Source organism: Brassica napus, chromosome C5 (assembly GCF_020379485.1).
Source record: "Brassica napus cultivar Da-Ae chromosome C5, Da-Ae, whole genome shotgun sequence".
Classification (NCBI taxonomy): Eukaryota; Viridiplantae; Streptophyta; class Magnoliopsida; order Brassicales; family Brassicaceae; genus Brassica; species Brassica napus.
This window is the reverse complement of record NC_063448.1, coordinates 49,183,912-49,256,000: the sequence shown is the minus strand read 5'-3', so window position 1 is coordinate 49,256,000 and position 72,089 is coordinate 49,183,912. Positions and strand designations below refer to the sequence as shown.

Genomic DNA, 72,089 nt, shown 5'->3' with positions numbered 1-72,089 from the left:
GTACGTTATTTCTTCTTGTAAGTATTGAATATAATTTTGTTTATCTTTGATTAAATTGATCGTTTTTTCTATTGTATTTTGTTGTAGGTTTAATATTTCTTTTGTTTTCATAGGTGATAAAATTCGAACGTTAATTTCGCTCCCATTATTTTTGTTGTTACTCCTATTTCATTTACTTTAAATGGATATATTTGCGTAAAAAATGGAGTTCTCAAAATTAATTCTTGTGATAAATTTTTAACCATTATGAATTGATTTTTTAAACAATAGCCTTGATTACATATTTTAGCGCTTGGTAATTTATATTGAACCTTTAATTTGGTGCCGTTGGCTCCAATTAAACGTTCAGTTGTTTTTTCATAATATTTAGTTGGTATAATTCCCTCTCGGATGCAGTTATAGTCTGCTCATGTGTCCATTAAAGCTATTACATTTATTTTGAAATTGTTACCGATATGTAAAGTTATTTTTGCCATTTTTGGTAATTTATTTTGTTGATCATTTGTATATATTCTGTGTCATCTTCGTTTGGTTCACTAATTACTATTCCCTTTAGTTTGTCTAAATACGTATTTTGATTACTTGTGGATGGTTCAGTATTATTAGTGCCGTTTGGTTTATTGTAGTTATTTTCTATTATTGCCAGTCTTGCATCCATATGGAATTGACTTAATTCTTGTCTGTTGACTATTATTTGTAATTCCTTTATTTGACTTTTTATTTGTTTAACCTCGGTTTGTAATTCTCCTGTTGTTACTTGTCTAAACAAACTTTGGGTTGGATATTTTTTGAATATCTTATTTAAACTAAAAGTGTCTGGGGTTAGTAATTCGCTTTCTCTACTAATTATTTCTTTTAATTTTATTAAATAATCTCTTTTGATATCAGGGTTGTCAATTTTATCGATTATTTCCAATAAGAATTGTTTATCGTTGTCCTTTGTAATGACATTAATTAATTTGCAGTTGCATAGGTTGTCAGATAACTCTTGTGCTTCTTCTGAAGAATTGCTTATATTGTCTATCTCATTTTCTGAGGTTTCGTTACTTGATTCGTTGGATGATTCCGATTCTGATATTAATAATTTCATTACTTTTTCTTGAATATCAGGTTGGTCCTGAAATATTTCGTTGATTTTTGTTTTCATTTTGCATTCCGAGGACTTATGTCCTGGTCTTTTACAATTCCAGCATACAATTTTTTGTTTATTGTTTGGTTTATAGGATTTTTTTTGTTTTTTGAATAATATTGATCATTAGATTTTTTATTGAATTTTTTATTTTGATTATTATATTTTTGATAATGTCTTCTAAATTTTCCTTGATTATTTTTATATTTAATTCTTTTAATTCTTGATGGGGGATTGAGTTGATTATATCCATATTGTTCACAAAATGATCTCATATTTGTTTTAAATTGGAATTTTTCATTTCTCTTTTTATCTTTGTGGTCTTGGCATATCGCTAATCCTTCTTTTTTGATAAATGCGAATAATTGACCATAGGTTATTGAATTCCAGGGGATTGGTTGTCCTCCTGAGTATTCTTTTAATTTGTTTGTTACTCTTTCTGCGAAATACGTTGGTAATCCTGCTATAAATCTTTCTTTCCAAAAGGCTTGAGTACAGTCATTTCTTTGAAATATGTTTGTTACAAATACATCTTTATACCATTTGAAGTCTCCTAATGTCGGACACCTTAAATTGGTTAAGATTATTTTCTTACTTTCTAACTCTTCTTTTGGATTCCCTATAAAGTGCATAGTTATTGTATGAATTAATACTTCTACTGCGTTTTGTGTTTCCACTTGTTCTAATTCTCCTTCAGCATTTTCCATTGTTCTTGTTTCAGTATGGTTAATAATTGATTCTCGGGTAACATTGTCTAGTGAGTTATCCCACCAGTATTTCAATGCTCCATTGAATCCTACTATTAATAGGACACATGATTGCTTATCATCGTTTCCCTTTGCTTTATAGGCCATAGCGTCCATTCCCATTTCTTGTAATAAATTCATTATTTCGTATTTTGATCTTCCATCAATGTTCCATTCATATATTCCGTCTCCGGAATACATATTTGCGGAATATTTATGGTGTTCTTCAAATAATAAATCCGGTGGAGTATGTCTCTTGTAATATGGTTTTGTTGATTTATTATTTTTTATTCGGTTGATTATGGTTCGTCTTCGGATATTATGGCTGAAGTTGACTCGCTGTCATCCTCATCTATAATGTTTATATTTTTGCCTCTGTCTAATTTGTCTAGTCTGGATGCGATTGATGTTAAAATAGGGTTATCTGGTAATTTTACTTGCATGTGCATTGGTTTAAATATTGGTGGAGTTATTGATGAAAAGGGATGTTGTTCTTGTTTATTAATCTCGTTATTATTGATTTTTATATCTATTTCGTTTATTTGTCTAGATATTGTGTGTAATATCTGGCTTTGATAATTATTTTGTTGATATATGGACTTTATATCTTGCATATGGATTGGGTCTTTATCATCTTTATTAACTCCGGTTTTGAATGGGGTTGCAATAACTTGTCTATTTGCAGTATTTATTTTTATATCTTTCAGAGTTGGATGGATTGATCTTATTTTATTTCCATCCGTTTGTTCCCAAACTTGGCTTAATGTCGAATTTACATTAATCGATTTGAATGGGTAATTTATATTGTTGTCGTTTGCATAACTTTCAAACCATTTGAAAAATGGAATGTCTGTTTCTTTGGATATCATAAAATTATACCAATTTTCTCGGTATAATATGGTTTCTTCTTTAGGAAAGGTATTAAAATACCATTTCCTTTTTTCTTCATTTTGTTTTGAATAAAAGTCTTCCTTTATATATTGTTTATTTATTTCATATGCTTTGGTTATAACATTTATTGATTTAAAGTCCGATAAAGTTGGTGAAGTTGGATACATATCTTGATAAGGCTCGGCTATTGGAGCTTTAAATTTAATTGGTTCTTCTTGTCTAACATTTTGATTTACGCTTTCTGTTTCTGAGTTCGTACTGGATTGACCAGTGCGATATTCAGAAAAGGAAGCCCTCGAGTGATATGGGCTTATTCTAGGTGGTAACGGATCTCTATAAGATCCGAATTGTAATAATATTTTTCCGTCTCTTTGTTCAATTATTTTTGATATATTTTCCTGTTCAATGTTTCTGGGAGGTTGCGTAATTTCAATTTTCCATTGATCTGGTATAGTTATTTCATCCCAGTTCAGTTGTTTAGGTGTGTATGTAGCCGTTGGAGTGTCTTTGCTATGAACGGCCAAAATTGTTGTTTCACCTTTATTGTCTTGTAGTAAACATCTTGGGTTGAATTCTGAAATTGATTGTTTAAAATATACTCTATAGAGTAATAAGTATCCATGTCTTTCGTTTTGAAATTTAATTTCAGGTAAATGAACATTTAAGGTCAGAGTGTTGAGTATAGTTGGGTCGTGTAGACTAACTTAAAAATTAGGGAACGCAATTAAAATATACAGCTCCATTGCATAGATTTGATTGGACTGCTCCAAGGAGTGAATCTTCGAATTTTAATAAAGTCTTGTCTCTTAATAACATAAGGATAGGTGAATCAATTCCTTTTCTTGATAATGGTTTTATAGCTACATGGATTAATCCGAAATGAATGTAATTGAATCCTTTTTGTTTATATTTTTCTAAAGCTAGTGAGGATAATAATTTGATTTCTTCAAACTCGTTTTGTAAAGACAGAGTTTGTTCATGTTCTTTTATTGAATAACCCGTTTTGAAATCAAACGTTCCTATTTGATATATATTCTCAGGGTTAATATGCGGTAATTGATTCTTTGATATTTCTTGATTAAAGGTCGTTATCTTAGTCATTATTTCTCTAGAATTAATAGTTGAATAAGACGCCGAGGTCGACGCGGTTCTTGGTTTAAAGAAATTTCTAATCGAAGATGCCATGATTTTAATCCGGTTTTAAACTTATAAAATTTACTAACCGTTTAATTCGACTCAACTGCTGGCTTGCCAACGGTCTTACTGCCTTCTTTGGACTTGCTGCCTGGAACACCTACAGTGACAGAGTTTTACTTAGACGGTGAGGTCGTTTTAACGAGTTTAAAATGGATTAAAGTCAGATATCTTGATGGTCAAATTCTTTAGACCAGTTTGCATCGTTTTAGCATCTGATACCAGTTTTACTTTAATTTCTTTGTATTAATTTGTTTACAAAGTTCTTAATTTATTTTGATTTTATTTATTTGCTGGATTAAAAACAAACTTATGATGACAAGATTATGATTAATACTTACTTTTATTGATCTTGGTGTTACAAACTTTGATTACAGAGTTGTTTGTAGAATGTAAAATTTTACAGAATTTCTAGAGAGAAGGGAGAGCGTTTTAGAGTGAGAAAGAGCTTGGCGAAAATTGCCCGTGCTTCGTTCTTCATTATGGGTTCCTTTTATAGACGAAGCTTGCGTACTGATTGATTGCCACGTGGCGTCTTCTGATTGTGCCGACACTCTGCTTGTTACGTGTCGTCTTCTGATTGTGCCGACACTTTGTTGGTACGTGTCAAGTCTTGGTTGGCTGATGGAGATCTTTGTCGTGTTGCTTCAAAGTCTCCAGGTGGATCTCATGCTTGTCTCATGTGGATCCCTTGATGATGATGTCTTGGATGTTTATACAGATATACTCTGTATAATTATTTGGTCTATATTAAACATATAATAAATAAAATAATATATATATATATATTTAATGTTCATTCCGCGCAATGCATGGTTCTTAACCTAGTATACTAATAAAAATTGAAAAAACGTACACAACCCAAAAACATACAATATATTGGTATATGAGTATATGAAAATACTTAATTATTCACCACTTGTCCAAGTAATAAGAGCACCCCTATTAGGGGATTATTGTTCAAGTTCACACAATTCTCAAAAAAAAAATTATTATAATAATCCTTTTTTTGTGAATCAAGGTCGCGTGAGGTCTTTGCAGTGATACGGGTTCATCACTATTTCGCGGATTCCACGACACGTGGCGGTCTATGATTGATTCGACTATTATTATTTTTAAATCAGAAAAAAAAAATCAAAATAATGAAATAGGGAATCGCGCCCCTCTCCCTCCCCCTAAGTTCGCGATGGAGATGCCCTAAAAAGTTATTTGCAGTGATGATGTCGGTGAAACAATATGCTACTTGGATTTTTTCATATTAAAAAAAAAAAAAAATTCGTCAGTAACATGGGCTTACATTGGTTACATATAAAAATTAACAACCATATAGAAACTTTTAATGTAAGTCTCTGCTTACATACGGATCAAACAAACATGCATGATACTGTTCAACTTTTGCCAAGAAAAAAATAAGAACATTAAGGCATCATAAGAGATTGAAAGATAGCACACATATGGTGTATGGATGTGTTACGTAGTGATATCCCGTATATATTATTTGAGAAGCATTACAATATTTTTTTATAGCCACGTGTCATTACTACAATGATTTTTAGAATCCTTAGAGAAATTGATTGGTCCATCTAAATATATAATAAATTTTTATTAAAGTAACCATAAATACATTATTAATGTGATTCATTATTTCATTAAATAAAATTACGGAATTGTCTAATGTGGCTAAAGTATATATGACAATTAATGATTTTGAATAATAAAGATTTGATAAAAATAAGTGTATCTTATATTATATTTGTTTAATTTTAAACTATTAAAATAAATTAAACAACCATATTAACCATATAATAAAAATTAAAAAATTTATTTATATGTTATATTTTGAATTTTTAAAAACGAGTATAAAATAATAAAACTGTTAAAAATCTCACATTCAAATTTTGTGATCCATGGTTTAAACTTATTGTTATGACATGATACAAATGATTAAAAACTCATGTAAGTCGAAAGTTTCATTTAATAAGTATTAAAAATAAAAAAAAAATATATATATATACATATATATCATTTTAAATTAAATTATATGCCATATAAAAAATACATAAATATCTTAATTTTGAAATTTACTTTGAACAATTTTCTTTTGATAAAAAATTTGAAAAAATATTGACAACTTACTTTTTAAAAATATTATAAATTACTTAAACTATTAATCCTACATTGAAAATTTTGTTATCAGAAATTTAATTGTTTTGCAATAACAGATACAAATGATAAAAAACATATGAGTATAAAACATCATTTAATAAATATTAATATTAAAATATACTATATATATGTTACTATCATTTAAATTTAGTTATATACCATATCAAATAGAAAAAATATTTTTTGGATTAGTAAAATTTACTTATATGTTCGCACCGATTTAATTATATAAGTAATAGTTACTGAATTTTTAATTAATCAATATATATTTATGATTTCATATGATGTTAGAAACATATAATATATAAAATAATATATATATATATATATATATATTTAATGTTTATTCCGCGCAAAACATGGGTCTTAACCTAGTATACTAATAAAATTTGAAAAAACGAACACAATCCAAAAGCATACAATATATTGGTATATGAGTATATGGAAATACTTAATTATTCACCACTTGTCCAAGTAATAAGAGCACCCCCATTAGGAGATTATTGCTCAAGTTCACACAATTCCCAAAAAAAAAATTATTATAATAATCCACTTTTTGTGAATCCAGGTCGCGTGAGGTCTCTGCAGTGATACGGGTTCATCACTGTTTTGCGGGCTCCACAACACGTGGCGGTCTACGATTGGTTCGACTATTATTATTTTTAAATCAAACAAAAAAAAAAAATCAAAATAATGAAATAGGGAATCGCGCCCCTTTTTCAAATAGAAAAATAACATATACTATATATATGTTACTATCATTTAAATTTTGTTATATACCATATCAAATAGAAAAAATATTTTTTGGATTAGTAAAATTTATTTATATGTTCGCACCGATTTAATTATATAAGTAATAGTTACTGACTTTTTAATTAATTAATATATATTTATTATTTCATAATATGTTAGAAACATATAATAAAAAAAATAATATATATATATATATATATATATATATTTAATGTTCATTCCGCGCAAAGCATGGGTCTTAACTTAGTATACTAATAAAATTTGAAAAACGTACACAACCCAAAAACAAACAATATATTAGTATATGAGTATATGGAAATACTTAATTATTCACCATTTGTCCAAGTAATAAGAACACGCCCCTTTAGGGGATTATTGCTCAAGTTCACACAATTCTCAAAAAAAAAATTATTATAATAATTCATTTTTTGTGAATCAAGGTCGCGTGAGGTCTCTGCAGTGATACGGATTCATCACTGTTTTGCGGACTGCACGACACGTGGTAGTTTACGATTGGTTCGACTATTATTATTTTTAAATCAAAAAAAAATAAATAATGAAATAGGGAATCACGCCCCTCTCCCTCCCCCTAAGTTCGCGATGGAGATGCCCTAAAATATTTGCAGTGATGATGTCGGTGAAACAATATACTACTTGGATTTTTTCATATTAAAAAAAAAAAAAAATTCGTCAGTAACATGGGCTTACATTGGTTACATATAAAAATTAACAACCATATAGAAACTTTTAATGTAAGTCTCTGCTTACATACGGATCAAACAAACATGCATGATACTGTTCAACTTTTGCCAGGAAAAAAATAAGAACATTTAGGCATCATAAGAGATTGAAAGATAGCACACATATGGTGTATTGATGTGTTACGTAGTGATATAGAACAATTAAACAGTCCTTTGCAATTAGATGATGATGAACATGTTATGTTTGCATGACTGAAGATTATATTTGGATCTTTAATGACACTCTCAAGATACGTCACTTCGAAAATCGGGTAAGTTATCAAGAAAGGTAAAGAACATTAACGATGGAATTGAATCTCCTATCATATTTAATATTCACATTGAAGATGAAATATAACGTAACTAAAAGACGTCTAGTGTTGGTTCTACCGAGAAAATGATTTATTCCCCTATGAACTAGTTGTTCCCGGGTTTTTCACACATGAACTTTTAAACCATACCAAAAATCAAATGAACAGTGGAAAAATAATTTATTCCCCTATGAACTAGTTGTTTCCGGCTATTTCACACACAAACTTTTAAGTCATGCCAAAAACCACATGAACAATTCTATTTTTTGAATTACATACACAAACTATCGATTTTAAACTAGTTCCCCTAAAACCGTAAATAGTGTTGTTTAAACGTTAACTTGGTTTATGACAGGTAGATAGTCGGTTTCATTTAGGTTAATAAAAATAGAATACTATGTCATTTTATTCTTCTTCTTTTTGTCAACTGCTCTTCTTCTTCAAAAATCGTTTTACTCTTCATCATCAATTGAGGATCAAAAAAATTTATCCTGCATTTTCGAGTTATATGACATAGTAACTGGTTTGGTAGATATTTTTGAGTTATATGACATAAAGCATATAAAGAGATCATATGACATTAATTTCTGGATTGAGGAGAATACATAAATCCCTGCAGGACCGGAACCTGAGAGTAACATCCGCTTACAGAACCAATCAAGCGTCTTAGACTACGCCAATTTTATAGTTTCTTGTGACAATACATGGAGATTGGTAAGTTAGTATTTGCTGCTCTTCTTTCTTTATGCATCATGTAAAATGTTTTATTCTTCTGCATGATAATAAATTTTATCCCCAATTGATAATGAAGAGTAAAACGATTTCTGAAGAAGAAGAGAAGTTGACAAAAAGAAGAAGAAAAAGAAAAAAAACGACGTAGTATTCTGTTTTTATCAACCCAAATTAAACCGTCTCTCCACCTATCATAAACCAAGTTAACGTATAAATAACACCGTTGCGGTTTTACGGAAATTAGTTTAAAATCGATAGTTTGTGCATGTAATTAAAAAAATAGAGTTGTTCATGTGGTTTTTGGCATGGCTTAAAAGTTTGTGTGTAAAATAGCCGGGAACAACTAGTTCATAGGGGAATAAGTCATTTTTTCATTGTTCATGTGGTTTTTGGCATGATTTAAAAGTTCATGTGTGAAAAAGCCGGGACCAACTAGTTCATAGGAGAATAAGCCATTTTCCATGGTTCTACCTGTAAAAAGTTAGCTTCTTTAGCTATCTTATGTATTGGCTGCTCTTGGTAAGAATTGGATTCTAGATCCACTGTGATGCTAATGTCGATGATGGTATACCACATGCTAGTTTTCCCAAATCCTAGAACAGATAACATGGATGAAAGGCCTCAAAGGTTAAAAAAGCAATTTAATGCTCTTGACGTTTGAAACGGTCATATTTGACGATGAACTTTCACCAGGGTAACGTTTCTGTCTAATTTTAATTCTTACTGGAAACATGTGCTCTTGAACTAACACCACCATGCGTCTTGCTTTAATCTTTCTTTAGTTATATGTATATTTACTGCAATGCACTATGTTTCTTAAAAGATTGCTTGTTGTTATCCTCGAAACTCAGATGGAAACTTCAAAACCATCCACTGTTTCTATTTGATGTAAAGGCTCAGATGGACTCTCACACTCGACCCAAATCCCGCCATGGCTTGTCGTTCTTCTCTTCTTCTATCTTTATTGTTTACAACCACGTGTATTGTTTTTCAATTATCAACTCACTTTTTGACAATAGACAAAAAACGTATGTTGATCGTTATGAACTAAATGATAAAACAATCATGTTTTTAGAACTACCATGTGGGCGAATATAGTGTGAACACCAAAATCTTTGCCAACACAGAGAAACAGGTTCACTTTTACAAATATTTTGGTTTTGTAAAAGTGCACATGCAACGATCTCTGTGTTTCTCTGTGTTGGCAATGATTTTGGTTTCACAAAGAGAAGCACAGGCATGAATTTTGCTTAATCATGTTTTTCTTTTAATATATAAAGGATTGTCGTGCACATAAAACGATTCACAAGCACTACACTAAATCACTTACTAATTTTGCCATAATTTTTCACCACAAAGTGCACATGCAACGATCACGTTTAAGACGTCTTTAACAAGTCCATATATAGTAGTTAATCCACTACGTGCACATGCAATGAAAGCTGTTTGTAAACTGATAGGTCAAATTTTGATAAAAAATAGTCGTCTGATCGGAATAGAATGGAAGAACAAAGTGGTTACTGTTATAAATCAATTAGTGGATGTCCATAACCGGTCCGGTCCATAACCGGTCCATACAACTAGAAAGAGAGTTGGCCACGACTTGGAGAGAGATACAGTCGGCCATGACATGGAGAGAGAGAGAGGCAGCTTGGAGAAAAGGAAACCATCTTTCCTTTTCCTTGCAATTGTTATCTTTCCATTATTATATATTAGTAGTTTTTCTAATCCTAGTGGGTTTAGGTTTTGGATACTTTCTTTTTTACTTATCTTGTAATCCCCTATATAAGGGAACACTTATTCATTAATGAAACATAGAAATATTCAGACCTAAAACCTTCGTTTTACAATACGTTATCAACACGATTGTTCTCTGCAATCTAAGCTAAAATCGTCAACCCCTTAAACCTTAACCTGGCCGGCGACTTTAACCTAATCCCGACGAACCCTAATTCGTCTCAGCTCGCGTTACAACTCGTCAGCATCCTATCAGCTCCAACCCTAAGGTGTTCCTGATCCTAGATGACCTCAGCTTCACGTTCGCATCACAGCCAGCTCGCGTTCCCGATTAACCAGCTCGTAATCCTGACCAGCCGCTTGCAAACCCGATAGGAAGCAGCTCGCGAACCCGATAGGAAGCAGACGCGTCCCGTCCCGTTCAGCTCGCATCCGACGACAGCCAGCTCGCGTCCGTCCGTGTGCAGCTCGAGGTTCATCCATTCTCTTTGGTGGTTCGGTTTCAACCCTACAAACAAAGGTATACCGTTTAATCTGAGAACATAATGATCAAACCCTAAAACCCTAATCCATTATTATGGAAATCCTATGTTCTTGATAAAACCCTAAAAATTGGTATAACCTAAAACTGATCATCTCATAATCACTAGATTGAAATCGATTCCCTAGAACATGATTGATTGTTTTATTGATTGTTATGATCTGAATTAAGAAACCCTCAATCTGGAATCGAAACCCTAGAAACCCTAAAGCATAAATCGGTTTTGTTTGATGTCCTTATCTGATCTATTGATCATTGAGGTTTCTAGATTGTTCTTGTTTTGATTGAATGATTGATGATCTGAGGTTGTAGGATTGATAGATTGATTGTATAATCTGAATCTCGAAATTAAATCCTAAAGGCCTTGAAACCTTGATCACATATTGCTAAAATCAAATTCTAGTATTGTTTAAATCAAAACCCTAGATTTCATAATTGAAACCAATTGATTAAGGTTGTTTGCATAACATATAAAACTGAATATGAATTGCATTCGTCTTGTTTTAATTATCAACCAGCATGACATATAGATCGTATAAACTTGAATAGTTTGCATAATAAAATTGTATGGCCGTGTGGCCTGATCTATTTGTTACATATATAATCTAATGATTGATCGCACCATGGTCGATTAGATTGTTTGAAACATGATTGTATAAGACTTGATTGTGGCCGAAAATTATTGATTGCCTTGCGGCCACATGATCACATTGTGAAACCCTAAATTATGAATGATAATGTGATTCAGATGTCGAAAATCTCAAACCTAGACTATGCTGCCCTTAATCTCTCCGGAGACAACTATTTGCAATGGGCACTTGACACAAAGATTAACTTGAGGTCAAAGGAACTCGGTGATGCTATCATCGAGGGCAACAATGAGACTGATAAGAATCGGTACAGGGCTACGCCACCATCTCATTGAGGGTCTAAAAGATCAGTACCTCACCATGGAGAATCCACTACACCTTTGGACCGCTTTACAGCGACGATATGATCACCAGAAAACGGTGCTATTACCAAAGGCTAAACTTGAGTGGAAGAATCTCAGATTCATGGACTATAAGTCTGTGGATGAATACAATTCAGTATTGTTTAAGATAGTCTCAATGATGAGACTTTGTGGTGAGGAAGTAACCGAGAAAGAGTTGCTTGATAAAACATTCTCCACGTTCTATTCGACGAACGTGTTGCTACAACAGCAGTATAGAGAGAGAGGCTTCGCCTCATACACTGATCTGATCTCGTGCCTACTCGTGGCCGAGGCTAATAATGAACTCCTGATGAAAAACAGTGAGATGAGACCCATCGGAACAACAGCATTACCAGAAGCCAATGAGGCTGAAAAGAAAGATCTCAAAGAGTGCAACCACGTCCATGATGATAAGAGATCACACGACAAAGGCCGTAGTAGAAACAAAGGACGTGGCCGTGACAACTACTCATATGGCCGGCTAGGAAACCACAATAACCGTGGTCGTGGTTCCAGCTATGGCTGTGGCCGAGGCAGTTATGGCCGTGGTCGAGGCGGCATATCCAAACCGTCTAACTTGACCAAATCAGCTTGTCATAGATGCGGGATGAGTAACCATTGGGCCAAGAATTGTAGAACCCCTAAACATCTATGTGAGCTCTATCAAGAGAGCCTTAAGAACAAGAACCCGGAAGCCCATATGGTTCATGATATCGGGTATGATGCTGATGATGATTCCGACCTTGAAAAGGACGACCTCTTGGATTTTGAGACTTCTGATTGTCTCAAAGACTTAAATCGACATCTTGTCTTATTGTGTTATGAAATTCTTTGAGTTCATTGCTATTATATCTTGCCTGATTTTGCTTAATAATGTGAATGATTTTATTGATAAAGAAATTGCCTAAAGGGCATTATAGTACGGGTATAGTAGCCTAGTAAGAAATCTATGGCCAAGGCATTGCCTAAAGGACATTATATACACCCAAGAATGTATGACCCATTGAGTTATAATAAAATGGTTTCCAAATAGAAACAATGGGCAAAAGGAAACAAGTTCCTTCAGATTTAAAGAAAGAAAACGCCTAAGACCTTATAAGAAAGTGGTCAAGACTATACCTACGTACTCTACTAATCAAAACTATGCTACAGATCAGTATGATAAGAGGCAAGAGCCGTGGTGACCATACTGATATATCCCACGAAATTATATACTTTTATGGCACGACTGGATTAGCCATCCTAGTCTAAAACTTGATGCAAAGATTGTTATTGAAAGGCACACAGAGTTATCCCATAAAGATCTCACGTTGTGTAACATGTACACAAGGGAAACTCATTAGGCTTGATTGTCCTAAGCATCACGAAATTATAGTATGTTCATGAGGGGGAGAGAGAAGATAAAATCCTAAATCCATCACCACACTACAAATTCGTGTACCATGCATGGTCTATGACTATGCTATAAACGGCTTGGCCGTGCAGGCCATTACCTATAAGGTTCGGACATCCATCCTAAATCTTAGGGACATCATGAATTTACATGTATATAAAGTTAAGATGCATCAGGCCATATAAGTGAGCATAGATATTCTCATCTCAGATTGAATACGGGTCATAAACCAGACATACACCATCTTAAGAGACTTTGAATAAACCACCACATACATATGTGCCGTCTAAGATGGAACCTCAGAAGAGGATTGGGAATATATGTTGGATAAAAGAATGACTTCTCCCACGAGTCTTAAAGAGACCTTGAGCCAAATATGGGTGATCAGATTGTGGCCAGGTACACGGATTGTATGACCAATGAATCCGACTATCCAACATTAGAAGGAGAAAGTTATAAGCTGGTACAAAGAAAAGAATGATAAAGAGAAATAGTATGGTATCAACCATCATTGTCTTGGCAAAGATCCTCGGACTAGAGAATATGATTATAAACGTCCAAACAAAGAAAGTAAAAGTTATACAAAGCTAGCTAATCGAGATGCCAGACACTGACCCGAAAAGAAAAGAAAAGAATGACTAAGTCATAACCAGCTTAGCACCAAACGATTTTGATGTCGTAGAAAGAAACACAGTCAAGTTGCTACAGAGTCTATACAAGATAGACCAATGTGTTCCATAAGATAAAGGAACCTCAGAAAGAAAAGAGAAAGGTGCATAAAATGACAAATCCGAGGTCATAAGAGAAACCATACCAGACATTGAGAAAAGGCTGTGCAGCTACACATCTAAGGTACCAAACTATGTAGCTTGGGATGCCAAGCTGCTAGGTGACAAAGGTCCTAGATAATGAAATCTCAAATCGATTAGATCATGTATGGAACACAATGGAACCATATACATAAGTGTCAACACATAAGATATATATTTGTATAAAAATACATAAGAGAGTAGCACTTGAGTTTAAAGATATTAACGAGGATCATGAACCCACGAAAGAGTACTCATAAAGATTAAAGATTAGATTGAAAAGATAAACGTGGGGTTTAAAGTATCTAAAGAAAAGATAGGCGTATTGGTCATACACATATACAAAAACGCCATCTGATAAACCAGTGAAATAGATGGGTCTTATGAGGAATAAGAAACCGTGAGAGATGGTACATGATCACAAGGTGTAAAGGTGTTCATGTTTTCCTACTAACAACATTAGATCATAGCTTGTTACACAAGGATACACACATAGACCATGGAACATATTATAAAGAGATAAACTCCTATGTGGTGGATGCTGCTACACAAATTTGAAATTGATAAAGGTCTGGTCATAAGAAAGAAATTAGATACTGATGTAGTAAGCAACATATGAATCACTAGATAAAGAACATCATTGTTCCTAAGTTGTTCATGGATAAAGAACATCATTGTTCCTAAGCTGTACATGGATAAAGAACAGTATTGTTCCTAAGCTGTTCATGGATTGAAATAAAGCAGCTGCATATAGCATGTAATACTAGTAAAGGAATTGTATAAGGACAATCCAAATTCAGTCCATACATATACTTATAAAAGAGATTTGAATTCCTTGTGTTTACTTTATACTAAACCAGCCTAAAGAGAGGTTAATTGGTTGATACAAATTATTTATTAAATCTGTGTGGGTGTCTGGCTAAAGGTGTCCGGCCCTTCTTCTTTGATCATGGCTAGTGGAAAAGAAAGATCAGCCATCATGATTGCCGTCCATAAGCTCGTGTAGTCGAGGTCCATAGCCTAATAGATCTTCCGGTGCGTGGTATGGTCCACGGCAACAAAGGTCATGGTACACCATCAAGGTATGGATAAAAGACTGCAATAGCATTACCGAATGCAAGAGAGATTACTGATCGAGATCCATGAGTGTGTTCGGCCGAAGAGCCATAGCTTGATGAGATTATAAAACTCATTACATCAATGATCATTGATCACATCTTGATAGAACACTCATGAGACAAGTTATAAACATGTATAGAAGAAATCTATGACTCAATATGGATCGATCAGATTAGTGCATAGTCGATGATAATAAAGAAAGATCTATGGACAGAGACATTGGTACACATCCGTGTAGTAGATACACCGGAACATAGGTTTACGACGTGAGACTATAAGTTCATAACTACCATACTCAGTATATATATTGTCCACAGTGTGTTTAGTCTGTCCGACCTAATTAAGAGTAGTCGACAGCCAAAGGTCCACTTCTTGACCACACACACACGATGTCATAAGACATGAGAAGAGACCGGAAAGGTCAAAGTAATCCAATTGCGGTTCAGTAATGAACTTGGCCAATTTGTTTACTCCCTACCTGCACGTTCAGGAAAGATCACGCATCAGATGCGTAGACTGAAGAAACCTCCACTGAGGTCCACATCAGGGGGAGTAGTACGTGTTGTACTCTTTTTCCTTCATCATGGTTTTGTCCCACTGGGTTTTCCTGATAAAGTTTTAATGAGGCAACATGAAGCGTACTACGATCCTGAATGGTTATGGCATCCAAGGGGGAGTGTTATAAATCAATTAGTGGATGTCCGTAACCGGTCCGGTCCATAACCGGCCCATACAACTAGAGAGAGAGTTGGCCACGACTTGGAGAGAGAGAGAGAGAGAGAGTCGGCTATGACATGGAGAGAGAGAGAGGCGGCTTGGAAAAAAAGAAACCATCTTTTCTTTTCCTTGTAATTGTTTTCTTTCCATTATTATATATTAGTAGTTTTCCTAATCCTAGTAGCTTTAGGTTTTGGATACTTATCTTGTAATCCCCTATATAAGGGAACACTTATTCATTAATGAAACATAGAAATATTCAGACCTAAAACCTTCGTTTTACAACAGTTACGACATTAGTCTTTTTATATTATTAGTATTAATATGTTTTATCAATCAAGGGTACTTTTTTTTCTTTTTTTCTTTTTTGTTAAGTATGTGAATTTTCATTAGAATCTAATGACACAGGGGATACAAAAGTTTGGAAAGATCAAATCCTAGCATCTAAAACGCTTATCAAAGCAAGCTGCCTAAAAGAGCCACAAAAAAAGGTAAAAAAAGACTCTTCTATGACAATGAAAGGTTTGATAACAGTGAAAGAACGTGACCAAAACTTGGCGATTGAAGGTCAAGGGTACTTTTGAACCTTACTTTAGGAAACTAAAACGTTGATCTTGCGAATCCTTACTAATAAAAGGGACCTTTTGAAGCTCCATAGAGCGTCTACACCAGCGAAAAAAAATTCTCCGAAAGATGACACGTGGCATTATTATTTCAAAAATAGAAAATAAATAATAACTAAATTTGCAATATAAGGAAAAATAAATAATAAGTAAATAAACAATAGAAACATTGCATTAAACAATAATAAGTAAATATACAATATAAGGAAAATAAATAATAAGTAAATATATAATTAAGAAATAAAAAAAACTAAATTAAACATATATCTGAAAAATGTATCGTATAATAAATAATAACTAAATACACAATATAAGAAATAGAAATATTAAATTAAATATTTATCGTAATATTAGAATAAATAAATATAAAATAAAATAAAAAATAATAAGCAAATATAGTATATAAGAAATAAAAATATTACATTAGATATATATCGTAATATTATCATTGATATAAAAGCAAGAAATTTAAGATAAATAAATATATAAAATAAGAAAAGATAAACAATAAGTAAATATACAATATAAAAATGGAAAAACCTAAATTAAACATATATCTGGAAAATGTATAGTTAAATAAATAATAAGTAAATATACAATATAAAAATATTACATTAAACATTAATTATAACATTACAATAAGTAAATATAAAAATACGAAAAATAAAGAATAAGTAAATATACAATATAAGAAATACAAGAAAATATATTAAACATCTATCTGAAAAGTATATAATAAAATAAATAATAAGTAAATGTATAATATAAGTAATTGAAATATTATATTAAACATCTATCGTAATATTACAATTTGATATAAAAGCAAAACAGTTAGATAAGTAAATATATAATAAAACAGTGAATATACAATATAAGAAATGGAAAAACAACATTAAACTTCTATCTAAAAAATGTATAGTTTTACATTTTTATTATTTCCAGATATTTTATAACAATATAAGTCAAACAAGCATATAATATAAGAAATATAAATATTAATTCAAACCTCTATCATAATATTATCATTTGATATAAAAGCAAAAAAAATTTAAATAAGTAAATATATGATATAACAAAAAATAAACAATAGGTAAAATACAATTAAGAAATTAAAAACTAAATAAAACATCTCTTTGAAAAACATGTTTAGAAAAATAAATAATAAGTCCATATACAATTTAAAAAAAATTAAAAATATTATATTAAACATCTATCATAATATTAGAATAAGTAAATATACAATATAATGAAAAATACACAATAAGTAAATATACAATAGTACAAATAGATACTAATAAAAGAGACATTTTGAGGTTCCATAGAGGGTTCACATCAGCGGAAAAACTTCTCCCATGAGACGTGACATTATTATTTAAAAAATATAAAATAAATAATAAGTAAATAAACAATATAAGAAATAAAAACATTACATTAAACAATAATAATTAAATATACAATATAAGGAAAAATAAATAATAAGTAAATATACAATATAATAAATAGAAATATTACATTAAACATCTACCATAATATTATCATTTGATATAAAAACAAGAAAATTAGAATGAGTAAATATACAATATATAAAATAGAAAAAGTAAATTAAACATATATCTGAAAATGTATAGTTTAATCAATAATAAGTGAATATAAAATATAAAAATATTACACTAAACATTTATTATAATATTACAATAAGTAAATATAAAACATCAAAAATAAAAGTAAATATACAATATAAAAAATACAAAAAAGTACATTAAACATCTATCTGAAAAATATATTATAAAATAAATAATAAGTAAATATATAATATAAGAAATAGAAATATTACATTAAACATATATCATAATATTACAATTTGATATAAAAAAAACAATTAGATAAGTAAATATACCATATAAGAAATAAAAACACTACATTAAACATCTATCCGAAAAATGTATAGTCTTACATTTTTATTATTTCCAAATATTTTATAAATAAATATACAATATAAGTAAAACAAGCATACAATATATGTAAAAGAAACATACAATATAAGAAATATAAATATCACATTAAACCTCTATCATAATACTATTATTTGGTATAAAAGGAAGAAAATTAAAATAAATAAATATACTATATAAGAAAAAATAAAAAATAGGTAAAATACAATTAAGAAATTAAAAAATTAAATTAAACATCTCTTTGAAAAAATGTTTAGTAAAATGAATAATAAGTAAATATACAATTTAACAAATAGATATATTATATTAAACATCTATCGTAATATTAGAATTAATAAATATACAATATAAGAAAAAATACACAATAAGTAAATATACAATATTATAACTGAAAAAACTAAATTAAACATCAATCTGAAAAATGTATAGTAAAATAAATAATAATTAAGTATATTTTTTTTTTACAACAATAGTTAAGTATAAGAAATAAAAATATTACATTAAGCATCTATCATAATATTAGAATAAAAAAGTAAATATACAATATAAAAAAATAAATAATAAGTAAATACACAATATAAGAAATAAAAACTAATATCAAACATCTATCTGAAAAATGTATTTTTTTACATTTTTATTATTTACAAATACTTTTATAAGTAAATATATATACAATATAGGAAGAAATAAATAGTAAGTAAATATACAATATAAGAGATAGAAATGTTACATATTATAATAAGTAAAAATATAAGAAAAAATTAAATAATTAGTAAATATTGTATATAAAAAATAAAAATATTACATTAAATATATATCATAATATTATCATTGATATAAAATCAAGAAATTTAGAAAAAAGTAAATATACAAAATAATAAAAGATAAATAGTTAGTAAATATACAATATAAAAAAATATATACATCTATCTCAAAAATGTATAGTTAAATGGAAAATGTATAGTTAAATAAATAATAAGCAAATATACAATATAAGATATAGAAATATTACATTAAATATCTATTGTAATTTTACCATTTGATATAAAAGTAAAAAAATTAAAATAAATATATATACAATATAGAGAAATTCCTTAAGATGGTCAGTTTAACATTTTGTCACAATATAGCCTTAATGAAAAAAATGACCAACAAAAGTTTTATTAAAGAGTAATAATACATTTATGCCGTAGGGTTAACTAATCTAGATTTATAGTTTAGAGTTAAGGGTGGGGTTTTGAGGATAGGATTTCAAATTAAAAAAAAAATTAAAATTAAAATTTTCAAAATAAAAAGTGGCTATTTTGGTCATTTTACTTATTCAATGTTATTTTTGTGACAAAAACTTAAAAAAAATATTTGAGAGAGTTGCCCTACAATATAAAAAAAACTAAATAATAAGTAAATATATAATATAAGAAATGAAAAACTATATTAAACATTTATCTGAAAAAAATATAGTTTTCCGTTTTTTCCAAAGAAATATATACACACAAAATATAATTCAGAATTTTGTCGGAAAATCGCCACAAATACCACATTCATGGTACCACTTTTCATGTTTACACTAATTACTTTTACCCTCATTTTTAATGAAGGGTAAAAGACACTTATACCCTAGGGTTAACTAATCTAGACTTAGGGTTTAGAGTTGAGGGGTGGAGTAAAGTTTTTGGAATGTGAAATTCAAGATTCTAATAAATATATAAATAAATACTTAAAAATATTAAAAATAGTTTCATAATTTTTGATTTTCAAAAAAATATTTTGAAAAAAATAAAAAAAAATCCAAAAAGAAAATTAAAAAACAATTTATAAAAAAGTTCGAATTTGAAAAAGTATAATCCGAAACATAAAAAAAGTTAATTTTTTATTATTTTATTATTATTATTTTTTTATTTATTTAAATAATGATTTATTATATATAGATAACAATGGCATAAGAGTATTTTGTCACTTAATGAACAAGGCATTTTTGAAAATGTCTCTTAAGTGGTGGTAAAGATGAAAAGTGGTACCTTGAAAGTGGTAAACATAAAATTTTCCCAATTTTGTTGTTGTTCAGAATACAATGTAAAAAAAACTATATAGTTAACATTTGAAAATCAAAATAGCTCCGTGCGTAGCGCTGATTAACTCCTAGTACATACAAATAAAAGTAGGGAACGGATGATGGAAGACAATGGTCAAACAGTCCGATGTGATTCAAACCATAATAGGATAGATGAACGAATAGATGATGAGATCTTTGAGCTTTCCATGCGGATTGGTGAATTCATCAGTACCCTCCTTGCAAAACACATATAACATGCGTGCAATGTTGAGTCATCGCACCAGAACCGGACGTGGCACAGAGACTATCGTCAAGACCTCCTTCATGACTATCTTATAGTTATATTCAGCCATCTTACTCAGTACTTCAACCGCTTCACGGCTTCTTTAGTAACACAGTGTTGCTTCATGTAGTTCTCTGACTCTCTCTGTTACCTCATCTATCGGGTGTCGCACACTAGTGGATCTTACTCGTGGCTTCATTTCTCTTTCAATCCCTTCCAAAGTTTCCAATAAATTTCGGACGACTATTCACAAATAACTTGGTAGTTCGTCAATGGCACCAAAATCCCACCTACCATTCTTCTTATTAAATTGATTCTCATTCCAGAGGAGGTGGATTGGATGCAAACTGTCACATGCTTTTTTGGAAGACCGTAGAGGCTCGGATATGCCACTTGCATACCAAGCCAGCCTCCTTTCCTGGAAAACCCCCGTGACAAAATGCTGATATTTGCGAAGAATCAATAAGACTTTTAACTTCCGGAAAACATCCGTATATGGATCAAACGTGTAATCTGTAACAATCACGATCATAATTATTTAGCCATTACAACTCTCCCAAGTGAATATCTTGGCTCCAAGTACATTGCCAACACAGAGAAACAGGTCTCTATGATGTGTTGCGTTTTTTTAGTGTCTTTTGAGTCTTTTAGGTTGAAACCTGTTTTAGATAGAGTCAGTAAACGACCTAAAAGTTCGAATCTGAAGATTAGACAAGCTCTCTCGTCTAAAAATATAGGAAGTAAATACTTAGAGAGACTTTAACAATTCTTGCAAATACAAATACTGTGAACTTTTTTAATCACACACAGAGATACAACCCAACGATTCATGTACTTAAACATAAATTATATTGGGAAATATGGGATCTTATTATGTTTGGATTTCAATAGCCTGGGGAGGCTCTTAAACCCTTTCTTATGTTTAAATCGTGGCTATTATTTCTGTTTTAAGTTTTTGAACTTAACCTCGTTTCATTTAATCATAGTGATTGCGAATCTCAGATGAGTTGTGTGCTGTCATCGTTGAGTCGGATTAGGACCTTTAGTCTTAATTTATGATAAGCATTTAGCTTAATGGATATTCGGTCGTGATAACCTTAAAGAGAAGTTCTTGATTTTAGCTCGGGGACCTGAGTCCGATTCGAAAGGTTCTGGGACCTGGTTGTTCAGGTTCGTAGGAACCTGGATTTAGATTCATATGGACCTGAGTTAATTCGAAGGACTTCGAGGCCTTTGAAGTTTAACGGATGGAATTGAGGAATTTCGGGATTTTCCTGATTCTTTAGGATTTTAAGACCTTTCGATTTTGATAAGGGTTTCAAGACCTTTTGGTTTTGATTAGGATTTTAGGACCTGGTTGATTGTTAAGGATTTTAGGACCTTGCTGATTGTTAAGGATTGTAAGACCTTAGTTTATGTTAAGGATTTTAAGACCTTTGGGTGTATTAAGGATTTTAAGACCTTAGGTTCAGGTTTTCAGGGACCTGAATGTATTCGAGATTGTTGAGCTTAGGTCCCGATTTAGGGGGACCTAAATTTTCTTGGAGGGTTTTAAGACCTTTGATGTTTATAAAACTGAATCAATCGTTTTATTAATATCAGATATCAGAGAATACATGATTCAGATTATTTACACAGTAACTATTTTTAGGCTAAGTGTTCTTGGTAACACCTGCCCCTTTGGCTTAGGTGAGGAGGTTGGTGAGAAGAGGTTGGGGCTGCACTCATGACGGAGTTGCCTACGTACCCAGTCAAGGGATCAAGCCAAACGTAGTTCAGGGGTTTTAGGTACCTAATGATAGTATCTTTTGAGGTTCGTGGCATTCCACGATCGGATTTCAGGTACCCCGGTTCGTACCTTCTGGAGTTTGTAAACTCTGGGTCGTACTATGTGGATAATTCGGTAGGGTCCTTCCCAGTTGGTTCCTAACTTTCCAGCTCCCGGTTCCTTTGTTCCTTCGAACACTTTCCTAAGCACTAGGTCCCCTACGGCGAACTGTCGGGGCCTTACTTTGGAATTGTAGTGTCGTGCCATTGCTTGCTGATAATTTTGAATGCGAAGCAAGGCTTGGTCTCGTCTTTCCTCGATCAAGTCGAGGCTATCCATCAGGAGCTGGTTATTAGCTGCGGGATTTGAGGTGCAGAGCTCCCGTCTGAGGCTACCTGCGGTGGGTTCTGCTGGGACGACAGCTTCCATCCCATAAGCTAAGGAGAAGAGAGTTTCCTCTGTAGCTTTTCGTGGGGTGGTTCGGCAGGCCCATAGTACTTCGGGTAGTTTTTCCGACCAAAGCTCCTTTTGGGCTCCTAGGCGTTTCTTGAGGTTTGCTAAAACTGATTTGTTGGCAGCCTCCGCCTGTCCGTTCCCTTGAGGTCGCCGAGGTGATGAGAAGGTGAGGCGGATGTTCCATTTATCGCAGAAACTTTTGAAGTCGTGGGATATGAACTGTCCTCCATTGTCGGTTACGATTTCGTATGGGACGCCATGCCTGCATACGATGTTTTTCCAAACAAATCCTTCGACCTCGAATCTGTTTATTTGTTGGAAAGCTTCAGCTTCAATCCATTTTGTGAAGTAGTCGGTTAGGACCAGGAGGTTTAGTAACTTCTTTCCTTTCCCTGAAGGTACTAATGACCTATAATGTCCATAGACCACCTCATGAATGGGTAGGGAGCTGATATGTTAGACAGCTTTTCCGCTGGTTGGTGTATGATCGGTGCATGCCTTTGGCATTTGTCGCACGATGAGGAGTAGACCTCACAATCTGCGATAATGGTAGGCCAGAAGTAGCCTTGTCTTTTTATTCGGATGGCTAAGGCTCTGCCTCCGGAATGGTTTCCACAGGAACCGTCGTGCATTTCCTTCATGAGTTTCATAGCTACTAGGCCGTGAACGCATTTTAGGTAAGGTCCGGAGACACTTCGTTTGTGGAGGGCTGACTCGATTATACAGTATCTTGCTGCTAAAGCTTTGAGTTTTCGAGCCTCCCACTTGTTGGGTGGAATTTTTCCCTCTAGGATGTAATCCATGATCGGTATTCTCCAGTCTTCTCTCCCTACAACTTTGTTGTGAAGAGAGGAGGGAGATTCCTGTTCGGGACCTGGTGCCGTGGTGCCCCCGGAGATATTCGTTGGAGTAGGTTCTGGGTTCTGAGGAATATCTCCAATTTCCTCGTTATCCCCTGTGGTTTGTGTAGCGTTCCTAGATGCGTTTTTAAGAGCGGTGCGGCTTCTTGTTTGGACTTTATAGACAAGTGGCTCCGAGGTCTGGATGGTGCCCCCGGAGGTACTCGTAGAGTTAGGCTCTAGGGAGTCTGAACTTCGGTGAGTACCTTCACTTTTGTCATTGTTTTCCGGGTTCTGGGTTGCTTTCCTGGAGGTGTGCTTTCTAAAGCTGCGTGTTCTAGTTTTCGGGAACCAGAATGTCGTGAAAACTTGGGTAGCTACCGTCGGGAGGCTGTTATCCTCTATTTTTTCCTTTGGTTTGCTATCCATCTCAGCCTTGGTAGCTATGTCGATACTTGGCTTCTCGATTCCTTCCACGGGTATGTGGAAGCCAATGCGGCGAGCGCGTCTGCTGAGGAGTTCTCCCCTCGTGGGATCCTCGTTAGCTCGAACTTGTCAAACTGCTTTGTGAGGTTTAGGACGACCTCGAGGTATGCCCCCATTCTTTCGTCCCTTGTTTCGTATTCCCCGTGAAACTGGCTAGCTACCAGCTGCGAGTCGCTGTAGGCGTTTAGCTCCCGAATTCCGAGGCTCAGGGCGAGCTTTAATCCAGCGATTAGTGCTTCGTACTCGGCCTCGTTGTTGGAAGCGTTAAATCCAAGTCTATAGGATTGTTCGATGGTTTCTCCGGCTGAGGAGGTTAGTCTTAAACCGACACCGGAGCCTTGCCTTGACGAGGCTCCGTCCACGTATAGGCTCCATTTCGGAACCTCTGTTTCCTGGTCTAGATGTTCGGATGCTAGCTCAATAACGAAATCGGCGAGGACCTGAGCTTTTGCTGCTGCTCGGGGTCTGTACTCGATGTCGTACTCGCTGAGCTCTATAGCCCATTTTGCTAATCGTCCGGATTGGCTAGGGCTATGCAGAATCGTCCGTAATGGTTGTGAGGTCATTACGATGATCGAGTGCGATTGGAAATAAGGTCGCAGCTTCCTGGCAGCTGTCACGACTGCTAGGGCTAGTTTTTCCATGGTGGGATATCTCGTCTCGGCGTCTATTAAGCTTTTGCTAGTATAATAGACAGGTCTCTGTTCGTTTTGTTCCTCTCGTACTAGCACTCCGCTGACTGCAGCTGCCGACACGGCGAGGTACAGGTACAGTGGTTCTCCTACTACAGGTTTGGATAGTATCGGAGGTTCCGAGAGGTAAGCCTTCAGCTGTTTGAAGGCTTCTTCGCACTTTTCATCCCATAAGAACTTCTTATTATTTTTCAGAAGTTTATAGAATGGAAGGCATTTATCGGTGGACCTGGAGATGAATCGATTTAGTGCTGCGATCCGTCCGGTCAATCTTTGTACCTCTCTGGTCGTTTTAGGTGATGGCATTTCCAGGAATGTCGCTATTTGTTTCGGGTTGGCTTCGATGCCTCTTTCGGTTACGAGGTAACCTAGGAATTCGCCGGAAGGTACTCCGAAGGTACACTTAGCTGGGTTTAGCTTCATGTCGTATTTGTTGAGGATTTCGAAACATTCTCTTAGATGGGAGATGTGGTCCTCCCCCTTTGAGGATTTGACTAACATGTCGTCGATGTAGACTTCCATGGTTTTTCCGAGTTGTCCAGCGAACATTTTATTTACTAACCTTTGATAGGTAGCTCCCGCGTTTTTCAAACCAAACGGCATGACCTTGTAAAAATAGGTTCCTCGTTCAGTTATGAATGCGGTTTTCTCTTGATCCTCAGGATCCATCATAATCTGGTTATATCCTGAAAAGGCATCCATAAAGGACAAGAGCTGGTGTCCAGCCGTTGCTTCGACCAAACGATCGATATGAGGTAACGGGAAGCTGTCCTTAGTGTTGGACCCGAATATGACCCTCAGGTGAGGTACCGATAAGCGTGAGCTAGCATGTGGGTTGCGATAAGCCCATCATAACAAAGGGAGCTGAAAGCCGAGCTGACGACTGGACCTGGGAGACATCATAGCAGAGGTCACGACAGAAAGTGAGCTAACACCTTAAGAGACTCGGTCAAGAGGAGCCTAAAGCGAGCTCCGTAATTGAAGCCAAATATCTAGGAGAACAGTTGAAGGGTTGCCGACGAAACCTAGACTATATAAAGATGGAGAAGATAAAAGACAAGGGATATCTTTTTTTTCATGGAGGAACTTTTGTACTAGATTAAAAGCATTACGTATTCTTTGATCATCACAAGATACATTCCTTTGTATTCATCATCTTTCAACTCATCAATAAAATCATATTCATTCTTCAAGTTTATTTACGGGATTCAGCCCACGATTCTCATTCATCTCTCTTGACCTAACCTAAATCTAAGAAGTGAAACCTTGTCTCTCACAATTGGCGCCGTCTGTGGGGACAAATAATCGAATCCCTTTCTCTAAAGCTTAAAGGATGAATCCATTAGATGGAACGAATCCATCTAACCCCGATCAATCGATCCAGAGCAATAGCTCACCGAACCGCACTGCTCCGGGGGCAAATAACCCGAGAGCCTCCGGAGGGACCAACTTTGGGTCCTCAGCCCTCAATAACCCATCGCATCAATCCGCTCCGAACCAAACGGAAGATCAGCTTTCTGAGATCCGTCGGATGATGCTCCAGTTAGTGGACAAAGCTCAAGAGACCGAGCGAACGGTGCAACAGTTAGCCGAACGGCAGCAACAGTTCGAAGAGATAACCAGATCTCAATCCGCAACGACCCAACCGTCCGTCCACCAGGGAAGAGGAGTCACTTTCCATGAACGGTTAGCCGACCCTTCCTTCCCTAGAGAGCGCCTGAACTTCTCCCCTGATAGCCCAGGTGCAGAAGGGCAGGAACCTGCTTTCCGAACGCCTCGCGCTAGGACAGCTCCTGCGTTTACCCCTCCTATCACCAGCACCATGGGGAGCAATGTAGCTACAACTAGCTCCATGCCTGATCGAAACACCGGTGGGAGCACCCGTTTGCCTCCACCGCCACCTCCTTCCGGGTCTGGAGCAGGAACCAACATACCGTCCGGGGCCAGAACATCAGCTTCAGTGTTTCAAGCTAGGGTTTCAACCCCAAGCACAGACGAATACCAAAGAACGGATGCTGATCCTGCAGCTCTCCGCACTAACCTCGCTCGGAGCCTAAGGACCAATGAGCGACCTATTTCGCCAGCTAGCTGGGAAGACGACCGAGCTCGGTCTCACCAGGAACCTGCTCGCCGAGTATCTGATAATGACCCAAATGTCCTTCCCTTCGAGGGACCTGACGCAATTCGCAGGTACATGGAGCGAACCCACGCAGCTCTCCAGAAATTGGGAGCTCAAGTTCACAAGGTAACGAGCTCAGCTCCCGAAATCGAGAGCTTAATTGAGGAGACTCGTGGAACTCCGTTCACCGATAGAATTGCCAACTCTTACATAAGAGATACTCGAAAAATTAAAATTCCTGAATACGATGGGAACGCAGACCCAAAGGCCTATTTAAGAGCCTTCCGATTAGCTATCGTTAAAGCTCACTTCACAAAGGAAGAGTGTGATGCAGGATATTGCAGAACATTTGCCGAAAACCTGATCGGAACAGCCCTCGAATGGTTCTCCAGCCTCGAGCCGAACTCTATAGACAGTTTCGATCAATTGGCTAACGCCTTTATGAAGCAATATTCAACTCACATCCTGAAACAAGCGTCTGAGGCTGACCTCTGGAAGATCAGACAAGGACTGGAAGACTCACTGCGAGTCTACATCGAAAAGTTCAGAGCAGTAAGAACTAAACTCTCGAATCCCAACGATCAGGTAGCCATTGAGGCTCTTAGGAGAGGTCTCTGGTATAAATCAGGTTTCTTCTCGGAGCTAACGCTAAATCCCCCTCCAACCATCGATGACGCCCTCCATAAGGCCTCTAGATACATTACCTTGGAGGAGGAAATGGCAGCATTAGATAAGCTCCACAGAAAACCCCAGAGTCACCCGAAAGGCGAAGCCTCCGATGGAAAGGGACCTCACAAAAGAGGTAGCTCCCGAAATAATCAGACCCAGGGAGAACATTCTTACGTAGTCGAGGAAGACAAGGAAGAAAAACCTGTCGCCGCGACAGCTAAAGCCCCCTGGTCCAAAGGTTATGACGAGAGCAAACATTGCTCTTACCACGATCGAAAGGGACATTCAACCGAAGAATGTTGGGACCTCCAACGACAACTGGCTGCTAAATTCGCAGCCGGAGAAATAAAAGATGTGGACCTCAAAAAGCCACAACCTTATCAGAAGAGAGGTCCCAGAGATAGCTCTCCGAAACGCGAGAGGTCACCTGAAAAAGAAACAGACTCACCACCCCCAGCTCCCAAAAAGAGAGTCGAGATGATCCTTGGAAAGTTTCCACAAGGAAAAAGCCTACAAATCGAGGCCCTCTTGAGTAAACCACCTCCCCAATCGAGCCCTGGCTCAAGGATCGATTACATCCTTGGAGGGTCCGGTGTGTGTCAAGACTCCGTTAACTCTATTAAAAGTCACGTACGGAAAGCTGTGTCAAACACTCAGTCCAAACCGACCAAGCCTGAGTCTAACACTAAGATCTCTTTCTGGGAGAGTGAGACATTAGACCTCGATAGACCTCACGACGATGCCCTTGTCATAACATTAAATATAGCAGGGTACGAGGTACCTAAGCTCATGATCGACACCGGAAGCTCCGTCGATCTTATTTTCTACAACGCACTAAAGGGAATGGAAATAGACGACTACGAAATTGTCGACCAGAAATCCAACCTCGTAGGTTTCTCAGGTGAAACAGCCACCTCATTGGGAACAATTAAGCTCCCAATTATAGCTGGCGGAGTCATGAAAATGACCAACTTCATAATTGTCGACAAACCATCCCCTTTCCACGCAATCCTCGGAAGGCCTTGGATTCATAAGATGAAAGCAGTAGCTTCAACTTATCACCAATGCGTGAAATTTCCAACAACCAACGGAATAGCTACCATACACGGTAGCCAAAAGATTTCAAGGATCTGTTACCTGGGAGGATTCGAAATCATAAAAGAATCCCCCCAATAGCAATTACAGATCCAGGAGAGTCGCGAAATGCAACGAAATATCCGAGGTCCCCCTAAGAACCTCACCGAAAAAGTTAGCATCGACGACTCAAACCCTGAGAAACAGGTGAGCATCGGATCCGAGCTACCTCTCGAAACCAAAAAGGAGCTCGTCGAATTCCTAAAACAGAATATCAAAACTTTCGCATGGACCACCAGCGACATGAAAGGCATAGATGCAAATGTCACCACTCATAAGCTCAATGTAGACCCTACTTTTAAACCGATCAAACAGAAACGTCGTAAGCTAGGTCTAGAAAAAGCCCAAGCTGTCAACGACGAGGTCGATCGACTAACAAAGGCCGGGTCCATCCGAGAGGTACAATACCCCGATTGGCTAGCTAACCCAGTGGTAGTAAAAAAGAAGAATGGGAAATGGAGAATCTGTGTAGACTTCACCGATTTAAACAAAGCCTGTCCTAAGGACAGCTTCCCGTTACCTCATATCGATCGTTTGGTCGAAGCAACGGCTGGACACCAGCTCTTGTCCTTTATGGATGCCTTTTCAGGATATAACCAGATTATGATGGATCCTGAGGATCAAGAGAAAACCGCATTCATAACTGAACGAGGAACCTATTGTTACAAGGTCATGCCGTTTGGTTTGAAAAACGCGGGAGCTACCTATCAAAGGTTAGTAAATAAAATGTTCGCTGGACAACTCGGAAAAACCATGGAAGTCTACATCGACGACATGTTAGTCAAATCCTCAAAGGGGGAGGACCACATCTCCCATCTAAGAGAATGTTTCGAAATCCTCAACAAATACGACATGAAGCTAAACCCAGCTAAGTGTACCTTCGGAGTACCTTCCGGCGAATTCCTAGGTTACCTCGTAACCGAAAGAGGCATCGAAGCCAACCCGAAACAAATAGCGACATTCCTGGAAATGCCATCACCTAAAACGACCAGAGAGGTACAAAGATTGACCGGACGGATCGCAGCACTAAATCGATTCATCTCCAGGTCCACCGATAAATGCCTTCCATTCTATAAACTTCAGAAAAATAATAAGAAGTTCTTATGGGATGAAAAGTGCGAAGAAGCCTTCAAACAGCTGAAGGCTTACCTCTCGGAACCTCCGATACTATCCAAACCTGTAGTAGGAGAACCACTGTACCTGTACCTCGCCGTGTCGGCAGCTGCAGTCAGCGGAGTGCTAGTACGAGAGGAACAAAACGAACAGAGACCTATCTATTATACTAGCAAAAGCTTAATAGACGCCGAGACGAGATATCCCACCCATGGAAAAACTAGCCCTAGCATCCGGACATCTAGACCAGGAAACAGAGGCTCCGAAATGGAGCCTATACGTGGACGGAGCCTCGTCAAGGCAAGGCTCCGGTGTCGGTTTAAGACTAACCTCCTCAGCCGGAGAAACCATCGAACAATCCTATAGACTTGGATTTAACGCTTCCAACAACGAGGCCGAGTACGAAGCACTAATCGCTGGATTAAAGCTCGCCCTGAGCCTCGGAATTCGGGAGCTAAACGCCTACAGCGACTCGCAGCTGGTAGCTAGCCAGTTTCACGGGGAATACGAAACAAGGGACGAAAGAATGGGGGCATACCTCGAGGTCGTCCTAAACCTCACAAAGCAGTTTGACAAGTTCGAGCTAACGAGGATCCCACGAGGGGAGAACTCCTCAGCAGACGCGCTCGCCGCATTAGCTTCCACATCCGACCCTCTCGTAAAACGAATTATACCCGTGGAAGGAATCGAGAAGCCAAGTATCGACATAGCTACCAAGGCTGAGATGGATAGCAAACCAAAGGAAAAAATAGAGGATAACAGCCTCCCGACGGTAGCTACCCAAGTTTTCACGACATTCTGGTTCCCGAAAACTAGAACACGCAGCTTTAGAAAGCACACCTCCAGGAAAGCAACCCAGAACCCGGAAAACAACGACAAAAGTGAAGGTACTCACCGAAGTTCAGACTCCCTAGAGCCTAACTCTACGAGTACCTCCGGGGGCACCATCCAGACCTCGGAGCCACTTGTCTATAAAGTCCAAACAAGAAGCCGCACCGCTCTTAAAAACGCATCTAGGAACGCTACACAAACCACAGGGGATAACGAGGAAATTGGAGATATTCCTCAGAACCCAGAACCTACTCCAACAAATATCTCCGGGGGCACCACGGCACCAGGTCCCGAACAGGAATCTCCCTCCTCTCTTCACAACAAAGTTGTAGGAAGAGAAGACTGGAGAATACCGATCATGGATTACATCCTAGAGGGAAAAATTCCACCCAACAAGTGGGAGGCTCGAAAACTCAAAGCTTTAGCAGCAAGATACTGTATAATCGAGTCAGCCCTCCACAAACGAAGTGTCTCCGGACCTTACCTAAAATGCGTTCACGGCCTAGTAGCTATGAAACTCATGAAGGAAATGCACGACGGTTCCTGTGGAAACCATTCCGGAGGCAGAGCCTTAGCCATCCGAATAAAAAGGCAAGGCTACTTCTGGCCTACCATTATCGCAGATTGTGAGGTCTACTCCTCATCGTGCGACAAATGCCAAAGGCATGCACCGATCATACACCAACCAGCGGAAAAGCTGTCTAACATATCAGCTCCCTACCCATTCATGAGGTGGTCTATGGACATTATAGGTCCATTAGTACCTTCAGGGAAAGGAAAGAAGTTACTAAACCTCCTGGTCCTAACCGACTACTTCACGAAATGGATTGAAGCTGAAGCTTTCCAACAAATAAACAGATTCGAGGTCGAAGGATTTGTTTGGAAAAACATCGTATGCAGGCATGGCGTCCCATACGAAATCGTAACCGACAATGGAGGACAGTTCATATCCCACGACTTCAAAAGTTTCTGCGATAAATGGAACATCCGCCTCACCTTCTCATCACCTCGGCGACCTCAAGGGAACGGACAGGCGGAGGCTGCCAACAAATCAGTTTTAGCAAACCTCAAGAAACGCCTAGGAGCCCAAAAGGAGCTTTGGTCGGAAAAACTACCCGAAGTACTATGGGCCTGCCGAACCACCCCACGAAAAGCTACAGAGGAAACTCCCTTCTCCTTAGCTTATGGGATGGAGGCTGTCGTCCCAGCAGAAACCACCGCAGGTAGCCTCAGACGGGAGCTCTGCACCTCAAATCCCGCAGCTAATAACCAGCTCCTGATGGATAGCCTCGACTTGATCGAGGAAAGACGAGACCAAGCCTTGCTTCGCATTCAAAATTATCAGCAAGCAATGGCACGACACTACAATTCCAAAGTAAGGCCCCGACAGTTCGCCGTAGGGGACCTAGTGCTTAGGAAAGTGTTCGAAGGAACAAAGGAACCGGGAGCTGGAAAGTTAGGAACCAACTGGGAAGGACCCTACCGAATTATCCACATAGTACGACCCGGAGTTTACAAACTCCAGAAGGTACGAACCGGGGTACCTGAAATCCGATCGTGGAATGCCACGAACCTCAAAAGATACTATCATTAGGTACCTAAAACCCCTGAACTACGTTTGGCTTGATCCCTTGACTGGGTACGTAGGCAGCTCCGTCATGAGTGCAGCCCCAACCTCTTCTCACCAACCTCCTCACCTAAGCCAAAGGGGCAGGTGTTACCAAGAACACTTAGCCTAAAAATAGTTACTGTGTAAATAATCTGAATCATGTATTCTCTGATATCTGATATTAATAAAACGATTGATTCAGTTTCATAAACATCAAAGGTCTTAAAACCCTCCAAGAAAATTTAGGTCCCCCTAAATCGGGACCTAAGCTCAACAATCTCGAATACATTCAGGTCCCTGAAAACCTGAACCTAAGGTCTTAAAATCCTTAATACACCCAGAGGTCTTAAAATCCTTAACATAAACTAAGGTCTTAAAATCCTTAACAATCAGCAAGGTCTTAAAATCCTTAACAATCAGCAAGGTCCTAAAATCCTTAACAATCAACCAGGTCCTAAAATCCTAATCAAAACCAGAAGGTCTTGAAACCCTTATCAAAATCGAAAAGTCTTAAAATCCTAAAGAATCAGGAAAATCCCGAAATTCCTCAATTCCATCCGTTAAACTTCAAAGGCCTCGAAGTCCTTCGAATTAACTCAGGTCCCTATGAATCTAAATAAAGGTTCCTACGAACCTGAACAACCAGGTCCCAGAACCTTACGAATCGGACTCAGGTCCCCGAGCTAAAATCAAGAACTCCTCTTTAAGGTTATCACGACCGAATATCCATTAAGCTAAATGCTTATCATAAATAAAGACTAAAGGTCCTAATCCGACTCAACGATGACGGCACACAACTCATCTGAGATTCGCAATCACTATGATTAAATGAAACGAGGTTAAGTTCAAAAACTTAAAACAGAAATAATAGCCACGATTTAAACATAAGAAAGGGTTTAAAAACCTCCCCAGGCTATTGAAATCCAGCAAGCGTTAAGGTTTAAAGGCCTCCTCAGGCACTAAGTCACAAAACATAACGAAACAAAGCCCTTAGGCCGAAGTCTTAAAAACACAAAACATAAAGTTAAAAGAGCCGTAGCTCTCAATCTTCCTTCTCTTCCTGAATCGGATCACCAGCACCGGCAGGAACTCCCTCATCGACCACATTGCCGTCACCTCCTATTGCTGCCTCGACTGGAGCTAAGTCAGGAGCCATCAAACCCAAATTAGAGCCATACTCCCCAGAAAAGGATGGATTAAACATGTTAATCTCGAAAGTACCTGAACTCTCCGAGATCTGGGGAAGAGGAAGCTTGCTGACCGAGAAGTCAGAGACTTGAGCCTTCTCATACGCAGTTGTCGCTTCTGGTAATAAGGCCACCAATTGGTTGTACTCCTCTTCAACGCTTTGGATCTTGTTGTTCAGCATATCCTTCAAGAGGTCGGCATTAGCTTGGAGCTCCTGAGCGTACACCAAAGCGTCGACCTCATCTTTCTTCCTAGCAAACTTCTCCTTAACACAGACCAGGATCTTGCCGTAAGCTTCGGCGACTTCTTTCTTCCCTTCCCTGACAGCCAGCTTGACTTCAGCTTCCTTGTTCTTCTGGCTATCCCGGGATGAGGCAATGAGCTCACGTACTTGATGCTCAGCTATCTTTCGAGCAGCCTCTAAATCATTGATCCTCCTGCTCTTCACCTGGATATCGAGCTTTTGACTCTCGATCTCTCCTTGCTGAGCATCGGCCTTCGAGCCTAGCCTCGTCACTTCGGCTTCGAGTTCAGAAATTCGAACCCGGGCTTGGTCAAGATCGGTTTTGGCTGCCTTAACCATCTCGGTAACCTCAGCAAGTTCACCAGCATTGGGGGCAGCACACAGAGCATTCTCAAACCTGAGCTGGGCCCTGTTAACAGCCCCAGCCAACTGCAATAAATCCAAAGAAAATATATATATATATCATCGTCTCCAAAGAATGTAAACAAATAACAGATAGAGATCACGTACCTGACCCATACAGTGGGCAATATCGAGATACTCATCTCGGTTAGTCAGGTCCTTGAGCGCTGGAAGGGGACATCCCACGCTCTTCAGGTGCCTCATTATCGCAGCTAGGCCCCAAGAGTCATCCAGGATCGACCCAGGCTTCGAATGGGTAAAGCTCCACCCAACAGTCCCTCCTCTAGAGGACGAGGAAGAAGAACGGATGGAAGCTCCGCCCTGATCGATCCTGGGCCTCTTGTGTCTCGACGGCTCGATCTCAGAGGTACCCTTCGGAGCCTGGTAGTCAGCCTCCGGCACCTGGACCTCAGGGAGAGGAGCAGCATCCTGAGCTACAACCTCAGTTGGAGTAGTCTCGACAACAGGTTTGGATCCTCCGTCGTCCAAAACTTCCTTCATTGAGATAAGGAACGATCCTCCTTGGTTCCTGTCGCTTCCACGAGAAGCACTGGCAGCTTTAGAGGGGTTACCCCTAGAACGGAATGACGGTCGCAGAGTCATGTCACCTGGCTGAGACTTTTCAGTTCCCGAAGCACTAGCACCAGTTGAGATCGATACAACCGAATCGCCTGCCGAAACTGGAACAATGGAAATCCTTAAGTTTAAAAACTTCAAAGCGATAAAATCATTGAAAAGGTTCGGACAAGAACTCACTCTCAAGGTTCTCAGCAGGAATGGGATCTTGGAAAGAGGCGTTGTAGGTATCTGGGAATCTGGCTGCACTTATTCGAGAAGTGGTGTAGGCCACCCAGGTACAGGGACTCTGTTGCAACTTGCGGTATAGAGCCCTGGTGAGCTTGGTAGAGAGCTTCGGGGGATCTTCGATTTCTGCAAGTAAATCAGAGCAAAAGGTTACTCGGCCATAAATGAATAAAACGAAAAAAGCATATCCCTAGAATTCCTAACCAGATGGATTAGTCCAAGTGACCCTAAGGTTCCGACCCACAGGAACCGTCGAAGGATCAACTTTAACGTAAAAATACTTCTTCCTCCAGTCATCATCACTACTAGAGAATCTGAAGATAACATGATTGGGACGACTAGGGAGGTAGTAGGTCCCGGTACCACCCTCCTTAGAGGCGCTTTCCTTCAGGGAAAAGAGGCTCATAAGTTCGGTAAGACCGACGCTAACCCCCTCCTCTTTGGACCTAGTGATAAAGCCGTTTATCACCCGGATAACCGAGGGACAGAGTTGGGAAAGGGCTAACTGATAATGATCTAGTAGATCAAGCAGTAGGGTCGGAAGAGGAAATCTCAAGTGAGACTTGGAGATGTACTTCTCATGGCAACAGAACCAACCCTCCGGAGCGGTCTCGGGGGTTTCGTCAGAATTACAGGCACGGCCAAGCTCCTTTTGGGCGAGAGCTTGAACCATGAGGTTAACCACGTCTTGATTTTTCAGCAACGAAGGCGAGTGAGGACTGCTCCCACTAGAATCGTCTTTCTTCTTCCGTTTAGAAACTCTGGTCGCGATTGCCTCCCTGGCTGTCTTTTTCCCCTTCCTCATCTTGGCTCCGATTTCTTGCTTAACTTTCAGTAGTTTAGCTCCAGAAGCAGAGGGAGGCATCCCGGATTCCCCGGAACCTTCTTTCGGATGATCCATAGTATGGGAAGGTTAAGGAGAAAATCGATTGCAAGGTTTGGGAGAGAATTTGCAGAGAAAAGTAACGAGGAAGATAAAAAAAATCGCAGTAAAATAAAGAGAGAGAAGTTACCTTGAAAACCGAACGGAGGCGTGGAGAAAGTGGAAGGCTAGCAGTTAATGTTCACCGCTTTATATCCCATCACCTCTCGAGATTCGGAAAAGTCATTTCAAACCCTCTCCATCTGAACCATAGATTCTGCCAAACGTAATAAAGACCGTTAGATCGAGTAAGCTGAATCTAAATAGGATAAGAACTAATCATTATCTTAACGAAAAGATAAGATCGATAGCTAGATTCTAGCTTCCGAGACAAAGGATTTTATTCGGAAGCTGGGGGCAACTGTTGGACCCGAATATGACCCTCAGGTGAGGTACCGATAAGCGTGAGCTAGCATGTGGGTTGCGATAAGCCCATCATAACAAAGGGAGCTGAAAGCCGAGCTGACGACTGGACCTGGGAGACATCATAGCAGAGGTCACGACAGAAAGTGAGCTAACACCTTAAGAGACTCGGTCAAGAGGAGCCTAAAGCGAGCTCCGTAATTGAAGCCAAATATCTAGGAGAACAGTTGAAGGGTTGCCGACGAAACCTAGACTATATAAAGATGGAGAAGATAAAAGACAAGGGATATCTTTTTTTTCATGGAGGAACTTTTGTACTAGATTAAAAGCATTACGTATTCTTTGATCATCACAAGATACATTCCTTTGTATTCATCATCTTTCAACTCATCAATAAAATCATATTCATTCTTCAAGTTTATTTACGGGATTCAGCCCACGATTCTCATTCATCTCTCTTGACCTAACCTAAATCTAAGAAGTGAAACCTTGTCTCTCACACTTAGGACAGGCTTTGTTTAAATCGGTGAAGTCTACACAGATTCTCCATTTCCCATTCTTCTTTTTTACTACCACTGGGTTAGCTAGCCAATCGGGGTATTGTACCTCTCGGATGGACCCGGCCTTTGTTAGTCGATCGACCTCGTCGTTGACAGCTTGGGCTTTTTCTAGACCTAGCTTACGACGTTTCTGTTTGATCGGTTTAAAAATAGGGTCTACATTGAGCTTATGAGTGGTGACATTTGCATCTATGCCTTTCATGTCGCTGGTGGTCCATGCAAAGGTTTTGATATTCTGTTTTAGGAATTCGACGAGCTCCTTTTTGGTTTCGAGAGGTAGCTCGGATCCGATGCTCACCTGTTTCTCAGGATTTGAGTCGTCGATGCTAACTTTTTCGGTGAGGTTCTTAGGGGGTCCTCGGATATTTCGTTGCATTTCGCGACTCTCCTGGATCTGTAATTGCTATTGGGGGGATTCTTTTATGATCTCGAATCCTCCCAGGTAACAGATCCTTGAAATCTTTTGGCTACCGTGTATGGTAGCTATTCCGTTGGTTGTTGGAAATTTCACGCATTGGTGATAAGTTGAAGCTACTGCTTTAATCTTATGAATCCAAGGAATTCCGAGGATTGCGTGGAAAGGGGATGGTTTGTCGACAACTATGAAGTTGGTCATTTTCATGACTCCGCCAGCTATAATTGGGAGCTTAATTGTTCCCAATGAGGTGGCTGTTTAACCTGAGAAACCTACGAGGTTGGATTTCTGGTCGAAAATTTCGTAGTCGTCTATTTCCATTCCCTTTAGTGCGTTGTAGAAAATAAGATCGACGGAGCTTCCGGTGTCGATCATGAGCTTAGGTACCTCGTACCCTGCTATATTTAATGTTATGACAAGGGCATCGTCATGAGGTCTATCGAGGTCTAATGTCTCACTCTCCCAGAAAGAGATCTTAGTGTTAGACTCAGGCTTGGTCGGTTTGGACTGAGTGTTTGACACAGCTTTCCGTACGTGACTTTTAATAGAGTTAACGGAGTCTTGACACACATCGGACCCTCCAAGGATGTAATCGATCCTTGAGCCAGGGCTCGATTGGGGAGGTGGTTTACTCAAGCGGGCCTCGATTTGTAGGCTTTTTCCTTGTGGAAACTTTCCAAGGATCATATCGACTCTCTTTTTGGGAGCTGGGGGTGGTGAGTCTGTTTCTTTTTCAGGTGACCTCTCGCGTTTTGGAGAGCTATCTCTGGGACCTCTCTTCTGATAAGGTTGTGGCTTTTTGAGGTCCACATCTTTTATTTCTCCGGCTGCGAATTTAGCAGCCAGTTGTCGTTGGAGGTCCCAACATTCTTCGGTTGAATGTCCCTTTCGATCGTGGTAAGAGCAATGTTTGCTCTCGTCATAACCTTTGGACCAGGGGGCTTTAGCTGTCGCGGCGACAGGTTTTTCTTCCTTGTCTTCCTCGACTACGTAAGAATGTTCTCCCTGGGTCTGATTATTTCGGGAGCTACCTCTTTTGTGAGGTCCCTTTCCATCGGAGGCTTCGCCTTTCGGGTGACTCTGGGGTTTTCTGTGGAGCTTATCTAATGCTGCCATTTCCTCCTCCAAGGTAATGTATCTAGAGGCCTTATGGAGGGCGTCATCGATAGTTGGAGGGGGATTTAGCGTTAGCTCCGAGAAGAAACCTGATTTATACCAGAGACCTCTCCTAAGAGCCTCAATGGCTACCTGATCGTTGGGATTCGAGAGTTTAGTTCTTACTGCTCTGAACTTTTCGATGTAGACTCGCAGTGAGTCTCCCAGTCCTTGTCTGATCTTCCAGAGGTCAGCCTCAGACGCTTGTTTCAGGATGTGAGTTGAATATCGCTTCATAAAGGCGTTAGCCAATTGATCGAAACTGTCTATAGAGTTCGGCTCGAGGCTGGAGAACCATTCGAGAGCTGTTCCGATCAGGTTTTCGGCAAATGTTCTGCAATATCCTGCATCACACTCTTCCTTTGTGAAGTGAGCTTTAACGATTGCTAATCGGAAGGCTCTTAAATAGGCCTTTGGGTCTGCGTTCCCATCGTATTCAGGAATCTTAATTTTTCGAGTATCTCTTATGTAAGAGTTGGCAATTCTATCGGTGAACGGAGTTCCACGAGTCTCCTCAATTAAGCTCTCGATTTCGGGAGCTGAGCTCGTTACCTTGTGAACTTGAGCTCCCAATTTCTGGAGAGCTGCGTGGGTTCGCTCCATGTACCTGCGAATTGCGTCAGGTCCCTCGAAGGGAAGGACATTTGGGTCATTATCAGATACTCGGCGAGCAGGTTCCTTGTGAGACCGAGCTCGGTCGTCTTCCCAGCTAGCTGGCGAAATAGGTCGCTCATTGGTCCTTAGGCTCCGAGCGAGGTTAGTGCGGAGAGCTGCAGGATCAGCATCCGTCCTTTGGTATTCGTCTGTGCTTGGGGTTGAAACCCTAGCTTGAAACACTGAAGCTGATGTTCTGGCCCCGGACGGTATGTTGGTTCCTGCTCCAGACCCGGAAGGAGGTGGCGGTGGAGGCAAACGGGTGCTCCCACCGGTGTTTCGATCAGGCATGGAGCTAGTTGTAGCTACATTGCTCCCCATGGTGCTGGTGATAGGAGGGATAAACGCAGGAGCTGTCCTAGCGCGAGGCGTTTGGAAAGCAGGTTCCTGCCCTTCTGCACCTGGGCTATCAGGGGAGAAGTTCAGGCGCTCTCTAGGGAAGGAAGGGTCAGCTAACCGTTCATGGAAAGTGACTCCTCTTCCCTGGTGGACGGACGGTTGGGTCGTTGCGGATTGAGATCTGGTTATCTCTTCGAACTGTTGCTGCCGTTCGGCTAACTGTTGCACCGTTCGCTCGGTCTCTTGAGCTTTGTCCACTAACTGGAGCATCATCAGATGGATCTCAGAAAGCTGATCTTCCGTTTGGTTTGGAGCGGATTGATGCGATGGGTTATTGAGGGCTGAGGACCCAGAGTTGGTCCCTCCGGAGGCTCTCGGGTTATTTGCCCCCGGAGCAGTGCGATTCGGTGAGCTATTGCTCTGGTTCGATTGATCGGGGTTAGATGGATTTGTTCCGTCTAATGGATTCATCCTTTAAGCTTTAGAGAAAGGGATTCGATTATTTGTCCCCACAGACGGCGCCAATTGTGAGAGACAAGGTTTCACTTCTTAGATTTAGGTTAGGTCAAGAGAGATGAATGAGAATCGGGGGCTGAATCCCGTAAATAAACTTGAAGAATGAATATAATTTTATTGATGAGTTGAAAGATGATGAATACAAAGGAATGTATCTTGAGATGATTACTAAAGAATACGTAATGCTTTTAATCTAGTACAAAAGTTGATATATGGAAAAGAGATGGCTTGTCTTTTATCTTCTCCGTCTTTATATAGTCTAGGTTTCGTTGGCAACCCTTCAACTGTTCTCCGAGATATTCGGCTTCAATTACGGAACTCGCTTTAGGCTCCTCTTGACTGAGTCTCTTAAGGTGTTAGCTCACTTTCTGTCGTGACCTCTGCTATGATGTCTCCCAGGTCCAGTCGTCAGCTCGGCTTTCAGCTCCCTTTGTTATGATGGGCTTATCGCAACCCACATGCTAGCTCACGCTTATCGGTACCTCACCTGAGGGTCATATTCGGGTCCAACAATCGTTGGAGATATTGTCGGATTTCAGCCGGAGAGAAGAGAGGAGTCGCGCAGAGGAAGAAGAGAGAAATGGGGAAGAAGAAGGGGCTTGTGGTTATAAAACCTAGGGTCCGACGGACATTATCCGTCGGAATTCCGTCTGAATTCTAATTTCAATTTTCGCGAAATATTTGCCCGGTAAAATGAAAATATTCCGAGGAAATTCCGACGGATAGTAAAATATCCGTCGGAATTTCCTCGGAATATTCCGAGGAAATACCGAGGAACTAGTGTTTGGGGTTTCAAAACATCAATTTTTTTTGCTGTATTTCATTTCTTATACAATTGTAATGCATACCATTGAGGATTCTTTGTATAGATGAGCATAAACCATGAAATAACAAATTTCAAAACTAATTGAAAGTATTCCCTTTACCGTTCATTAAAATGTATAAGTGTTTCTCTTATGTTGTGGGATTTCGTTCATACAATCGGAAAAGTGTTAATTATACGGTAAGAAACAAATTTTTGACTTCATAATGAACGTAAGACACTTAATAAGGGTTATATAGGTGTTATTCAAACCGCAAAACGTTGTTTTCGGTTTAAAAACCCTATTTCCTCGGAATTTCCTTGGATTATTCCGAGGGAATTCCGAGGGAATTCCGAGGAAACCCTCTTCTTCCTCGGAATTCCGTCAGAATATTCCGAGGAAATTCCGAGGAACTAGTGTTTGGGGTTTCAATACGTCAATTTTTTTTTTATAAACGGATCGATCGATATATATATCCAAAAACGAATCGATCGATCACTAAGATGGACCAAAGCGTAACAATGTGATCGATCGATTAGATTATCCCATCGATCGATCGAGAATCTCAAGCATTCCTCGGAATGTCCTCGGAAAATCTCGTACGTTTTTTATAAACGGATCGATCGAGGTATATATATCCAAAAACGCATCGATCGATCACTAAGATGGACCAAAGCGTAACAATGTGATCGATCGATTTGACTATCCCATCGATCGATCGAGAATCTCAAACTTTCCTCGGAATGTCCTCGGAAAATGTCGTACGTTTTTTTATAAACGGATCGATCGATGTATATATATCCAAAAACGCATCGATCGATCACTAAGATGGACCAAAGCGTAACAATGTGATCGATCGATTTGACTATCCCATCGATCGATCGAGAATCTCAAACGTTCCTCAGAATGTCCTCGGAAAATCGTGTAAGTTTTTTTTAAACGCATCGATCGATCCGTGTTTGTACAAAAACGCATCGATCGATGCGTGTGCGGGAAACAGAATTATAAGGCAAAACCCAAACTTTTTGGATTAAAACCTCAGAACTCTTATCCCCTCCGATTTCCCTATAATTCGACCCCCCCCCCCCCTTTTCTCTCTCTATAATCATCCGATTTGAACAATTTTGGGCTCTATTCCCCTTGATTTTTCGAGCTCTACCTGATTCCTACACTCGTTTTCACCCTAAGACAGGTATACTCCGCGAGTCTCCACATTCTGAAATCGTGTTCTTGAGCAATTTTTTGGGTTCTGTGAATTTCTTATTTCCGTGTTGATTCCTTGATCAAATATGCATGAAACAGATGTTTAAACATGGAATAGAACACAATTGTCTGTGATCAACGAGTTTGGAACAGGATTTGAGTTGATTTAGGGATTGAGAATTTTTTTCAATTTGGTTTTTTTATCACAACTCGATTTCGCCTTTCATTTTCATGTTGATTTGAGTTCTTAATTGATTATAACCATATTGAGAGCAATGATTCTATTTTGTAGAGAATGAAGCGCACGAAAACATCAGCAAAGAAGAACACACAAGAAGAGGGTTCGTCTCAGCGAGAGAAGCAAAGGCCAAAGAAGTGGGATAAGTCTGATACCACCCACTACAACAACATGAAGAAGGTAGCCGTTCCGGCTACACAACTAGCATGTCCTGAGACGATGACAATATTGGGAATCAAATCAGACATTGAAGGGCTGTTCCAGAACATGGGTCTAGGCCAACTATGCAACCTCAATGAACCCACTTATCCGGAGTTGGTACGCCAGTTCATAGCATCCGCATACGTCAGCCATCCCGATGATAGCCATCAGGAAGGTTTTCTGGCATTCGTAGTGCAGAAAGTATACTTTGAGGTATCTTTCACAGACCTCTGCGGACTATTTGGATTGAGTGCAGGGGAGAGGACATCTGGTCTTTATTGGACTTCAGAGCTGTTGAACTTCTGGGAAACGATTGGCACAGGGGTTTATAGATCTTCTCAGGCAAAGGAGTCACTTATCCGGAGGCCAGTACTGAGATATGCCACACGCCTCATTGGCTCATTGCTATACGGGACAACCACAGCCGCATCAGTCACGCAATGGGAGTTGTGCCTCCTGTACCAAGGTGTGAGGCATTTGCTACCGGCATTTGAAAATTCTACATTCCCACCTGCTACTGCCTTCAACATGGGAGCGGTGCTGGCCGCAAACTTAGTAGGATACAAGGGGAAAGTAACCAAATCCAAGAACAGTGCATGTGGATTTGGTGCAGTGATTACTCAGATCCTTACACATGTGGGTGTAGACTGCGAGAACCATCAGGTAAGTAAGGAGTTCATAGCTGGTCCCCACTCGAGGATCGATCGGGATGGTCCTTACGTCTACGTATTCCAGGACCGAGCGAAGAAAACACTCTACTGCCACCTGCCTCAGGTAGGCCTGACTGCTCTACTTTCAGAGGCTGTAGTTGAGTTCCTACCCCCTGCTACCGCACTAGTAGACAAGCCATCCTTCTTCACGCCAAAATATCAGACCAAAGGCAAGGCCGTGGTTGATGAAGAAGGAGAAGATGAGGCTGCACAAGACATTCCAGATGATTCACAACCCCATCAGCTACTCCCATCAGACTCCAGCCAGTACAAGCTGTAAGAGCTTCCACTGAACGCCACTTCGCGCCAGCAACAACATTGGAGAGATCAGAGCATAAAGACAAACAACGACATGCTACACAAGATCTGGGCTGCCATTTCACGTATCAGGCCGTGTCGTTGCCAAAAGGATGATGTAGTTCATTGGGACAACTCTCCATCCAGCTCTGGTTCGGGTTCGAGTGGTACACACAGGGTAAGAAAGAGGTCCAAGAGACCCAAAGATGCAGAAACATCTGGAGCAGGAGACGAGGAGTAGGAGCTATCACCAGCCAGTATTGCCATTTGATTTCCGACCGCGCTATTTTATTTTCTTTTCTATTCTAACGTTTTATGGTCTTATTTTCTGTTAATTTTGAACTTAGTTTTTTTTTTATTTTTTTTATTTTTTTTCTTAATTATGAGTTCGTATTTCTTTTACATGGTTTCTTCGTTTTATTTGGTTGTGTTTTGAGTAGTTTTTAATTTGTATTCAGCTTTGTCTTGCTAGATAAACCAAATAACTAATATCCGAGGAAAGAGGTTATATCAAGTGTTCCTCGGAATTTCCTCGGTATTTCTTAAAAAAAAAAAAAAAAATCAATGGTAGTCTGTTTCCGAGTCATCATCACCAGATGAATCTGAATCTGGATCTTGGTAAAACTCTCCAATCACTGGTTCATCCTCTACGTGAACGACGGCTTCCTCTACGTGAACGACGGCTTCCTCTCCGAAGTCGGTTAAATCGACTACAAGGCCAACTCCAGCTAAATCTTCTGCTGCACTTAAGTTTCCGAATGTGCTTGGTTGTAGTGGGTCCTCCAGCTCAGAACTTCCCTGAACTCGGCCTCTCGGGTTGAGTCTTGTAACAGTAACCCATGGACCATCTCTGTTCCTTACCCGGGGGTACTTGATATAACAAACCTGTAACATTTAGAAAAATTACAAATTAATACACATGATGATGAATCATTCTGAATAATTAATATTTAATTACCTGATCGGCTTGAGAAGCAAGAATGAAAGGATCATAATATTGCAGCTTTCGCCTCGAATTTACTGATGTAACACCAAATGCATCTGTTCTCACACCTTGATCTGGAGTGTTGTCATGCCAATCACAATAGAAAACAGTACAGCGCAATCCAACCATGCCCAAATACTTGATTTCCAAAATCTCATGTATGTGTCCGTAGTATACATCATCTCCTGATGCAGAACAAACGCCAGCATCATAAGTCGTACTCAAACGTCTCCTCTTCTGAGTTGTGAATGCATATCCTCGAGTACAAAATCTCGGATATGACTTCACAACAAAGTTTGGTCCAACGACCATCTCACGTATCCAATCGTCAAATGTTTCACCTCTGGCCAAACCAGCAGACACCTATTAGCACATATATATGTGTTATATCAATAAATGTGAATTAGTATAAATATGTGATAAAATATATTTTAATTTGTTTAAAGCACTCACATAAGTAAACATCCATCCAGTAAATTCTCTCTGCTTCATTTCTTCTAGTTCATCCTCTGTAGCGTATCTATACTTGAACCGCTTTTCTGCCATGAAAATCCTGTATATGATGACAATAATGTAATTAATTAAGATTTAAATTTCAACTTGTTAAAATAAAAATTTGTAAGCTCATTTATTTACCTCTCATATTGAAGAACGTCTTCGCAGTTGGTGAGCAAATATGTTTGCAAATGACTGCGCTCCTGCTCAGTAAGTCGACGGTCCTTTGGTTTTCCGCTAAGTCGTCCAACGTCTGTGAAAATGTCTGGAACCGTAACATGATATGTTGCTCGTTCGCCTCTATCATCATGCCGAGCAGGTCTTCTGTTTTTGGTCTGAACTTCTGCTGGAAAGTAGTACTCGGCAAAGTTTGAAGTTTCTTCATTGATCATCTGTGCGACTATAGAACCTTCCACCCTACTTACATTTTTCACCATCTTCTTCAAATGGAACATATACCGCTCATACAGATACATCCATCTATACTGCACAGGACCACCAAGTTCCAATTCTCTTGCCAGGTGAATAACAAGATGCTCCATAACATCAAAAAATGAGGGAGGAAATATCTTCTCAAGGTTGCACTGAATCACGGCTATGTTAGTTTTCAAATTTTCAATACCTTCAAGAGTCACTGATCTCGTGCATAAATCGCGGAAGAAACCACTTATCCCTGCAATTGCTTCATGAACATTTCGTGCTAATAGTTCCTTGAAGGCGAACAGAAGGAGGCGCTGCATCATTACATGGCAATCGTGGCTTTTCAAGCCAGTAAACTTTCCTTCCTTTCTGTCGATACAGTTACGCAAATTTGATGCGTAACCGTCTGGTAATTCCACATCGTTTGAAATCCAATCAAAGAACGCATCTTTTCTCTCTGCATCAAGTCGGTATATGGGAAAAGGAGCCCTACCATTCTCATCAACATGAAGTTCTGAACGAGCACATATATCTTCTAAATCCAGTCTTGACTTCAAATTATCCTTTGTTTTACCTTGAACATTAAGGATCGTGTTCATGAGATTGTCAAAAAAGTTCTTCTCAATATGCATGACATCTAACTTATGCCTTAGCAGATGATCCTCTCAGTATGGCAGATCCCAAAAAATACATTTTTGTGCCAGTTATATAGTTCTCCAACAGCATCTACCGGAAAACGCTCATGTCCACCGACGTCTGGCGTCCTTTCTACACCAAAATCTCTTAGTTGTATCTTCAAATCTTTCCCACAAATTTCTGAAGGTGGACTGTCAAACACCCTCTTGTTCTTCGTAAACAAATTCCTACTCCTACGATATGGATGATTAGGTGGTAGGAATTTCCTGTGACAGTCAAACCAACACGTTTTCCTTCCGTGTTTTAGTTGGAAAGCATCAGTGTTATCTTGACAATATGGACATGATAGTCTTCCATGCGTTGTCCATCCAGATAACATACCATATGCTGGAAAATCACTTATTGTCCACATTAGTACTGCCCGCATTTGAAAGTTTTCTTTACATCAAACATCGTATGTTTCAGCACCTTGAGCCCATAGTTGTTGCAACTCATATATTAGTGGCTGAAGAAACACATCAAGTGATCTCTTAGGATGCTCTGGTCCGGGAATGAGAATCGAGAGAAACAAAAACTCTCGTCGCAAGCACAAGTTTGGGGGTAGGTTGTATGGTGTAAGAATGACGGGCCATAGAGAATATTGTCTTCCACTCTTGCCAAACGGACTGAAACCATCAGTACTTAATCCAAGGTAGACATTTCTTCTCTCATACGCAAAGTCGGGATACTTTGATTGGAAATGCTTCCACGCTTTTGCATCTGAAGGATGTCTGATCTCACCATCTGTTGAGTGCTCCGCATGCCATCTCATTGGTTGCGCTGTGCGTTCAGACATATACAACCTCTACAACCTTTCCGTCAAAGGTAAATACCACATCCTTTTATATGGCACTGGAACTCTTCCACTCGTATCTTTATAACGAGGCTTTCCACAAAATTTGCATGTAACCCGCTGTTCATCCGCCCTCCAATAAATCATGCAGTTGTCGCTGCATACATCTATTACCTGATACGATAAACCAAGACCAGCTACGAGTTTCTGAACCTCGTAGTATGAACCAGGAGCTACATTATCCTCGGGTAGAATACCTTTTACAAAATCAGCAATCGCATCCACACAGTCTTCAGCCAAATTATAATATGTTTTAATGCCCATCAATCTTGTAGCAGATGATAAAGCTGAATGACCATCTCTGCAACCTTCGTACAATGGTTGCTTTCCAGCATCCAACATATCATAAAATCTCCTAGCTTGTGCATTGGGTAAATCTTCCCCTCTAAAATGATCATTTACCATATGCTCAGTACCTACACCATAATCTACATCCGTTCTAATTGGTTCTTCTAATCTAACCGCTGGCTGAGGTTCGCTAGTACTACCATGTTCATAATCAGTTTCCCCATGATGATACCAAATTTTGTAACTTCGTGTAAACCCACTCAAATATAGATGAGTCCAAACATCCCACTCTTTAATGATCTTTCTATTTTTACAATTAGAGCAAGGACATCTTAACATACCTGTTTTTGCTTCCGGTTGTCGGTGAACTAACCCCATGAATTCGGTTATACCTCATTGGTATTCTTCCGTAAGCAATCTCGTGTTCGGATCCAAATGAGGTCGATCGATCCAAGAACGAAAATAATTTGAAGAAGACATATTTTTTATAAATCAAATTCGTGTGTAAATAGAGTAAGAGGGAGGATGAAGATATGGAGTGAATGAAGAGGAAGAGGAGTGCTTGTATTTATAGTTTAAATCCTGCCGACAGACCGAGAAAATTCCAACGGAATTCCGACGGAAAAGGCTAGTTCGTCGGAATTTCCTCGGAATTTTGTAAAATCCCCCAACGGCTATAATATTTCCTCGGAATTCATCGGTTTTTTCCGAGGAACACATTTTTCCTCGGAATTTCCTCGGAATATTCCGACGGAATGATATTTCCTCGGAATTTCTTCGGAATTTCCTCGGAAATTCCTCGGGATATTCCGAGGATTTCATTTTCCGTCGGAATGTCCGTCAGAATACCGCTGTTTTCTTGTAGTGTCAGTTGTCTGATAAGATTTGTGTTGTTCAGGACCGCATCACAAAGACGCTGATTGGAGCGGGTGAACAGCTGAGAGGTCTATATTTTTTTAGAGGTTTGGACGATATGGCAGTGGCCGTGGCGCAGACTCAACACATGGTTTCGTCTGATTTCTGGCACCGTCGCCTTGGTCATCCAGCTTCTAAAACTATGGAGATGTTACATTTATCTATTTCTAGTAGTACTGGTTTTGATTCAAAGTTTTGCGAGGTTTGTATTTGAGCAAAACAATCTCGCGATTCGTTTCCTTTGAGCATTAATAAAACAACTGCAGTTTTTTATTTGGTTCATTGCGATCTCTGGAGTCCGTACAGGACTACTTCTATGTGTGGTTCACGATACTTTCTCACGATTGTAGATGACTACTCTCGTGCAGTGTGGATCTATCTCCTGCCAAATAAATCAGAAACCGCATCAACTCTCAAGACTTTCATCGCCATGATTGAGCGTCAATTTGATAAAAAGCTCAAGATCATAAGAAGTGATAATGGGACTGAGTTCTTGTGTCTCACTGATTATTTCAAACTTCATGGTATCATGCATGAGACATCCTGTGTTGGCACCCCGGAGCAAAATTGTCGTGTAGAGCGTAAACATCGCCATATCCTCAACGTCGCTAGAGCACTTCGTTTTGAAGCTCACCTACCGATTGAATTTAGGAGTTTCTGTGTTCTCACTGCTGGGTACTTAATAAACAGAACTCCATCAACGATTTTGAAAGGAAGGACTCCTTTTTAAATGTTATACAACAAACCGCCGGTTTTGGATCATGTACGAGTTCTGGGATGTTTATGCTACGTCCATAATCAGAAACATAGCGGAGATAAGTTCGCGCCTCGTGGTACTAAATCTGTGTTCTTAGGCTATCCTTTTGGGAAGAAAGGCTGGAAGGTCTATGACCTTGAAACTGGAATTGTTTCAACATCTCGAGATGTTATCTTCATTGAAACAGAGTTTTCTTTTCCTCTAAAGTCTTCTTCACATGGTTCTGATTTACCACCACAGACCTCATCTCGGGTGTTTGATGATGATGAGTTTATGTCTCAGCCGCATCCTTCAGCGCCCCCTGTTCTGTTGGATACTGGATCTTCTCCGATATAGAACACTGCAACCAGTACTGTTTCTTCATCAGTTTCGGTCTCTACACCGACTACAACAGCTACTTCAGCCACTGATGATATTGAACCCGAGGTTGAAACTTCTGGCACGACAACATCTCCTGAGCCATCACCACCTGCAGAACCTTCCCCTACAACGGAAGACACTGTGGCTCTCCCTCTCGGGAAAGGATGTCGTTCGAGGAAGCCTCCTCATGGTATCCTCTTGACGATTATGTTGATTGTTCTCGGTTCTCAGAAAATCATCGTGCCTATCTTGCTGCCATAACAGAAGCTGTGATCCCTGCTTCATATAAGGAAGCATTTGAAGATGAAAACTGGCGTGAAGCCGTTCATGTAGAAATTGATGCTTTGGAAGAACGTGAGACATGGACTGTCGTCGCTCTTCCTCCAGGAAAACGTGCACTTGGGTGCAAATGGGTGTTCACATTGAAGTTTCGAGCCGACGGTACACTTGAGAGGTATAAGGCTCAACTTGTGGTTCTCGGAAATAACCAAACAGAGGGTATTGATTATGAAGAAACGTTTGCGCCGGTGTGTAAGATGGAATCCGTTCGTACATCACCAGATGGATGTCCATAACGCGTTTCTACATGGAGATTTAGAGGAAGAGGTTTATATCAAGCTACCACCTGGGTTCAAAACTACTGATAAGAATCAAGTATGCCGCCTGCATAAATCTCTTTACGGTCTTCGTCAAGCACCTCGCTGCTGGTTTGCGAAACTAACGACGGCACTTAAGGCGTATGGTTTTGTCCAGTCTTTGAATGATTATTCCTTATTCATCTATGAGAATGGCTCCACAAGGTTGCACATTCTGATCTATGTTGATGACCTTCTCATCACAGGAACATCTCTGGCTGTCATTAATGAGTTTAAAGATTATCTTAGCTCTTGTTTTCGGATGAAGAATTTGGGTATCTTAAAGTATTTTCTGGGCATTGAGGTTGCTAGGAACTCATCGGGAATGTATTTGACTCAACGAAAGTACACATTAGACATCATCTCTGAGATGGGTCTCCTTGGCTCTCGACCGGATTCTCATCCCATCGAGCAAAACCACACACTTGCAGCTGTTGATGAACCACTCTTGCCCAACCCGACACAGTATCGTCGTGTTGTTGGACGTTTGATCTATCTTCGTGTAACACACCCTGAGCTCTCCTATGCGATTCACATGCTAGCTCAGTTCATGCATTCACCACAACAAGCACATTGGGACGCTGCGATTTGAGTTGTTCGTTATCTAAAGGGTTCTCCTGGTCAAGGTATTCTTCTGGGTGCTGATCAGGATTTAAAGGTTGCAATCTGGTGTGACTCTGACTGGGCCGGGTGCCCCTTATCTCGACGTTCCTTAACCGGTTTCTTCATACAATTAGGTGGGTCTCCCATCTCCTGGGGAACGCAGAAACAGGGTGTCGTGTCACGATCATCAACAGAGGCGGAGTACCGCGCCATGGCAGATACTGTGGCTGAGTTCTTATGGTTACGCGAGCTCCTCATCTCACTTGGTGTCGACTGCACAACTCCTGCAAAGTTATACTGCGATCTATCTCACTGCGAACCCTGTTTTCCATTCTCGGACAAAACATGTTGAATCCGATTGTCACTTCATACATGATGAGATAGTTAAAGGTGTTCTCAAGCCAGAACACGTCTCCACTACGAACCAGCTTGCCGACATATTCACGAAGGCTCTAGGATGGAAAGAGTTTGGTTCCTTCCTTCGCAAGTTGGGTATTTGTGACCTCCATACTCCAACTTGAGGGGGTATTGGAAAATATGAGATCTTATTATGTAAATACGAAACATTGGGGACTGATATGTAAATACCAGTGAATACTAGGTATCTTGTAATGTATATGACAGAGCCGTTAGACGGCAGATGAATCTAAGAAAGCTTTTATCGACTTCAGTTTTCTTGTCAAATTATGCACAAATATCAGGCTCATTTAAACGGGAATCCACATAATCACATTCTTAGTATACCCACTTGGCCACTTGCTTTGTTCCCATGTGCAAACCTTCATTATATTTGTTGAAATATGACATTAAAATCTCAAAAAGCAAAATACAACCTGAAAACACACAGAGGTCACAACATAAATTTATTAAAAAAAGACCAGAATGTAAACAAAACAAACTTGTTTGGACTTCGGACATTAGATACATTGAGCATGTGATCAATTATTGCGAAAGATCAGTTGTGTCTGCCAGCAATGTAGCTAGCCAAAGCCACCAGAGGCGCCGCCTTATTCGGATCAAACCCTAGAAGCTGTTCCTCTGCTTCTCTGCTCAACGTCTCCGCAAGTTCCCTGGATTTCTCCAAACCAATCAACCTCGGATACGTTAGTTTTCCAGCCATAACGTCTTTCCCGGCGCTCTTACCCAATTCCTCAGTAGATTTTGTTACGTCAAGAATATCATCAACCACTTGAAACAGTAACCCAATACATCTCGCGTACTTTCTAAGCCTCTTAATCTCTTCATCCGTCCCACCTCCCATTATAACCCCTAAAACTGCCGATGCCTCCAACAGTGCAGCCGTTTTGTGAAGGTGGATGAACTCTAGACGCTCCAAGCCAGCATCCTCTGGATTTAACCCTTGGCTGCGTAGGTCAATCATTTGCCCAGCTACAAGCCCTTTCATCCCTATGGCCTTTGCCAGCTCAGTTACTGCTCGAACCGTCCTCTCCGGAGCGACCAAACCACTTGACACGACCGTCATGTTCCCAAAAGCCAAAGCAAGGAGTGCATCACCCGCCAGAACTGCCATGTCTTCTCCAAATACCTTGTTTGAGCATAAAATGGTTCAATACTAGTTAGCAAACATTAGCATCAAGGAAGGATATATGCATTGAAAGTTGCAACGGATATTAACTAGTATATAGATCAATCAATTTATCATCAATTGGTTTTAGTTTGGAAGTTCATCTAACTTAACACGATACACTAGTGAACTAGTGAGCTTTTCTTCGAGCCTTTCATATGATTTACTACGCACCTTGTGGTTGGTTGGCTTGCCTCTGCGGAGATCAGCATTGTCCATGCAGGGAAGGTCGTCATGAATAAGAGAGCTCGTGTGTATCATCTCCACCGCGCAAGCTGCTGACATGGCACTAGCCTCGTCGCCACCCACAAGCTCGCAGGCAGCAATACAGAGCAGAGGCCTCACGCGTTTTCCACCAGCTAGCAATGAGTACCGCACCGCCTCTTGAATCGTAAGGGGTTTCAGAAGCGGTACGCAAACGTCTAGAGCAGCGTTCACAGATTCGGCTTTACGGGTCATATATGACTTGAAGTCAAAGGTGGAGGAGTTGTGATCATTTCCTTTACCGTGTGGTGTAATCATGTCTCCACCTCGTGACGTGAGAGCAGATGACATAGACAAAACGTTGCGTTTTTGAAGACTCTTGACGGAGGGTATGGAGTTGTATCTTCTTCCTTTGAATTGTATGAAGAGGGATGATGAGCTGAGATGAACAGTCGCCATTGCTGATCCACTTTCTCTAATACAATTTTATAATTGGGTTTGCCCATTAAGAGCATGTGAAAATTTTAATAGGTTTCTTGGAACTGGAAGCAATGAAGGTCAACGTCTTTCTTGTTATTTTAAATTGTATAAACAAGATAATATGAATATTCAACAAATCGTTGGATGAAAAGTCACGATCTATGTTCATATATATATAAGGTAAGTTGTAATAATAATTTGAATAACTAAATTCATCGACCAGTGTTTAGTTATTACAGGAAATTCTAAAAACAAAAATTGACTTTTGAGATACAGAGTTTGTGAAGTCTGATCATAGAGCATCATGAGGTATTTTCCCAATCCTTAGTCAAGACATTGTGAAGGAGCATGTAAGAAAAATATGTGAAGATATGATCTTAGATTATTAAGAGTGTCTTAACTTCTGGGCTAGCTGATTAGAGTAAGTAAACACACAGATCAAATTTGATTTGTTCTAGCTAGAAGAATACGTTCAGGGGCATTGTAGGCACGAAACCAAGCTAAGCTCTTGGTCTGCGAGAGAAACACAATGTAATAAGATAACGTCCAAAAAGATGGAAACTGAAGCATAAACACAATGTAATAAGAGCGAGCGAAGGTGCTAGAATTGGCAAACTGACATCTCCTCGTGTCTCAACTTTTGAGAAACAAAACCAAACCTATCTTTGAAACAACCATATCAGTTATAGATGTACAGCACATGTTTCGGATGATTGCGTGAGTTCTAAGTTTCCTACTTGAGCTTAGGAATTCGGAAGAGAGAACGCCAGAGAAGATGTATCTGCAGAGAAAGCCATGTCGTTTAAACTCCCACATTAGTTAGTTAGTCACGTGACTTTACTGAGGACGAAATGGCGGGAAACGTTTAAGGCTGTATCAACGTGAAACCTTCCAGCTGCTTTAGAAGGTTTCAACAAGGCATGGCATCTATTTTGCTTTCTTTCCTTTCTACGGAATGTGTCTTATTCTTTTGAATTTTTTATAGACAATTTTTCATGCTCAAATTACAGTACAAAAAGACTTATTACTTGTCAGACACTTTCTTTTGTCAAAATACTCTTATAACCCTAAACTAAAGAGAATTTCTATACTCTTCTTATTTTATTTTATTATTTTTTTTATTCTACTTTATGTATTTATTTACTTTTATCTCAAGTTCTAAAATATATTAAACAAAAATAATTGTCATAATAAACTATATATAAAATTCTCTATCTTTTAAGATCCATGTTCATATATATATTATATACATTAATGTGTAAACAAAATGTGGACGTGGACACCAAAGCGTGAATAACAGAATTATAAATTAGTTGTGGACATGAACATCTTAACAAAATTATAAACTAGTTGTGGACATGAACAATATTCCTTCAATTCCATTCATCAGGTCGGAATCTAAATTCAACTCTAATCAAAATTACATCCATCCACATCATGACAAAGCGCAAATTCCTTAGATCAGAATTCTATGACATGCAAGATCTATTACTCTCCGACAAAAGGTAAATGCTTCTTCGATTTTTCTCTCCGCTCATACTCACAATATCATCTCTTTCTCATTTTGATTGAAGTTTAATTGCAGATAATTTATCAATTGAGCTGACGAAGTCAAGTGTTTGTATTGGAGATAATAGAGTCATTGTCCACGTTTTATGGTATAGTTTTAGTAACATGAGTCCATGTCCACGTATTGTTGTATAGTTTTATGGAATCAAAACAGAGAGTTTGTCCACGTTATCTATTATAAACACATTAACATCACTCATCCACACATCACCCGTCCACAAATCACCCAACCACGCATCACTCGTCCACAAATCACCCATCCACAAGTGTTCATTCCATTAAGGGCAAAATGGTCCATAATCTGTTGCTGGCCCACAACAAAGTGTGTCACATGTAAGAAGTGTCTCTAGGTGTAATAGAAAGTCTAAAAGTGTCTCTTAGCGTAATCAACTCTATTCTTTTCCTGAAATGATACTTGCTTAGTTGCTTATTATATTTCAACATTAAAAATGTCTATAAAATATTTTTTTGTCTTGGTGTTAAGAAAATGATATTTATTTGTCAAATTATATTAGAAGTTTTTCTTTTAGATTTTCTGAGCCCCCCAAAAAAGAAGAAATTTGTTTATATGCCAAAGTTTTTAGAGTAAACTATAGACGAGATTTTATCCAAAAAAAAAAATTATTAATGATTTGATTAATGCTTCCAATAGTGAAACAATATCAGCTTAATTAATACTCTCTTTGTTGCTAAATAATCAATGTTCTAGCATTTTTTACTTGGTTCTAAAATATCAATGTTTTAGATTTTTATGTATTTTTAATAATGAATCGTAAATTATAGACAAGATTTTATCCCAAAAAAAAAACTATGAATGATTTGATTAACCTGGGATGCTTCCAATAGTGCAACAATATCAACTTAATTAATATTCTCTCTGTTGCTAAATAATCAATGTTCTAGCACTTTTTACTTGGTTCTAAAAAATCAATGTTTTAGATTTTTATGTATTTTTAATAATGAGTTGTAAACTTAAAAAAATATTAATTGACAATTTTGGATTTATTGACTTACTATTAGTTTAAATTTATGGGAAATTGTTATAACTTTAAAAGTTAATGCATTGATAGTTAATAAATTTATTTTAATATTTGTGAAAAATCTAAAACATGCATTATTTAGAAACAGAAAGAGTATAAATGAAACATAATTTATACAGTCATTAGGAGAGACTACAAGGGAACAAAACGAGAGTGTAGATTACGATGATAATGCTTTGACGTGGTTTGACGATATGATATATGCTTGTAAATCTATACAGAACGACTTTACCATCAACTCAAAATTCGTGTTGTGTTGGAATACACAACTTTTTGGGATTTGAATAATAATTCGTATTATAATTTCATAAGTTACGTACATTGTATATATTGAATCAAAATTTGATTCAACAATTACTTTTGAAGTCTGTTGATGCCGTTGGTGACTGTTCGAATATAAATATATAATCAAACCAGATGTTGTTGTTGATGATCACTATAACCTGTTGGCATCATTGCTGACGAATGGAAAACGAATATGAATTTGGCCTCTAATAACTACGAACGGAAAAAGTTCATGAAAACTGATGAAAATATTATCATCAAAATACAAAAGGTTATTGTAGAATTATAGTTCAACAAGTCTTGGGGAATAATTGGAGAACATTAAAGAAGACGCAAGCAGAGGTGGAAGCATGTGAACCAATCGATAATTGATGCGATGAAAATGGGGTGGGTCGATCCACCACTCGTGCTAATGCTTCTATAATGCTTCGAATCTCATTTATTCGGTCAAATCATTTCTTCTCCAACGTCCAACACCCACATGTGACACGTACCTTATCAAAGCATATCGTAAAACGACCCCGAAATTAAAGCTAAAACTTTAAAGCTACATAGAAATAGAACATCCTACGTATCTATATATACAAAAAAATGTTCGCCTCTCTCCCGTGAAGCCACGCCATCAAGTCGTGCGTTATGGGAGTGACACGTGTCCCATTTTATATTTGGAGTCAAAATAAATAAATGCAATCAGGGGTAATCGAACCCAGTACCTCTAGCACTGGTAATTTTTCTTAAAACCACTAGGCTGAAGTTACTTTTTATAAATATGTGGCCGCGAAAATACTTATTATCGTGTCGGCTGGAAGCCCATGCTTCTTCTGCTTGTGGCCAGGGCCGACACTGAACTGACGTCAAGATGAAGGTCGTGAAAACTTTGCTCCAAACAGTTTTGCAATGTTTCCAACCTTTATAACTTGATGCATATAATATATATCAAAATACATTTGTTGTACACGTTTTTATTAGTTTTGCTTTTAAAAGAAGATATTTACAGTTATAAATATTTTGTGCCAGTGAAGTAATGGTTGAAAAACCTCTATACATATGTCATTTTAAAATAACACCCAATTTCTATATATAGTCAAAACATATGTCCATGTTATATTATAGACTAAATATTTTCTCTTTTAAAAATATAGAAAACAGTTTTTTTAGTTTACAAGCAAATGTTGTAGAGCAAGTATGTATTATACAAAATAATATATATTTAAAATCCATACGCAAAAACATAAAAGTTGTTATATGCCTCTTTCTGACACATGCACACTCCACTATGAATAAGAATTAAAAAGAAAAAACAGTATTGTCGTCAAACTTTATCACAAATCCACATTTGTACATCTATAATTATGAGTTGGACAATTAGTTAATTTGATACAATACCACCGGATACTAATAAGTAACACATAACAGATAACCAAATTTTTGAATCTTAAAACAAATTTCAACTCGAACATTTAGTGAATATCAAATTAACTAATATCCCGTCCGTAGGACGGGCCGACCCTAGTTATAACATAAAAACTATTCTAAACCTCTTGTATCTTGGAACAGAAAGAGTATTAATTTAGTGTCGGCACGTGTACTGTAAGTGTGACATCCATTTGCATTACAACCCTACATTATATTATGTACTTCCAGCCAATATAAATGCTAGATATGCACCCAACCGTTTTATAGGCGTGTAAATTTTGCATTCATACAATTTTTTTACAAAAATAAACTATGTATAAAGACATTATATACTTTCTCCGTACTCTTAAATAAATGCTAAGAAACTATTTCATAAAAATAAACTTTTCATGATTTCTATAACGATATTGTAAAAATTTTATACGAAAATTATAAACTTCAAAAAATTAATTGAATTTATTAAATTATTATTGATTAAAAATTATTGAAAATTAATAATTATAAAATATGATGTATTGATAATTGTAATTTAATATTTTTGATATGTGTGAAAATACTAAAAATCTATTTTTAAAGAACGGAGATATTATCCGTTTGGTTTCTGTTATTTATTTTAAATAGATGTATATACGTTTTTTTACAAAATATGACAACATTATCTTAAAACCTGTTATTTTTATAATTTTGATTTGGGAACGAGATAAGAAAAAAAATTAGATGGTGGATAATAATTTTCTTAATAGTATAAGAGCATCTCCAACGTAAAATTATATTTTTTTTCTCTAAAATAAAATAAAAATGAATATGAGTAAAAATGCTTCAATTTTATTCTATTTTTCACTCCATAACGGAGCTATGAACAAACAAAAAATAAATTACTATATTTATGGAGTAAACTCCATTATGGAGTAAACTCCATTATGGAGTGAAATATGGAGTTGTGTTGAAGCATTATTTATTACATATTCACTTTTATTCTATTTTCGAGGAGAAAATAGAATAGAGCTGGAGATGCCCTGACACGACGATGTAAATAAGTTTCTTCTAAAAAGAAATTTAAATCCAGGGCACAAATAGAATTAAGATAAACCACTACATACCTTTGGTATTTAACTTTTATTTCACACATATATTATATAACCACCTCGATATGTTATTATAGCCCTATAGATTGACTAACAAAATAACTTGATTCCTACATTTTACTACTAATTACATGTAGATTCGTGAATTATGTTGAACAATTTCGTCATCTTATCGTTTCATGACTTTATTGAATAAAACAAAAGAGGTTTTTCGCTTCAAAATGTTTTTAACCAAAATGTGTTAGGCGTAATAGATATATAGAACCCTTAGATTATCTACTAAGCATTTAAGGAATCACTAGATTTTGATCCGCGCAACCGCACGGATGTTTGTTTTCATTTTTTTATACATAAATTATTGTTTTAGAACATAAGTGGTATATATTTTTAACGTTAATCATCTTAAATATTTATATAACTATTTAAAATACAATAATTTTATAGTTTACATGTTATAATTAATCAATTGTTTAAACCGTATGTATTTGTCACCTCTTATTATATATTTATCTTATTGTATTTGCATTTAGTTATTAAGCAAATTAATATATTCATGAGAAAATATATTTAAAAATTATTTTGTATTTAATTTATGCTAAATTCTGACCCGTCTTTCAAAACTGGATTTTTTTTACCAATATTTTTATGCTTATACATTTTAGATAATATATTATTGTATATACAAAAGTCTAAGATATTTTAATTTTTAGACATGTATTATATAGTTTGTTAATTTTAAGCCGTTTTATCATCATATTATATTTTTAAATAAATAGTTTATATTTATGAAAATAAAATTTATAAATTTATCAATTTAATATAATTTTATCATATTTATTTTAGTATAATAATTGTATTTTAACATGATCATGACTATAAATTGATAAAATATGATATAATTTATTTATTTTCATTTTTAAACGATAACTTAAAATTCATTAAGTTATTGTTAAAATGTTTTTACACAGATTTATCAGAATTTTTAAAATATAATATATAAATGTATATTATATTTAAAATGAAAATATATTATGATTAAAGTAGTTACAAAGATTTTATATTATTAACTTTAAAGAAATACATGTTAATTTTATACATATATTATATAGTTTGCTAATGTTAACTCATCTTACCAACAACATATTAGATTTTATTTTTGAACATAAATATTTTATAATTACGAAAATAAAATATATAAAATATATAAATTTAATTCAATTTTATTATATTTAGCTCAATATAATAATTTTATTTTAATATGATTGATTATGATTATATAATAAATAAAATATTATATATTATTTTATTTTTCATTTTATAAACGATAACTGTATTAATGTATAATAATATTTTAAACTAATTTCGAAATTAGTGAAAATATTTAAATATAATTTCAAAAATGAAGATCTTGTAAAAAAATTTTAAAACAGATTTGTTAGAATTTTAAAATAAATATATTTATATTTAAAATAAAAATATATCAAAAGATATTATTATTAAAATATTTTAAGGATTCTATTTATTATTAGTCTTAATAAAATATATTTAATAAAAAATTTAAATGATGGTCCAAATTAAAAATTCATACATGAAAGAAGTGATGACTTCTGTTTTAATATATAAGATAGGTTCAAGTTCTGTTAAAAAGGGTCTTATCTCTACAAAAAAATATCTAAAATAGTTTTAGTTTAGCAAAAAAACAAATTTAAAATAGTTTTGGCCTCGTTAACGTTTTAAAAAATATACAAGTATAAGGTCCAAAATTTTGCCAAAAATATACACGCAACTTTAAGTACAGTCAGCCCTCCTTGCCGAAGCTCTAGCTATCAAAACTGTCCTCAATTATGCGGCTACACCAAAATCTGGTTTATATCAGATTTTGTAGGACTCATCAGAGCTATCAATTCGATCTCAAAACCGAAGAACATCTACGGAGTCTTTGCGGATATCAAACTTCCATCGTCATACTTCACTTTCTGTTTTTTTCCTTTATACTTAGGGAACAAAATAGGCCTGCTGGTTCTTTGGTAAACTTATCTCTTTGTAATCCGAATGCTTCTTGGACTTTGGCCTGATTATCTAATATTAAGAATTGTTGTTAAAAAAAAATGTTCAGAATTTTATAGTTATTCAAAATATTTCATGTATACATCAAATAGTTTAGATGTTTTTTTGGTGTAAGTTCAGATGTTAACAGTTACTATATTTTTTGTTTGAGAAAATTTTTTGATAGAGAATCATGAATCGAAGTTCGACTTCCATGGAAGTCTTCTACGTTAGTTTTTGTAAATGTGTTAAGTAACTTTAAGATATGTTTATTTAATTTTCAAAAGTGTTGAGTAACTTCAAGAATATCAAGTAACATGGTTTAATGTGACTTCTTAGATCATAAGATATACTTTTTAACTTTCAAGAAATTTGAAATTTCAATTTTCACTTAAAATTTTGAGTTTTCTGCTTAAACTTTAATTTTCCGCTTATATTTCAATTTCCAGCTTTAAATTTAAGTCTTCCGAGAGGACTTCCCAGAAGACTTCTAATAAAAGTGTTCTATCTTTGAACTTATGTAATGGTTTATCTTTTGTGAATTTGACTAAGTTTTCTTGAGAATTATTCTCTCTTAGTTATAATAAATTTGATTAATTTTTTATGTTATTGTGTTTTGCTATTGAAGTTGTATCAATAACTTCAATTATATCAAGTAATTTTGGCAAGATAATATTGTGGCATATGAACATATTTACCAATTTTTTTATTAATATCTCTTCAAATTAAAAAAAAAAATCACAACTAAAGGAGTACACATACAAATCACAAAACAGACCACAAACAAAACTATTATGGATCATTCCTCTACAAAGACAAGCTTGGACTCCACTTGATATGGAAGAAGACTTCGTCAGAAGACTTTCTGGAAGTCTTCTAGCACATTATATTTTAGAAGACTTCCAGGAAGTCTTCTAGCGCATTATATTTTAGAAGACTTCCGAGAAGACTTTTCATAAGTCTTCCAAAGTCTGCTCCAGATCTAAAAAACATGTATATCAATCAAACTCAGATCTGAAAAACCTGCATATAAAAAAACGTTCAAATGACTTAAAACAGAGAAAATGAGTAGAAGATTATATAGATATACTTTTATAGAACACACAACGTACATATCCAAGTAGAAGATGAGAACCATCTGGTTAAAAACATGTAACAAAAAGATAGATTAGTGAGAAAGACATGAGACAAAAATAAAAAATTCATATAAAATTTGGTGTTTTCAAGTCAAAGAGATTAGAGTGGGTTTGGAGAGTTTTAGTTTGGAAAATATGTAAGAACTTTATGCAAGATGAGGTTACCAAATAAAGAAAAAGCAGACATAAAAACGTATCAAAACACTCAGATCTGTTATGAAAGGGAGACATGTGAGAAGACTTCAAGACTCCGTCAGGAGCTTCTGGAAGAATTCCTCGAAGTCTTCTAGCACATTATATTTTATAAGACTTTGGAAGACTTAAGGAAAGTCTTCTAAAATATAATGTGCTAGAAGACTTCCAGGAAGTCTTTAAAAACTTCTCATAAGTCTTCCAAAGTCTGCTCCAGATCTGCAAAACATGTATATCAAACCCAAATCTGAAAAACTTACATATCAAAAAACTTTCAAATGGCTTAAAGACAGAGAAAATGAGTGGAAGATTAGATCTACCTTTATAGAACACACAAAAATACATATCTAAAATTAATAGATTTACCTTTAAATTAGTGGAAGATGAGAACCATGTGATAAAAAACCTGCAAAACAAGATAAGCCAGTGAGAAAGACATGAGGCAAAAACAATAAATTGATAGATGTTATGAAATAACTTATAATTTATAGTATCGGGAAATTTAAATAAGAGTAGAATTCAATACCCGTAGGAAGTAAATAACACTTAATATGAGAGAAAGAGTTTATTATAAGGAAGAAGAAGAAGATGTAATTGTGTACAAAAGAGTGAGATGAGTGATGGTATTTATAGTGAGCAACAATACATAAAATATCAAAGATGGTGCTTGATTTGGTAAATGAGTGGGTGATCATAGTGCTTGATGAGTAGATGATCATAGTGCTTGATGAGTAGATGATCATAGTGCTTGAGTTGGTAAAGGAGTGGAGGATCATTTCAAAGTTTATCTTATAACACTCCCCCTTGATCATCCATCTTGTATTAAGTTTCGTAACACTCTCCTTGGGGACCGGTGTCACTCTCCGCTCTCGCTTAACGTCTTTGTTGCCTCGTTAAAAACCTTTCTAGGAAAACCCAATGGGAAAAACCATAGTTAGGTAAAAAGAGTACAACTACGTAAGCTCCCCCTCGATTGAGCAGTCATAGATCCTTCTGATGACGCATTCCAATGTTATGGACATGTTTTCTGAATACCGAAGTAGGGAGTGATTTTGTGAAGAGGTCGGCTGCATTGTCGCATGATCGGACATATCTTACTTCAATCTCTTTCTTCTTCTCGAGCTCTTGAGTGTATGAGAAGAACTTTGGATGTATATGTTTTGTTCTATCACTTTTGATATATCCTTCCTTCGTTTGAGCAACACATGCTGCATTGTCTTCATATAGAATAGTTGGCCCCGTACTTTTGTCAATCCCACTACTTGAACAAATGTGTTGGCTTATTGATCTTAGCCATACACATTCTTTACTTGCTTCATGGAGTGCGATGATCTCAGCATGATTTGAAGAGGTAGCCACAAGCGTTTGTTTCTGAGAACGCCAAGATATAGCAGTGCCTCCGATCGTAAAAACATATCCTGTTTGCGATCGGGCTTTGTGTGGATCTGAAAGATATCCTGCATCTGCAAAACCAACCATTTGACCATTTGAATCTTTAGGGTAAAATAAGCCTAAATCAATAGTCCCTTGTAGGTAACGAAAGACATGTTTAATTCCATTCCAATGTCTTCGTGTTGGAGATGAGCTAAATCTTGCTAGAAGATTAACAGTGAATGATATATCAGGCCGTGTACAATTTGCAAGGTACATCAACGCTCCAATTGCACTTAGATATGGTACTTCCGGACCAAGTATCTCTTCTTTTTCCTCAGGTGGTCGAAATGGATCACTTTCAATGTTAAGTGATCTAACGACCATTGGGGTGCTAAGAGGAGTTGATTTATCCATGTTAAATCGTTTCAACACTCTTTTAGTGTATGTGGATTGATGCACAAATATACCATTTTGTGAATGTTCTATTTGTAGGCCAAGACAATACTGTGTCTGTCCAAGATCTTTCATCTCAAATTCTCCTTTGAGATAGTCTGATGCCTTTTGTATTTCTTTTTGAGTTCCAATAATATTTAGATCATCAACATATACCGCGATTATCACAAATCCGGATGTTGTTTTCTTGATGAAAACACATGGGCATATAGGATCATTCACATATCCTTCTTTTGTTAAATGTTCACTGAGACGATTGTACCACATACGTCCAGATTGTTTTAACCCATATAATGATCTTTGCAATTTTATTGCACATAACTCTTTAGGTTTGGAACTTAATGCTTCTGGCATTTTAAATCCATCAGGGATTTTCATGTAGATATCAGTATCTAATGATCCGTATAGATAAGCTGTAACAACATCCATGAGACGCATCTCAAGATTTTTATCAGCGGCTAGACTCATCAGGAATCTAAATGTGATCGCATCCATTACAGGAGAATATGTTTCCTCATAATCAATACCAGGTCTTTGAGAAAATCCTTGGGCTACAAGGCGAGCTTTATACCTTGTAATCTCATTTTTCTCATTTCGTTTTCGAACGAAAATCCATCTGTACCCAACTGGTCTCACATCTTCAGGTGTGAGTACAATAGATCCAAACACTTTTCGTTTGTTAAGCGAATCAAGTTCGATTTGTATTGCTTCTTTCCATTTATTCCAATCATGTCTCTTTTGACATTCATATATGGATTTCGGTTCTGGATCATCGGTATCTTCATTTACCTCACTTGACACGATATATGAGAAAGCATCATCAAGGTCATTTTGTTCATTTCTATTCCATATCCTTTTATTATGGATGTAATTAATAGAAATCTCATGATTATCTTTCGATTCATGATGCTCTGATTCATCAGAGTCCTTATCATTTATTTCTTCCAAAATATTTTCTGCTATTTTGGGTGCATCATATATTTCAGCTTTCTTCTGTTTCCTAGGATTCTTATCCTTAGAACCAGCAGGTCTACCACGCTTCAGGCGTGTTTTTGGCTCTCGTGTGTCATCCTCCTTTTCTTGTTCATTTGGCATTTTGATACGAGCAGGAGCATTTGCAGCTGGTATATGAGATTTAGTTACCGTCTTGGTATCTGCAAATGCATCAGGTAGCTGGTTAGCTATACTCTGTAAATGCATAATTCGTCGAACTTCTAGTTCTGACTCTTTAGAAGGAGGATCAAGATATAACAATGATGGTACACTCCATTTTATATCACTTCCAACATTTTTGTTTTCTCCCCCTAGAACTGGGAATACATTTTCGTCAAAATGACAATCAGCAAAACGTGCTGTAAAGACGTCACCAGTCTGTGGTTCTAGGTATCTTATAATTGATGGAGAATCACAACCAACATATATTCCCAACCTTCTTTGTGGTCCCATCTTTGTTCGTTGTGGTGGTGCTACAGGCACATATACCGCACAACCAAAGATTCTAAAGTGGGAAATGTTTGGTTCTCGACCAAACGCTAACTGTAGTGGGGAATACTTATGGTATGCACTCGGTCTGATCCGAATGAGTGCTTCTGCATGCAAAATGGCATGTCCCCATACAGAGGTTGGAAGTTTTGATCTCATGATCAATGGTCTTGCAATCAATTGCAGACGCTTAATTAAAGATTCAGCCAAACCATTTTGCGTATGAACATGAGCAACCGAATGTTCAACTTCAATTCCCATTACCATACAATAGTCATTGAATGCTTGGGATGTGAATTCACCAGCGTTGTCTAGTCTAACTCTTTTAATAGTATAATCAGGAAACTGTGCTCGCAGTTTGATTATCTGAGTTAGAAATCTCGCAAATGCCACATTTCGAGATGATAATAGACAAACGTGTGACCATCTACTGGATGCGTCAATTAATACCATAAAATAGTGGAATGGTCCACATGGTGGATGTATCGGTCCACATATATCACCTTGAATTCTTTCAAGGAACTTTGGTGATTCTTTATCGATTTTGGTTGGCGATGGCCTTACGATCAATTTTCCTAGAGAACATGCAACACATGTCATTTTATTCCCTTGAGAAATCTCCTGGATTTTCAATGGATGACCATGTGAACTTTCTATGATTTTACGCATCATTGTAGTGCCTGGGTGGCCAAGGCGATCATGCCATAACGTGAACTCTTCTGGGTTCCGTTTTACTACAAGATTTGATTCGATCTCATCGATATAAGTATGATGTAATCCCGAAGGAAGTTCTGGAAACTTTTCCAATATGTGTTTTCTGCCACATTTTTCAGAAATTACATACATGTATTTCTTTCCATCCTCAGTTGCAGACTGAGTATCATATCCGTGAAGATATATGTCTTTAAAACTCAACAAATTCCTTTTAGAACTCGGAGAGTATAAAGCATTATTTATGGAAAATTTTGTTCCATTCGGCAAAGTAAAGTTTGCTTTACCAGTTCCTTCAATCACGTCTGCAGGACCTGATATTGTATTGACGACAATTCTTGTCGGTTTTATATCAGAGAAATATCTCTTTTGTCTCAGAATAGTGTGCGTTGTTCCACTATCTGGTATGCATATTTCACGAATCCGTTTCTTGGATTTTGCTCCATTAGTATTTTGATCCATTTCTGAAATTATCATAAACATTAAATAAAAGTGAAACGTGAAATTTATTCATTGATTATATAAAGAAAACACACAATAATTATACATATATTGTTGTTAAAACAACATTATTCTTTGAAAACATAATTATTATACATTACAAATGAGGACTATTCAGCAGTCTTATTAGAAACATTTCCGTACTCTTCAAGAGTATTCTAGTCCAGCTCATTTGCGAAATCAGAGGATTCAAGGTATGAGGTCCCTTCAACGTTTTCCGTGAGGTTCACCTCTTTAGCCTTTCCTTTTATGGATTCTTGATATAACTTGCACAAATGTGGGGGAGTACGACAGGTACGGGACCAATGTCCTTTACATCCACATCTGTAACATACAGTCTCACTTTTCTTTGTGGTATCCTCTTCGGTTTCTTTGCCTTTATGAGGTTGTTCAGATCTAACCCATTTGTTAGATCTAATACTTTTAGGATAGTAAGGCTTTCCACGTTTGTTGTTGAAACGCCGACCACGACCTCGATTGGTATGGTTTCTCCTTCCCGAATATTCTACCGCCGTAGCATTCACTTCGGGAAATGCCTTGGCTCCCGTGGGTCGGGAATTATGGTTTTTGATTAGTAACTCATCGTTCTTTTCAGCCAACATGAGTGTTACCATCAATTCAGAAAATTTGGTGTACCCACATTTTCTGTAAATTCGGGATAAGACGTTGTGTTCTTTGTGGAAGGTATTGTATGTCTTGTCAAGCATTTCTGCTTCGGTGACAGGGTTACCACAATATTTTAATTGTGCAACTATCCTCAAGATAGTGGAATTGTAATCTCTAACCCTTTGGAAATCCTGAAACCTCAGGGTTTTCCACTCTTCAAGAGCGTGAGGGAGATTGATTTCCTTTTGATTATCGAATCTGTCTTTCAAGGCTTGCCATAGTACAGCTGGGTCCTCAACGTCTCCATAGTCGTGAGTTAGATTCTCATCTAAGTGCTTCTTCAGGAAGATTATCGCCTCGGCTATATGCTCGGGTGGCGATTTGTTACCGACTTTTATAGCTTCAGATATCTTTTTTATTACAAGATAAGGTTTCACATTTGTGACTCATCTGACATAGTTTTCGCCGGTTACTTTTAGAGCCGGGAACTGGAGTTTCTCGATGTTTGCCATTTGTATTTCTAAAACACAAAATAGTAATTTTATTAGAACTTCATAATTTAAAAACCGTTTACATTAATCATACAAGCAATTACAAGGAGAAGCGATGTAAATAAAATTAAACCGATATTCATCTTAAATTCACTCGGAGTAAATTCTCCAACGAATAAACCATAAATAGAAACACAAATAAAAATGGCACATAAAAACAAAAGTGCGCGAATCATCTTTCTTGAAATGAAAAATCGGAGGAGAGCGATTTGAAATTTTTTTTTTTTTTGAGAGAAGATGAAATGGAGTGAAAATGAGTTGTATTTATAGATGAAAATTACTGTTCATGACCGTTGGAGAAAGGGAAAATTTTTGAAAAAAATTCTTTGTGACCGTTGGGGTTAAATCGAGTGCACCAAAAATTAGTCCGAAAATATCGTATTAAACGGTCAATCAAATCTATAAAATTTCATAAAAGTGAAAAATTATGACAATGAAATATTTATGTTATATGACAACAAATCATGCGACGGCTCAGCCGATCAATGCAGAATATAAATAAATTATACGGCGGCTCGGCCGACCAATTAATAATAAACAGAATATAAGGCGGCTCAGCCGACCAATAAATAATAAACAGGATATAAGGCGGCTCGGCCGACCAATAAATAATAAACAGGATATAAGGCGGCTCGGCCGACCAATAAATAATAAACAGGATATAAGGCGGCTCGGCCGACCAATAAATAAATTAAATTACTAGTAAATAATATAGGCGGTATTCCGGCCATTATAACATGATATAAATAATAGTAGAGGCGGTATACCGACCATTATAACAGGGTATAAATGATACAAATAAATTTTACCAAATCGCAGAGTGATCGTGCTGATAACGTGTTATGAAATAACTTATAATTTATAGTATCGGGAAATTTAAATAAGAGTAGAATTCAATACCCGTAGGAAGCAAATAACACTTAATATGAGAGAAAAAGTTTATTATAAGGAAGAAGAAGAAGATGTAATTGTGTACAAAAGAGTGAGATGAGTGATGGTATTTATAGTGAGCAACAATACATAAAATATCAAAGATGGTGCTTGATTTGGTAAATGAGTGGGTGATCATAGTGCTTGATGAGTAGATGATCATAGTGCTTGATGAGTAGATGATCATAGTGCTTGAGTTGGTAAAGGAGTGGAGGATCATTTCAAAGTTTATCTTATAACAATAGAAAGTTTGATGTTTATAAGTTCAAAGAGATTAGAGAGAGGTTGGAGAGTTTTAGAATGATGAACATATCATTTTTGTTACAGCCATTTGAGAGAAGGAGAGAGAATGTGTAAATTTTTATTTATATATGGAGACAAAAATTTCAATAAGGTTAAATATTTTCGATTCAGAAGACTTTCAAGTAAGTCTTCTAATAGAAGAATTCCTAGACGACTTACTTGTAAGTCGCCAAGAAGACTTTAATATTTTTAGCGGGAAACTAAAATATTTTTAGCAGGAGTTAGAAGACTTTAAGAGAAGTCTTCTAATCGCCAGACGACTTACCTGTTAGTCGTCTAGACCCTAAACATAGCTCCTAAACTAAATGAACTAACTAAACACTTCATGAAATCAAATTAATCTTAAAAAGTGTTTACTATACACATAAATAAATATATATAGATAACATTTTAATATTTCAAAAAAACATTTAATCTTTCCAAAATCTAACCCTACGAATATATACAATACTACAACATATGTTGTCAAACCCTAAGCAAAAAAATATCATGATTAACTACTTTCACTCTTCTATGTTGAAAACTATTTAATTTTGTTATATCTTAATTTATATCACTTAAAATTGTTTATGATTACATGATTTTAATTTTTCATCTGTCAATTTTTTTTAAAAAATTATAAATTATTTTTAAGATCAACTATACCAGAAGACTTCCAAGGACGTTGTCTAGACGATGTACAGCATCTCAGAAGACTCAGAAGATTTTTCGTGGCTATATTCGTTAAATTGAATTATGTTTTTTTTGTTTGGTCACAAGGGGCTGGCTGTAATTTCACAAGACTTTTGGATTATTTTAGCATTTGATTTAAGTTTGGGTATACTTTTGCAGTCAAAATCAAGTTTTGAGTCATATTTGACAAATTCCCCATAAATTAATTACTCAAGAATAAAATCTTGGGCAATTTTCTCAAATAGCCATTTTTAAGTTTTCGTCACAAAAATAGCTCTAAGAAAATGACCAAAATAACCTCTTTTTATTTTGAAATTTTTAATATTTAATTTTTTATTTTTTATAATTTGAAACTCTATCCCCACAACCCCACCCCTTAACTCTAAACCCTAAGTGTAGATTAGTTAACTCTAGGGTAAAAATGTACTTTTACCCTTTAATAAAATTTATTTTGTTCTTTTTTTTCATTGAAAAGTATTTTTATGACAAAATTTTGAAAAGGGCTATCTTAGAAAATTCTGTAAGATTTTTATTAAATCTCTAAAATCTTTATTTAATACGATTACTCTGTGGATATGTTATAGTAGTAGTATTTTCTTTGTCTGCATAGTTTTACCATGAAAGTGGATGAATGGTTTTCATAAATCAACATGTTATAGCAGTAGTGGTATTTTCTTTGTCTATACAGTATTATCCGTAGCATATTAATAGTTCTCCTTTTACGTCCATTGATTTGTTCCCAAATTAAATGCAAACACGATAAAAGTAGATGTTTCGGCTTTGTTTCTTCGCCTATCCTAAACCATATCTATTAGTGGGCTACGCATTATACCAAACTTGTAATATCTTGCCTATACGGATATTCCACTTGACACTTGACACTTGACATTCAACTAATTTCCTAATTATAATATAATGTCCATGATTTAATTTCATTCAGTCATGTCTCCTCGATGGTCCATTATAAGTTAGGCATCCCATTCTTCTTATGAAAGGTTATTATCATCATCATATCACATTACATATGATCACATGATTGGTCGTGTGGTGTGGGGAGACATCTTAATTATATTATACACCAATATGCCTAATTAATTAATTTTAACTTTTTTCTTATATATAAGACTTGCTTTGGCTCAAGTATACATTCTCTAAGTTATATATAATTACTCTTTTCAGACTCTTTCTCTCTTCTCATGGCGTCTGTTCAATATGGTTTGGATCAAGGCATGGAGACTTTCAACGATGAGCTTATGATCATGTCGTTTTTAGAAGAAGAATCCCCAGCTGAAAATCATATCAGCGTTACCGAAGAGGAAGAAGAGAAACTAAACCGTGTAATTAGATCGTTAGAAGTGGAGATCAACATGAGTTCTCCGACCATAGAATCTCAAAAAACGGATCTGCAAGAGATCACGAAACCCGGTCTTGAAGATGATTTTGGGTGGCTTAACGACTTTGATATTGGCCTGGTTTCGTCTCAAAATGATGATGAGATGATGAAATTGTGTACGGAACTTTCTTACATGGATGGTGTGGATAGTAGTGTTCTTGAGATTGAAGGTAGTGATTATTATTCTCATATTAACTATGGACTTACATTTGAGGAACCAAGTCTTTCTCTGTGGCAAGAGAATAATGATGATGTAGTTATGTATTGATTGGTTTCATGAAGTCCTGGTTTAAGAAAAGCTGTTTCAATATCAGTTGATTATTATATAAATAATGTAATGATTACTTGAGAAGACTAATTACCAAAACTATCATATGTATCAACATGAGTTGGATATAAAAATATATAATTCGGTCACACGAATTTTCATGATTTAACGAATAGTCGTTGACGTTAACAAGAATTCTCTACATATTGTAGGATAAAATTACATAAAAGCCCTTGAAATATGGTTTAGGAACAACATCAACATGAACTTAACATTTTCCACTAAGAATAAATTTACTGGACTTCATAAATAACCCTACATATATAAGGGATGCGTATTCCCATAATCAACTTTCATTTTTATTTCAATATATTCGCATAATTAAGATTCTGGAAACCATTAAAAGAATATAAAGAATATAAAGAATATGAAAAAATAAAACAAAAGGAAAATGTATTCCTCTTCTAATTTGATAAAGAATAATTGTTAAGGAACCATATGGAACAAATATTCTTTGTAAATGGTATAAATTGTAAGGAATGATAAGAAATTTATTATTTTCACTCATTTCCTTGGTCACCGTTTAGAGTCCAAATTTGTTTGTCCACGAACGATTCGTGTAATACAAAGTCATATTCTAGTTAGAGATTTACCATAATCTCCAACAGTCTCCGTTGAAGTCTTATCAATGTTTCCACGAATCATTTTTGCTTTAGACATAAAAATTTAATGGCTCTGGTTTGTTTTACAGTTCTGAATTTTGAACTGTTATTACCTGGTAACTGATTATTGATAGTATTAGATGATAACTTAAGGACTTCTACTGTAAATACTATACCCTAGTATTTTCTTATTGTACTTGTATAAATACTGTCTACATACTCTAATGATAAGTTACACTTTCCATAATCTCTATATGGTATCAGAGCAACGTTCCTAAAACCTAAAAATTCTTCTCTTCCGCCTCCCATCAACTCAACGCAATCATGAGCTCCTCAGCCACCACTACCGAGGTTATCTCCCTCAACAACACCAACTCCCTGCTCAACATCAACATGTCGAATGTGTCTAAACTCACAAGCACTAACTACCTAATGTGGAGCTTGCAAGTTAGGGCCTTGCTTGATGGCTACGCATTAGCGGATCATCTTGATACATCGACGGTCATTCCTCAAGCCATGATCACCACTGGTGAAGTTGAAGCTCCAAACCTTGACTTTATTCGCTGG

At 37.1% G+C, this 72,089-nt stretch overlaps 4 protein-coding genes across 8 annotated transcripts; 2 read left to right on the top strand and 2 right to left on the bottom strand.

Annotated features, from left to right (window-relative positions):
- The first annotated feature begins 11,818 nt into the window (after window positions 1-11,818).
- LOC125587328 lies at window positions 11,819-12,748 on the top strand. The gene is made up of 2 exons (XM_048757580.1): window positions 11,819-12,144; window positions 12,235-12,748. The coding sequence occupies exons 1-2, from the start codon at window positions 11,819-11,821 to the stop codon at window positions 12,746-12,748; spliced, it is 840 nt and encodes a 279-aa protein (XP_048613537.1).
- Window positions 12,749-33,381: 20,633 nt separating this feature from the next.
- Window positions 33,382-36,707, bottom strand: LOC106439746. Of its 5 annotated transcripts, XM_048756965.1 has the most exons (4): window positions 36,230-36,707; window positions 35,169-35,342; window positions 34,521-35,092; window positions 33,382-34,439 (listed from the first exon to the last, which is right to left on the bottom strand). In XM_048756965.1, the coding sequence occupies exons 3-4, from the start codon at window positions 35,013-35,015 to the stop codon at window positions 33,621-33,623; spliced, it is 1,314 nt and encodes a 437-aa protein (XP_048612922.1). In that variant the 5' UTR covers window positions 35,016-35,092; window positions 35,169-35,342; window positions 36,230-36,707; the 3' UTR covers window positions 33,382-33,620. The 5 variants fall into 5 exon arrangements, with proteins under 5 accessions (XP_048612922.1, XP_048612921.1, XP_048612923.1 ...); XM_048756964.1 differs by having other exon boundaries at window positions 34,521-35,342; XM_048756966.1 differs by lacking the exon at window positions 36,230-36,707 and having other exon boundaries at window positions 33,382-33,718; window positions 33,800-34,439; window positions 34,521-35,570.
- A 14,606-nt stretch (window positions 36,708-51,313) lies between these two features.
- LOC106379695 (geranylgeranyl pyrophosphate synthase 9, chloroplastic) lies at window positions 51,314-54,701 on the bottom strand. Its single transcript, XM_013819589.3, has 2 exons — window positions 52,338-54,701; window positions 51,314-52,124 (listed from the first exon to the last, which is right to left on the bottom strand). The coding sequence occupies exons 1-2, from the start codon at window positions 52,824-52,826 to the stop codon at window positions 51,534-51,536; spliced, it is 1,080 nt and encodes a 359-aa protein (XP_013675043.1). The 5' UTR covers window positions 52,827-54,701; the 3' UTR covers window positions 51,314-51,533.
- A 15,694-nt stretch (window positions 54,702-70,395) lies between these two features.
- On the top strand, window positions 70,396-71,024 carry BNAC05G39030D. The gene has a single exon (XM_013819588.3). It carries the CDS (start codon window positions 70,396-70,398, stop codon window positions 70,858-70,860), a length of 465 nt encoding a protein of 154 aa, XP_013675042.1. The 3' UTR covers window positions 70,861-71,024.
- Window positions 71,025-72,089: the final 1,065 nt, after the last annotated feature.

Excerpts from the sequence above, each read along its gene's own strand:
- LOC106439746 (XM_048756964.1), bottom strand. The coding sequence starts at position 35,015 with ATGACTCTGCGACCGTCATTCCGTTCTAGGGGTAACCCCTCTAAAGCT. Across the intron at positions 34,440-34,520 it reads TTGCCCACTGTATGGGTCAG|TTGGCTGGGGCTGTTAACAG; the intron begins GTACGTGATCTC and ends GATTTATTGCAG.
- BNAC05G39030D (XM_013819588.3), top strand. The coding sequence starts at position 70,396 with ATGGCGTCTGTTCAATATGGTTTGGATCAAGGCATGGAGACTTTCAAC.
- LOC125587328 (XM_048757580.1), top strand. The coding sequence starts at position 11,819 with ATGAGACTGATAAGAATCGGTACAGGGCTACGCCACCATCTCATTGAG. Across the intron at positions 12,145-12,234 it reads AACGTGTTGCTACAACAGCA|TGAGATGAGACCCATCGGAA; the intron begins GTATAGAGAGAG and ends GATGAAAAACAG.
- LOC106379695 (XM_013819589.3), bottom strand. The coding sequence starts at position 52,826 with ATGGCGACTGTTCATCTCAGCTCATCATCCCTCTTCATACAATTCAAA. Across the intron at positions 52,125-52,337 it reads GCAAGCCAACCAACCACAAG|GTATTTGGAGAAGACATGGC; the intron begins GTGCGTAGTAAA and ends TGCTCAAACAAG.